General features: G+C 41.3%; 6 protein-coding genes across 6 annotated transcripts; 3 read left to right on the top strand and 3 right to left on the bottom strand.

The window, feature by feature from the left end:
* The first annotated feature begins 16,021 nt into the window (after positions 1-16,021).
* LOC146381724 (carbonic anhydrase 4-like) lies at positions 16,022-23,436 on the top strand. Its single transcript, XM_084938637.1, has 8 exons — positions 16,022-16,305; positions 20,406-20,485; positions 20,574-20,744; positions 21,019-21,167; positions 21,315-21,410; positions 21,617-21,695; positions 21,787-21,950; positions 22,054-23,436. The coding sequence occupies exons 1-8, from the start codon at positions 16,022-16,024 to the stop codon at positions 22,237-22,239; spliced, it is 1,209 nt and encodes a 402-aa protein (XP_084794763.1). The 3' UTR covers positions 22,240-23,436.
* A 227-nt stretch (positions 23,437-23,663) lies between these two features.
* On the bottom strand, positions 23,664-34,618 carry mmp25b (matrix metallopeptidase 25b). Its single transcript, XM_084937844.1, has 11 exons — positions 34,545-34,618; positions 34,323-34,414; positions 32,960-33,092; positions 31,081-31,225; positions 29,099-29,403; positions 28,769-28,948; positions 27,379-27,463; positions 26,759-26,841; positions 26,477-26,629; positions 25,425-25,718; positions 23,664-24,547 (listed from the first exon to the last, which is right to left on the bottom strand). The coding sequence occupies exons 2-11, from the start codon at positions 34,404-34,406 to the stop codon at positions 24,282-24,284; spliced, it is 1,728 nt and encodes a 575-aa protein (XP_084793970.1). The 5' UTR covers positions 34,407-34,414; positions 34,545-34,618; the 3' UTR covers positions 23,664-24,281.
* Positions 34,619-37,253: 2,635 nt separating this feature from the next.
* pax10 (paired box 10) lies at positions 37,254-46,596 on the bottom strand. Its single transcript, XM_084937861.1, has 8 exons — positions 45,266-46,596; positions 44,213-44,440; positions 43,834-44,031; positions 42,169-42,251; positions 41,877-42,033; positions 41,506-41,579; positions 40,239-40,371; positions 37,254-40,140 (listed from the first exon to the last, which is right to left on the bottom strand). Exons 2-8 carry the CDS (start codon positions 44,316-44,318, stop codon positions 40,040-40,042), a joined length of 852 nt encoding a protein of 283 aa, XP_084793987.1. The 5' UTR covers positions 44,319-44,440; positions 45,266-46,596; the 3' UTR covers positions 37,254-40,039.
* Positions 46,597-50,784: 4,188 nt separating this feature from the next.
* LOC146381721 (serine protease 27) lies at positions 50,785-53,556 on the top strand. Its single transcript, XM_084937857.1, has 6 exons — positions 50,785-51,138; positions 51,349-51,461; positions 51,555-51,634; positions 51,974-52,245; positions 52,481-52,641; positions 52,802-53,556. The coding sequence occupies exons 1-6, from the start codon at positions 51,093-51,095 to the stop codon at positions 53,057-53,059; spliced, it is 930 nt and encodes a 309-aa protein (XP_084793983.1). The 5' UTR covers positions 50,785-51,092; the 3' UTR covers positions 53,060-53,556.
* A 2,030-nt stretch (positions 53,557-55,586) lies between these two features.
* mapk7 (mitogen-activated protein kinase 7) lies at positions 55,587-65,780 on the bottom strand. The gene is made up of 7 exons (XM_084937828.1): positions 65,654-65,780; positions 61,781-62,058; positions 61,500-61,665; positions 59,354-60,894; positions 58,179-59,269; positions 57,841-57,971; positions 55,587-55,916 (listed from the first exon to the last, which is right to left on the bottom strand). Exons 2-7 carry the CDS (start codon positions 62,052-62,054, stop codon positions 55,769-55,771), a joined length of 3,351 nt encoding a protein of 1,116 aa, XP_084793954.1. The 5' UTR covers positions 62,055-62,058; positions 65,654-65,780; the 3' UTR covers positions 55,587-55,768.
* Positions 65,781-66,525: 745 nt separating this feature from the next.
* On the top strand, positions 66,526-68,338 carry vkorc1 (vitamin K epoxide reductase complex, subunit 1). Its single transcript, XM_084937868.1, has 3 exons — positions 66,526-66,807; positions 67,516-67,625; positions 67,879-68,338. Exons 1-3 carry the CDS (start codon positions 66,626-66,628, stop codon positions 68,088-68,090), a joined length of 504 nt encoding a protein of 167 aa, XP_084793994.1. The 5' UTR covers positions 66,526-66,625; the 3' UTR covers positions 68,091-68,338.
* The last annotated feature ends 599 nt before the right edge of the window (positions 68,339-68,937 follow it).

The raw sequence follows: 68,937 nt of genomic DNA, 5'->3' as shown, positions 1-68,937 counted from the left end.
ACAAACTCCAGCTACTGCAGCATCTCAACGAGGATGACCCAGATCGGCGCACAGAATTTGCAGAATAGGCAAAACAAAAATTGGAACAGGACCCTCAGTTCACGCAGAAGATTTTGTTCAGTGATGAGGCAAACTTTTATGTGAATGGTGAAGTTAACAAACAAAATCACCGCTATTGGTCTGACACTAACCCACATTGGATGGATCCCTCCAAGACTGTTGGCACAACAAAAGTGATGGTTTGGTGTGGTATATGGGGTACAACGATAGTGGGTCCATTCTTCATCAATGGAAACCTCATGCACCACCACATTATGGGTGCCAGGTCCGAGCATTCCTAGATGAACAGTTTCCTGGAAAGTGGATTGGTCGTCGTGGGCCAGTTGAATGGCCCCCAAGGTTTCCCGATCTGACCCCCTTAGACTTTTATCTTTGGGGTCATCTGAAGGCAATTGTCTATGGTGTGAAGATACGAGATGTGCAGCACCTGAAACTATGGATACTGGATGCCTGTGCTGGCATTTCTCCTGCGGTTTTGCTATCAGTGTGTGAAGAGTGGGAGAAGAGGGTTGCATTGACAATCCAACACAATGGGCAGCACATTGAACACATTTTATAAGTGGTCAGAAACTTGTAAATAACTCATGAAAGAATAAAGTTACATTGAAACCAAGCACACCATTGTTTTTCTTGTGACATTACCAATAAGTTTGATGTGTCACATGGCCCTCTTCCTATTGAAAAAACAAAAGTTGTATCCAAGATGGCCGACTTGTAAATGGCCACCATGGTCACCACCCATCTTGTGGGTTTGCCCCCTCACATATACTAATGTACCACAAACAGGACTTTACTATCACCAACCATTCCCATTTTATTACGGTGTATCCATATAAATGGCCCACCCTGTATATGTCACCAGTCTCATTATGTCCAGTGTTTATTATGTTTTTTTCTGTTGTGTAGTACTGTCTCTTAGACAAATATTGGTATGGCTGGATCAGTGTACACCTAAATCTGAGTGACAGTTCATGTCAATTAAATTTTATTTACATAGTGCCAAATCACAACAACAGTTTGCATCAAGGTGCTTTATATTGTAAGGTAAAGACCCTACAATAATACAGATAAAACAGAGAAACCCCAAAAATCAAATGACCCCTATGAGCAAGTGCTTTTTTTCGACAGTGGGAAGGAAAAAATCCCTTTTAATAGGAAGAAACATCCAGCAGAATCAGGCTCAGGGAGGGGCAGCCATCTGACGCAACTAATTGGGATGAGTGGATGAAGATAGGATAATAATAATAATTATGCAGAGAGGTGTATAAACACATAATGGGTGGAAAAGGTATCTGACTTGTACTTCTCACCTGACTGGATTCCAATTTATTATCTAGAGGATGACGAAGAATCAGATGCTTCAGTTTAAAATGTATGTTGTGTGTCTGTTTTGTTTCTCATAACAGTTGCTATACACTGTCAGTGCCTATTCTATCTTGTTGTTTGTGCAATATTTGTAGATGTGATGTACTTGCGTAATCAATGAATAATCGAAAGGCAGGACTGGAAAATGTTCAGATTTGGCTCTTGTCTGTGCCAAGCTTACTTGGCCGAATGGAAGGTGTCACAGTGTCATCAGAATCAGAATACTTTATTGATCCCTGGGGGAAATTATTTTTTGTTACAGTGCTCCATTATAAACAAACATTAACAAGACAGACAATACGCTAACTAAGAATAGTACAATATATACATATATATATATATATATATACATAAAGTCACTTATTAATAAATAGCTGAAAAAGAAACGTGTAGCTATAGCAGTAAACAGTGTGTTAAGTGGGTGCGTTGTACAGGGAGATGGCCACAGGCAGGAAAGATTTCCTGTGTCGTTCAGTGGTGCTTTTCGGTACTCTCAGTCTCTCACTGAACGTGCTCCTGTGACTGACCAGCATGTCATGGAGTGGGTGGGAGGTGTTATCCAACATTGTCTTTATCTTGGACAACATCCGCCTCTCCGACACCACCTTGAGGGAGCCCAGCTCCATCCCCACAACATTACTGGCCTTACGGATCAGTTTATCGAGTCTGTTGGCATCTGCTACCCTCAGCCTGCTCCCCCAGCATGCAACAGCATAGAGGATCGCACTGGCCACAACAGACTCGTAGAAAATCCTGAGCATTTTCTGGCAGATGTTGAAGGACCTCAGTCGCCTCAAAAAATAGAGACGACTCTGGTCCTTTCTGTAAAGTGCTGTGGTGTTTTTAGCCCAGTCCAGTTTATTGTCAATGTTTACTCCAAGGTATTTATAGTCCTCCACAATGTCAACACTGACCCCCTGGATTGAAACAGGGGTCAAGTGTTTCCTGGTCTTCCTGAAGTCCACTATCAATTCCTTGGTCTTTGCCACGTTGAGCTGCAGATGATTCTGCTCACACCATGTGACAAAGGAGTCGACCACAGCCCGGTACTCTGTCTCATCATCCCTGCTGATGCATCCAACCACCGCGCAGTCATCAGAAAACTTCTGAAGATGGCAGGTCTCTGTGCAGTGGCTGAAGTCTGTGGTGTAGAGGGTGAAGAAGAAGGGGGAGAGGACAGTCCCCTGTGGTGCCCCTGTGTTGCTGATTACCTTGTCAGACGCACACTGTGCGAGACGTACATATTGTGGTCTTCCTGTCAGGTGATCAACAATCCAGGACACCAGAGAAGCATCCACCTGCATCGCTGCTAACTTATCACCCAGGAGGGTCGGCCTGATGGTGTTGAAAGCACTAGAAAAGTCAAAAAACATGACCCTCACAGTGCTCGCCGGCTGGTCCAGATGGGTGTAGACACGATTGAGCAGGTAGATGATGGCGTCCTCCGAGACGAGGCTGATAAGTGAATTGAAGGGGATCCAGATGTGGTCTTACTATGGGTTGCAGCTGGTCCAGGATGAGCCTTTCCAGGGTCTTTATGATGTGGGAGGTCAGTGCCACGGGCCTGTAATCCTGGGGGCCACTGGGACGTGGCGTCTTTGGTACAGGGACGAGGCATGATGTCTTCCACATCACTGGTACCCTCTGCAGACTCAGACTCAGCATAAACAGTTTATGAAAGACTCCACACAGCTGGGGGGCACAGGCCTTGAGGATGCGGGGACTCACTCCATCTGGTCCAGCAGACTTGCCTGAGTGAAGTCTCCTCATTTGCATCTCAACCTGGTATTGAGTCAAGGTGATGGGTGGGGGAGGGGTGTCAGGAATCTCAGAGGAGGCAACAGCGCCATGTGAAGAGAGAGGCTGGCACAGTGGTGTGGCTCTGGATTCCAGGCTGACCACAGGTGAGGTTGTGGGGGTGTGAGCAGACACTGTGGTGTCGAATCTATCGAAAAACAGATTCAACTCGTTAGCTCTATTCTCACCTCCCTCAGCTCCCCTGCTGTTGGTTGGCCTGAATCCAGTGATGGTCTTCATGCCCCTCCACACCTCTCTCATGCTGTTCTGCTGGAGTTTCCACTCCAGCTTCTTCCTGTAATTGTCCTTAGCCTCTCTGATCTTGTCCTTTAGTAACACCTGGACCTTCCTCAACTCCTCTTTATTGCCCCCTCTGAAAGCCCTCTTCTTGTTGTTGAGGAGGGCTTTGATGTCCTTAGTCACCCACGGCTTGTTATTTGGGTAACAATGAACAGTCTGAGCTGGAACAATGGAGTCGGTGCAGAAAGTTATGTAGTCTGTGATACACTCAGTAAGCCCATTGATGTCCTCGGCGTGAGGCTTACAGAGTGTTTCCCAGTTGGTCACCTCGAAACAGCCCTGTAGTTCCGCTAAGGCCTCCTCTGACCACCTCCTGACGCTCCTCGTGGTCACAGGTTCCCTCCTCACAATTGGCACATAGCGGGGGGTGAGGTGAATCAGGTTATGATCTGACCTACCAAGTGGGGGGAGGGAGAAGGAGCTGTATGCATCCTTGACATTAGCATACAGTAGGTCTAGAATTTTTTCTCCCCTGGTCGGACAGTCCACATATTGTCTGAATGTTGGTAGTGTATTGTCCAGTGATACATGGTTGAAGTCACCCGAGATTACAATAAAGGCACTCGGGTGCTGAGTCTGTAACCAGGCTATGGCAGAGTGGATAGTGTCACATGCAGCTGTGGGGTTAGCAGAGGGAGGAACATAAACAGTCACCAAGATGACGTGAGAGAATGTCTGCTTATAATCTTTTAATACAGAATATACTCAACAGTACAAGGAAGGAATGTTCTGGCTGTATCTCTTTTGCATTGTTTCTTTATTTGGGGGAATAATAACGATAGTCTTTTTAAATTCTTTTTTAAAAAAGCCCATAGGTTTTGTTTTGTTTTTTGTTGTTGTTTTTTAAACACAGGACTTCCTTTATGGTAAATCTCAGGATCAAATTATAGCAGTATTGAATTTTCATAAGATTTTTGTATCTCATCAAAATGTAAACCTGATCATCTTAGTATTGCAACTTTTACTTGCAAACTTTCTTTCCCCAAAGAGTCTAAATTTCTAGCATTCCCCTGTCGCTTGCTTCCTCCTAATTTCTTGTTAGGAAGCTAAATGAAAAAGTTTACCACTTAAAGACACATCAACATCCTGTGGATTTTTTTAGTCCAACTGATCAAAAACAAAACAACATGTAAAAATAACCTCTCTTCAAATCTGAATGGCATATGGACACCACAACACTTCCATATATGAGTGACACACACACAAAAAACACACGGGAAGTGACTGAGGTAGCTGAGTGTTGCAGCTTTAAAAGGATGCATTCAAAGATTCACTAGTAAGCAACACACATTTAATCTCAAAACTCTCTGGAAACAAAATACGGAAGTTTAGATCAGATATTTTGATGTATCAAAACGACAAACTTACATTGTTTCCTTCAATGAATTGTCACGGTTCTGGGTCACCGTGGTGAGTGAAACGGACACTCTTTCTGTTCCTTCTGACTCAGGTGCTAGGTCTACTTTTTCAGGAGCTATTTTTTGTGTCTCCTCGGAAAATAACAAGGATTTCTCTGTCTCACCCATGGTCATTGCTCCTAAGACTGCCTTTGTTGAGCTGACATGTCGTGTTAATGACTGTGATCACGCTGTTGTTCCCATGCCCGGGGTAGCTGAGCCTTGCACTATGAACATAGGGAATTTAAGTGTTAGGGAAGCTTTTTTGTCTCCGTCAGCTCCTTCAGGGAAAGCAATAAACCTTTCTGAAACAGGGTTTTCTGACCATATTGTCCCGTCCTCACTTTCACCCCAGTCAAACATCAAGTCTGTAAAGTTGCCCGCAGTTCAGTCAGCAGCCACGCTGCCCTCAGTTCAGTCAGCAGCCACGCTGCCCTCAGTTCAGTCAGCCACTCCACCACCTATCATGCCTCCACTACAACAGTCTCCGCTGCCTATAGCTCAGCTGCCCCGAGCTCAGCAGCCTACCCACTCATTCATTCAGTCACCATCCTCACCGTCTCATTACAAGCAGGGGACACACTTCATCATTACATCTGCTGGTTCATTTAAGCTGGCCATCTCAGAGACAGTTGCTTCCTTTAGGGCCTCCCCAGAGGCTGGGTGTCAGTCACCAGCCAACTCTGGACCCCTAGAGGTCAAGACGCCAACACAAGCAGCTTCACTGGGGAACTTTACTGAGCAGTCTCAGCTGTCATCCCCTGCTGAGAGCTCCAGTGAGTTCGCCCTTCTGCCTCCGTCCTCTGCTGGAAGGTCAGAAGGACCCGTTCAGCCATCTATCTCAGCTGGAGGGCCGGAGGAGCCCGTCCAGCCTCAGGCCAAGTTAGCTGGAGGGCCCGAGGAGCCCGTCCAGCCTCAAGCCACGTCAGCTGGGGGTTCGGGAGAACCCAGCCAGCCCCTGGTCTCGTCAGCTGGGGGTTCAGGTGAACCCAGCCAGCATCATGCCTCGTCTGCTGGAGGGCCCGAGTTGCCCGTCCAGCCTCAAGCCACGTCAGCTGGGGGTTCGGGAGAACCCAGTCAGCCCCAGGTCTCGTCAGCTGGGGGTTCAGGTGAACCCAGCCAGCATCATGCCTCGTCTGCTGGAGGGCCCGAGTCGCCTGTCCAGCCTCAAGTCACGTCTGCTGGAGGGCCTGAGTCGCCCGTCCAGCCTCAAGTCACGTCTGCTGGAGGGCCCGAGTCGCCCGTCCAGCCTCAAGTCAAGTCTGCTGGAGGGCCCGAGTCGCCCGTCCAGCTTCAAGGCATGTCTGCTGGAGGGCCCGAGTCGCTCGTCCAGCTTCAAGCCAAGTTAGCTGGTGGGTCTGAGGAGCCCACCCAGCACCACGCCTCGTCTGCTGGGGGTCCTGGACGACCCAGCCAGCACATCCTCATGTCAGCTGATGGTCCGGGGAAGTCTGTTCAGCCGTCACCTGCTGAACCATCCCCTGCGACTTCTACACAGTCACCTGCAGCATTCACATCACTGCCTGCAGCCTCACCGCCTGCTGCATCCACATAACCGCCTGCTGCATCCGCAGCATCACCGCCAGCTGCATCCACATCGTCGCCTGCAGCATCCACATCGTCGCCTGCAGCATCCACATCGTCGCCTGCAGCATCCACATCGTCGCCTGCAGCATCATCGCCTGCAGCATCATCGTCTGCAGCATCATCGCCTGCAGCATCGCCACTGTCAGGTTCCGCAGCCGCCACGCTGCCGTCAGGTTCCGCAGCCGCCACGCTGCCGTCCGGTTCCACAGTGTCTTCATCCACGCCTGCAGCGTCAGCCTCATCCACGCCTGCAGCGTCAGCCACATCCACGCCTGGTCCTGCCTCTGTGTCTTCATCCACGCCTGGCCCAGCCTCCGTGTCTTCATCCACGCCTGGTCCAGCCTCCGTGACTTCATCTTCGCCTGGTCCAGCTTCAGCCTCGCCTTCGCCTGGTCCAGCTTCAGCCTCGCCTTTGCCTGGTCCAGCTTCAGCGTCTGCTTCAGCTTCGTCTGGTCCTGCCTCGTCTGGTCCCGCCTCGTCTGGTCCCGCCTTGTCTGGTCCCGTGGTTGCCACACCGTCATTGGACCCGGCTCGTCCTGTTCCGCCTCGCCTCGGCCGGCCGCTTTCCAGGCCTCTAGTTGGGCCTTATGGCCATCAAGGCCGGCCTCCGGAGAGAGTTTGTCGCCACCGCTGGCTTCGCAGCCGGCCTCCGGACCTGCTCAGTGGTCGCCACTGCCTTCCAAGTGGCCGGCCTCCTGATTGGTTTTGTCTGCACCGCCGCCGTTGCCTTGTGCACGGTCGGCCCCCAGAACTGTTTGCCCGTCGCTACAGTTGCTGTCCGCACGGCCGGCCTCCAGAACTGTCTTGGTCCTTGTGTTGTCGACCCCCGGGTCGACCCCCTGAACTTTTCACGGACTTTTGTTGAGCTCTGGTTTGGTTTTTGGTTTTGATTCTGTTTTCCTGTGTTCTTGGACTCATGAATGGTCTTGTTTTGTGTTGGACTGTTTTGTTACGTTTTGGGACTGATTTGGACTCTTGTGCTCCTTGTTTTTTGTTTTGTTTTTGTTTGGATCCTCCTTTATTTTACCACACGGCTCATCTCACTCGCTGTGACATGAATAGAACAAACCAGAATTTCCAGCACAGGTTGAAACATGTTTAATCCAACAAAAGCTAAAAGAAGCCACATCATCATACTGTATGTCATTAAAATGGGCAGTGAGCATTCAAAATGTCATAATCTCACAACTCGCCCAGAAACTGGATACACCCCCACCCCCTGAAAAAAACCCCCAGTAAGCTTCAGGATTTATTAGAATACCTATCATAGTTGATATCAGAGTTGCTAACCCATTTACATTACTTCATATGTGCAGTAACAATTTGGACTCAATATATGCTGACTTCATACCACCATGAAAAGCTGGTTGGATACACAAAAATATGTAAGACCACCAAAAGAACCTACATTGCTGATGGGAGTGCCTGCACTGGAGAACTGAACAATGGAAGAAGGTGGCTTGATCTGATGAATCAGGTTTTCCTTTGTATCATGCCTAAGGCCGGGTAGGTCAATACACTCCTAGGAACATATGTCTGCAAGATGCACAAGAGGAAGAACACAAACTGCTGAAGGCAATGTGATGTTTTGTTTGATGCTTTGACATCCCTGGCCCACTCCAGGTCAGGGATGAGTTCCTGCCCCAAGTGGAGGGGTTTAAGTATCTCGGGGTCTTGTTCATGAGTGACGGGAGAAGGGAGCGGGAGATCGATAGACGGATTGGTGCGGCAGCCGCAGTGATGCGGACTTTGTACCGGTCTGTTGTAGTGAAGAGAGAGCTGAGTGTAAAAGCGAAGCTCTCAATTTATCGGTCGATCTACGTCCCTACCCTCACCTATGATCAAGAGCTGTGGGTAGTGCCTGAAAGAACGAGATCGCGGACACAAGCGGCGGAAATGGGCTTCCTCCGAAGGGTGGCTGGCCTTTCCCTTAGAGATAGGGTGAGAAGTTCGGCCATTCGGGAGGGGCTCAGAATAGAGCCGCTGCTCCTCCACGTCGAAAGGAGCAAGTTGAGGTGGCATCTGACAAGGATGCCTCCTGGGCAGTAGCGGTTTTTGATACGGGCGACACGGGCGGTTGCCCGGGGCGGCATCGTGGTGAGGGGCAGCATCACGGGCATCGGCAAAAAAAAAAAAAAAAAATTGCTCGTACTCATGCAGCCCCAACATCAACCAGCGCATATTGGGAATGGTACAGGCACCGATCGGTTTTCTATCGTACATTTGCTGGGGCGCCCTCCGTTTGCAAGGTGCGCCTGCTGCTTGCGGCACAGGGAGGAGAGGGCGGGGCGGCGGGGGATTCTCTGGCTGCCTGGAGCAGCATCTAATAACCAACTCGCAAAATAAAACAAAATAAAAACAAAACAACAAACACGAAAACACCAGACATTATGATACAGACTTATAATTTGCACCGATGTTTTTTCGAAATTCTATACGCGAAAGTGAGCGCGAGAGTCCTTGGTGCGCCTGCTTGCTGCTGAAGTCAAAGTAAACTTTATTGTCATCTCCGCTACATACAGTCCAGTATATAGAGAGACGAGACGACGAGGCTCCAGTTACAGCAGTGCAAGTAAACAAACAATAAATATAAGAACTGAAGAAAATAAATATACGCTTTAGGACTCGGGGTAAAGGGATCAATAACAATTTAAAATTTATAATTTACAGTTTGACGATTTAAAGTCTCACACACAACCCGTCGAAAGGGGAGGGGGGCCGGCTGCTTCCAAATAGAGCACATTTCATTCATAATGTTGTAAATTATGTATTGATGATTTGAATCCTGGGTTGTGTGAAATCCCAGAAATAAACCCTAGACAAAGTGAATCTGTGAACTAAGGTGTAGGTCTATTTGGTTATGTTGTGGTGATCCTCGGTTTGGGGAATGGGTGTTCATACTGGAATGCAAAATTAAAACCAATGGAAGATGGACAAGAAAAGTTCAAAGCCATCAGGTGCTCAGTTTAGAAAAAATAGAAAAGAAGAGGAGGAGAAACGAGCAAAAGATACAGGTAAGCAGATGTGTCATTGGATAATGGCAGGTCATGTATCCTGAAACAATCAGAATCAGAATCAGAATATTTTATTAATCCCTAAGGAAATTATGTGGGTTACAGTTGCTCCAAAAAGAAATGGTAAAAATAGTAACAGTAACAGACTAAACTCCAAACAATATATTATGTTACAGATTTTAATATTAATTAGTCATTGTCAATTGTTGGTTTGTCCTGTTCTCATTGTATGACGAATTATGATGGCTGTTTGGTAGCTGTTTGCATACAGTGCATACTCTCTCTCTCTTCATGTGTGTGTGTGTGTTTCTCTGGTGAATTTCGACAGCAGTTTTATGTTAATGTACAATCCTTAATATGTTTTATGTGTGTGTGTGTGTGGGGGGGGGGGCGCCAGAGGGAGTGTTAGCCCGGGGTGCCAAACAGGCTAGGACCGTCACTGCTCCTGGGTGAGGTGTTCAGGGCATGTCCCACCGTTTAATATCCTACATCAGATGCTTCATAGACCTTTCATTTTAAATTTCACCTAAATTAACAGAGGAGATCCTGTTCTCTTCAGTATCATTAGCTGTGTCCAAATAAAACACAAAAAACCTCTTACACTCATCCAGTTTAAGAAGAAGAGTATTTTTTACGGAGAAGTTCTGAGCAATTATGAAATTATGAACGTAAGGCATAACTGTGAACTGAATGGCTTTAATAATTAGGCTTGACAGAAGAATGAAGCTATTACCTGCAGGCTACTGTGGTTCCTAGATTGGCATCATATGGAGTCACTAAAAACTAGTCTTGGGAAATTTGAAAAGATGAAAAAACATTCCATTTGAATGACGGCTTCCATCAGATGTCTTCCCCTTACTTAATTGGATGCCTGATACAACACTCGAACTGTCTATCAATATGTCTATAACAATCAAAGCTTTGATTGTTCAACCAGCCTCGCAGGATCATTCAAGAAGATGAAACTGTAGAACACGCATCTCAGATTACTGGTTAGTGTAATTACCCGCATAGCATTCTTGTTAGTTGCAATGTATGTCATTTAATTAAAATTAAAATGCGGCCATCGAAAACACTATTGATAGATCGAGTTCCAAAATTCAAAGCTGCATTCACACCTTTCAACAAAAAAACACAAGAAAAAAAATAATAATTTCCAGTTTCCAGGAAAGATCCTACCGAGGGAAACACTGATATGTTGTGTTAGCAATCAGTCTCTTTACTTCCTCTTATTAATCATGAATTTGAATGAATTTTTCGACCTTTTTGTTAGGAAGCTAAATGAAAAAGTTTACCACTTAAAGACACATCAACATCCTGTGGATTTTTTTAGTCCAACTGATCAAAAACAAAACAACATGTAAAAATAACCTCTCTTCAAATCTGAATGGCATATGGACACCACAACACTTCCATATATGAGTGATACACACACAAAAAACACACGGGAAGTGACTGAGGTAGCTGAGTGTTGCAGCTTTAAAAGGATGCATTCAAAGATTCACTAGTAAGCAACACACATTTAATCTCAAAACTCTCTGGAAACAAAATACGGAAGTTTAGATCAGATATTTTGATGTATCAAAACGACAAACTTACATTGTTTCCTTCAATGAATTGTCACGGTTCTGGGTCACCGTGGTGAGTGAAACGGACACTCATCCACGCCTGCAGCGTCAGCCACATCCACGCCTGGTCCTGCCTCTGTGTCTTCATCCACGCCTGGCCCAGCCTCTGTGTCTTCATCCACGCCTGGCCCAGCCTCCGTGTCTTCATCCACGCCTGGTCCAGCCTCCGTGACTTCATCTTCGCCTGGTCCAGCTTCAGCCTCGCCTTCGCCTGGTCCAGCTTCAGCCTCGCCTTTGCCTGGTCCAGCTTCAGCGTCTGCTTCAGCTTCGTCTGGTCCTGCCTCGTCTGGTCCCGCCTCGTCTGGTCCCGCCTTGTCTGGTCCCGTGGTTGCCACACCGTCATTGGACCCGGCTCGTCCTGTTCCGCCTCGCCTCGGCCGGCCGCTTTCCAGGCCTCTAGTTGGGCCTTATGGCCATCAAGGCCGGCCTCCGGAGAGAGTTTGTCGCCACCGCTGGCTTCGCAGCCGGCCTCCGGACCTGCTCAGTGGTCGCCACTGCCTTCCAAGTGGCCGGCCTCCTGATTGGTTTTGTCTGCACCGCCGCCGTTGCCTTGTGCACGGTCGGCCCCCAGAACTGTTTGCCCGTCGCTACAGTTGCTGTCCGCACGGCCGGCCTCCAGAACTGTCTTGGTCCTTGTGTTGTCGACCCCCGGGTCGACCCCCTGAACTTTTCACGGACTTTTGTTGAGCTCTGGTTTGGTTTTTGGTTTTGATTCTGTTTTCCTGTGTTCTTGGACTCATGAATGGTCTTGTTTTGTGTTGGACTGTTTTGTTACGTTTTGGGACTGATTTGGACTCTTGTGCTCCTTGTTTTTTGTTTTGTTTTTGTTTGGATCCTCCTTTATTTTACCACACGGCTCATCTCACTCGCTGTGACATGAATAGAACAAACCAGAATTTCCAGCATAGGTTGAAACATGTTTAATCCAACAAAAGCTAAAAGAAGCCACATCATCATACTGTATGTCATTAAAATGGGCAGTGAGCATTCAAAATGTCATAATCTCACAACTCGCCCAGAAACTGGATACACCCCCACCCCCTGAAAAAAACCCCCAGTAAGCTTCAGGATTTATTAGAATACCTATCATAGTTGATATCAGAGTTGCTAACCCATTTACATTACTTCATATGTGCAGTAACAATTTGGACTCAATATATGCTGACTTCATACCACCATGAAAAGCTGGTTGGATACACAAAAATATGTAAGACCACCAAAAGAACCTACATTGCTGATGGGAGTGCCTGCACTGGAGAACTGAACAATGGAAGAAGGTGGCTTGATCTGATGAATCAGGTTTTCCTTTGTATCATGCCTAAGGCCGGGTAGGTCAATACACTCCTAGGAACATATGTCTGCAAGATGCACAAGAGGAAGAACACAAACTGCTGAAGGCAATGTGATGTTTTGTTTGATGCTTTGACATCCCTGGCCCACTCCAGGTCAGGGATGAGTTCCTGCCCCAAGTGGAGGGGTTTAAGTATCTCGGGGTCTTGTTCATGAGTGACGGGAGAAGGGAGCGGGAGATCGATAGACGGATTGGTGCGGCAGCCGCAGTGATGCGGACTTTGTACCGGTCTGTTGTGGTGAAGAGAGAGCTGAGTGTAAAAGCGAAGCTCTCAATTTATCGGTCGATCTACGTCCCTACCCTCACCTATGATCAAGAGCTGTGGGTAGTGCCTGAAAGAACGAGATCGCGGACACAAGCGGCGGAAATGGGCTTCCTCCGAAGGGTGGCTGGCCTTTCCCTTAGAGATAGGGTGAGAAGTTCGGCCATTCGGGAGGGGCTCAGAATAGAGCCGCTGCTCCTCCACGTCGAAAGGAGCAAGTTGAGGTGGCATCTGACAAGGATGCCTCCTGGGCAGTAGCGGTTTTTGATACGGGCGACACGGGCGGTTGCCCGGGGCGGCATCGTGGTGAGGGGCAGCATCACGGGCATCGGCAAAAAAAAAAAAAAAAAATTGCTCGTACTCATGCAGCCCCAACATCAACCAGCGCATATTGGGAATGGTACAGGCACCGATCGGTTTTCTATCGTACATTTGCTGGGGCGCCCTCCGTTTGCAAGGTGCGCCTGCTGCTTGCGGCACAGGGAGGAGAGGGCGGGGCGGCGGGGGATTCTCTGGCTGCCTGGAGCAGCATCTAATAACCAACTCGCAAAATAAAACAAAATAAAAACAAAACAACAAACACGAAAACACCAGACATTATGATACAGACTTATAATTTGCACCGATGTTTTTTCGAAATTCTATACGCGAAAGTGAGCGCGAGAGTCCTCGGTGCGCCTGCTTGCTGCTGAAGTCAAAGTAAACTTTATTGTCATCTCCGCTACATACAGTCCAGTATATAGAGAGACGAGACGACGAGGCTCCAGTTACAGCAGTGCAAGTAAACAAACAATAAATATAAGAACTGAAGAAAATAAATATACGCTTTAGGACTCGGGGTAAAGGGATCAATAACAATTTAAAATTTATAATTTACAGTTTGACGATTTAAAGTCTCACACACAACCCGTCGAAAGGGGAGGGGGGCCGGCTGCTTCCAAATAGAGCACATTTCATTCATAATGTTGTAAATTATGTATTGATGATTTGAATCCTGGGTTGTGTGAAATCCCAGAAATAAACCCTAGACAAAGTGAATCTGTGAACTAAGGTGTAGGTCTATTTGGTTATGTTGTGGTGATCCTCGGTTTGGGGAATGGGTGTTCATACTGGAATGCAAAATTAAAACCAATGGAAGATGGACAAGAAAAGTTCAAAGCCATCAGGTGCTCAGTTTAGAAAAAATAGAAAAGAAGAGGAGGAGAAACGAGCAAAAGATACAGGTAAGCAGATGTGTCATTGGATAATGGCAGGTCATGTATCCTGAAACAATCAGAATCAGAATCAGAATATTTTATTAATCCCTAAGGAAATTATGTGGGTTACAGTTGCTCCAAAAAGAAATGGTAAAAATAGTAACAGTAACAGACTAAACTCCAAACAATATATTATGTTACAGATTTTAATATTAATTAGTCATTGTCAATTGTTGGTTTGTCCTGTTCTCATTGTATGACGAATTATGATGGCTGTTTGGTAGCTGTTTGCATACAGTGCATACTCTCTCTCTCTTCATGTGTGTGTGTGTGTTTCTCTGGTGAATTTCGACAGCAGTTTTATGTTAATGTACAATCCTTAATATGTTTTATGTGTGTGTGTGTGTGGGGGGGGGGGCGCCAGAGGGAGTGTTAGCCCGGGGTGCCAAACAGGCTAGGACCGTCACTGCTCCTGGGTGAGGTGTTCAGGGCATGTCCCACCGTTTAATATCCTACATCAGATGCTTCATAGACCTTTCATTTTAAATTTCACCTAAATTAACAGAGGAGATCCTGTTCTCTTCAGTATCATTAGCTGTGTCCAAATAAAACACAAAAAACCTCTTACACTCATCCAGTTTAAGAAGAAGAGTATTTTTTACGGAGAAGTTCTGAGCAATTATGAAATTATGAACGTAAGGCATAACTGTGAACTGAATGGCTTTAATAATTAGGCTTGACAGAAGAATGAAGCTATTACCTGCAGGCTACTGTGGTTCCTAGATTGGCATCATATGGAGTCACTAAAAACTAGTCTTGGGAAATTTGAAAAGATGAAAAAACATTCCATTTGAATGACGGCTTCCATCAGATGTCTTCCCCTTACTTAATTGGATGCCTGATACAACACTCGAACTGTCTATCAATATGTCTATAACAATCAAAGCTTTGATTGTTCAACCAGCCTCGCAGGATCATTCAAGAAGATGAAACTGTAGAACACGCATCTCAGATTACTGGTTAGTGTAATTACCCGCATAGCATTCTTGTTAGTTGCAATGTATGTCATTTAATTAAAATTAAAATGCGGCCATCGAAAACACTATTGATAGATCGAGTTCCAAAATTCAAAGCTGCATTCACACCTTTCAACAAAAAAACACAAGAAAAAAAATAATAATTTCCAGTTTCCAGGAAAGATCCTACCGAGGGAAACACTGATATGTTGTGTTAGCAATCAGTCTCTTTACTTCCTCTTATTAATCATGAATTTGAATGAATTTTTCGACCTTTTTGTTAGGAAGCTAAATGAAAAAGTTTACCACTTAAAGACACATCAACATCCTGTGGATTTTTTTAGTCCAACTGATCAAAAACAAAACAACATGTAAAAATAACCTCTCTTCAAATCTGAATGGCATATGGACACCACAACACTTCCATATATGAGTGATACACACACAAAAAACACACGGGAAGTGACTGAGGTAGCTGAGTGTTGCAGCTTTAAAAGGATGCATTCAAAGATTCACTAGTAAGCAACACACATTTAATCTCAAAACTCTCTGGAAACAAAATACGGAAGTTTAGATCAGATATTTTGATGTATCAAAACGACAAACTTACATTGTTTCCTTCAATGAATTGTCACGGTTCTGGGTCACCGTGGTGAGTGAAACGGACACTCATCCACGCCTGCAGCGTCAGCCACATCCACGCCTGGTCCTGCCTCTGTGTCTTCATCCACGCCTGGCCCAGCCTCTGTGTCTTCATCCACGCCTGGCCCAGCCTCCGTGTCTTCATCCACGCCTGGTCCAGCCTCCGTGACTTCATCTTCGCCTGGTCCAGCTTCAGCCTCGCCTTCGCCTGGTCCAGCTTCAGCCTCGCCTTTGCCTGGTCCAGCTTCAGCGTCTGCTTCAGCTTCGTCTGGTCCTGCCTCGTCTGGTCCCGCCTCGTCTGGTCCCGCCTTGTCTGGTCCCGTGGTTGCCACACCGTCATTGGACCCGGCTCGTCCTGTTCCGCCTCGCCTCGGCCGGCCGCTTTCCAGGCCTCTAGTTGGGCCTTATGGCCATCAAGGCCGGCCTCCGGAGAGAGTTTGTCGCCACCGCTGGCTTCGCAGCCGGCCTCCGGACCTGCTCAGTGGTCGCCACTGCCTTCCAAGTGGCCGGCCTCCTGATTGGTTTTGTCTGCACCGCCGCCGTTGCCTTGTGCACGGTCGGCCCCCAGAACTGTTTGCCCGTCGCTACAGTTGCTGTCCGCACGGCCGGCCTCCAGAACTGTCTTGGTCCTTGTGTTGTCGACCCCCGGGTCGACCCCCTGAACTTTTCACGGACTTTTGTTGAGCTCTGGTTTGGTTTTTGGTTTTGATTCTGTTTTCCTGTGTTCTTGGACTCATGAATGGTCTTGTTTTGTGTTGGACTGTTTTGTTACGTTTTGGGACTGATTTGGACTCTTGTGCTCCTTGTTTTTTGTTTTGTTTTTGTTTGGATCCTCCTTTATTTTACCACACGGCTCATCTCACTCGCTGTGACATGAATAGAACAAACCAGAATTTCCAGCACAGGTTGAAACATGTTTAATCCAACAAAAGCTAAAAGAAGCCACATCATCATACTGTATGTCATTAAAATGGGCAGTGAGCATTCAAAATGTCATAATCTCACAACTCGCCCAGAAACTGGATACACCCCCACCCCCTGAAAAAAACCCCCAGTAAGCTTCAGGATTTATTAGAATACCTATCATAGTTGATATCAGAGTTGCTAACCCATTTACATTACTTCATATGTGCAGTAACAATTTGGACTCAATATATGCTGACTTCATACCACCATGAAAAGCTGGTTGGATACACAAAAATATGTAAGACCACCAAAAGAACCTACATTGCTGATGGGAGTGCCTGCACTGGAGAACTGAACAATGGAAGAAGGTGGCTTGATCTGATGAATCAGGTTTTCCTTTGTATCATGCCTAAGGCCGGGTAGGTCAATACACTCCTAGGAACATATGTCTGCAAGATGCACAAGAGGAAGAACACAAACTGCTGAAGGCAATGTGATGTTTTGTTTGATGCTTTGACATCCCTGGCCCACTCCAGGTCAGGGATGAGTTCCTGCCCCAAGTGGAGGGGTTTAAGTATCTCGGGGTCTTGTTCATGAGTGACGGGAGAAGGGAGCGGGAGATCGATAGACGGATTGGTGCGGCAGCCGCAGTGATGCGGACTTTGTACCGGTCTGTTGTGGTGAAGAGAGAGCTGAGTGTAAAAGCGAAGCTCTCAATTTATCGGTCGATCTACGTCCCTACCCTCACCTATGATCAAGAGCTGTGGGTAGTGCCTGAAAGAACGAGATCGCGGACACAAGCGGCGGAAATGGGCTTCCTCCGAAGGGTGGCTGGCCTTTCCCTTAGAGATAGGGTGAGAAGTTCGGCCATTCGGGAGGGGCTCAGAATAGAGCCGCTGCTCCTCCACGTCGAAAGGAGCAAGTTGAGGTGGCATCTGACAAGGATGCCTCCTGGGCAGTAGCGGTTTTTGATACGGGCGACACGGGCGGTTGCCCGGGGCGGCATCGTGGTGAGGGGCAGCATCACGGGCATCGGCAAAAAAAAAAAAAAAAAATTGCTCGTACTCATGCAGCCCCAACATCAACCAGCGCATATTGGGAATGGTACAGGCACCGATCGGTTTTCTATCGTACATTTGCTGGGGCGCCCTCCGTTTGCAAGGTGCGCCTGCTGCTTGCGGCACAGGGAGGAGAGGGCGGGGCGGCGGGGGATTCTCTGGCTGCCTGGAGCAGCATCTAATAACCAACTCGCAAAATAAAACAAAATAAAAACAAAACAACAAACACGAAAACACCAGACATTATGATACAGACTTATAATTTGCACCGATGTTTTTTCGAAATTCTATACGCGAAAGTGAGCGCGAGAGTCCTCGGTGCGCCTGCTTGCTGCTGAAGTCAAAGTAAACTTTATTGTCATCTCCGCTACATACAGTCCAGTATATAGAGAGACGAGACGACGAGGCTCCAGTTACAGCAGTGCAAGTAAACAAACAATAAATATAAGAACTGAAGAAAATAAATATACGCTTTAGGACTCGGGGTAAAGGGATCAATAACAATTTAAAATTTATAATTTACAGTTTGACGATTTAAAGTCTCACACACAACCCGTCGAAAGGGGAGGGGGCCCGGCTGCTTCCAAATAGAGCACATTTCATTCATAATGTTGTAAATTATGTATTGATGATTTGAATCCTGGGTTGTGTGAAATCCCAGAAATAAACCCTAGACAAAGTGAATCTGTGAACTAAGGTGTAGGTCTATTTGGTTATGTTGTGGTGATCCTCGGTTTGGGGAATGGGTGTTCATACTGGAATGCAAAATTAAAACCAATGGAAGATGGACAAGAAAAGTTCAAAGCCATCAGGTGCTCAGTTTAGAAAAAATAGAAAAGAAGAGGAGGAGAAACGAGCAAAAGATACAGGTAAGCAGATGTGTCATTGGATAATGGCAGGTCATGTATCCTGAAACAATCAGAATCAGAATCAGAATATTTTATTAATCCCTAAGGAAATTATGTGGGTTACAGTTGCTCCAAAAAGAAATGGTAAAAATAGTAACAGTAACAGACTAAACTCCAAACAATATATTATGTTACAGATTTTAATATTAATTAGTCATTGTCAATTGTTGGTTTGTCCTGTTCTCATTGTATGACGAATTATGATGGCTGTTTGGTAGCTGTTTGCATACAGTGCATACTCTCTCTCTCTTCATGTGTGTGTGTGTGTTTCTCTGGTGAATTTCGACAGCAGTTTTATGTTAATGTACAATCCTTAATATGTTTTATGTGTGTGTGTGTGTGGGGGGGGGGGCGCCAGAGGGAGTGTTAGCCCGGGGTGCCAAACAGGCTAGGACCGTCACTGCTCCTGGGTGAGGTGTTCAGGGCATGTCCCACCGTTTAATATCCTACATCAGATGCTTCATAGACCTTTCATTTTAAATTTCACCTAAATTAACAGAGGAGATCCTGTTCTCTTCAGTATCATTAGCTGTGTCCAAATAAAACACAAAAAACCTCTTACACTCATCCAGTTTAAGAAGAAGAGTATTTTTTACGGAGAAGTTCTGAGCAATTATGAAATTATGAACGTAAGGCATAACTGTGAACTGAATGGCTTTAATAATTAGGCTTGACAGAAGAATGAAGCTATTACCTGCAGGCTACTGTGGTTCCTAGATTGGCATCATATGGAGTCACTAAAAACTAGTCTTGGGAAATTTGAAAAGATGAAAAAACATTCCATTTGAATGACGGCTTCCATCAGATGTCTTCCCCTTACTTAATTGGATGCCTGATACAACACTCGAACTGTCTATCAATATGTCTATAACAATCAAAGCTTTGATTGTTCAACCAGCCTCGCAGGATCATTCAAGAAGATGAAACTGTAGAACACGCATCTCAGATTACTGGTTAGTGTAATTACCCGCATAGCATTCTTGTTAGTTGCAATGTATGTCATTTAATTAAAATTAAAATGCGGCCATCGAAAACACTATTGATAGATCGAGTTCCAAAATTCAAAGCTGCATTCACACCTTTCAACAAAAAAACACAAGAAAAAAAATAATAATTTCCAGTTTCCAGGAAAGATCCTACCGAGGGAAACACTGATATGTTGTGTTAGCAATCAGTCTCTTTACTTCCTCTTATTAATCATGAATTTGAATGAATTTTTCGACCTTTTTTTTCTGCAAAATTGAATTATTAATCTCGAAATATCGACTTTATTCTCAAAATGATCGACACTATATTTTTTTTCTTAATGTGGCCCTAATACTCCATCGTACTTCCGGAAATTTTTGGATAACGACCAACTCACATGTCACATGGAGGCGGTGTCCGGCCAGCTGCAGGATGCACTGAGGGAATAAAAAGAGGGAGGGTGAGGTGAGCTGCATCTGACAACAGGCTGAAAGGACGCACAGGTGCATCAAAGGTAAGACACTGCAGCTTAGGTGAGCAGGACAGAAGGAAGAATTAGGCTACAGTCTGAAAAGTGCATGTATTGCATTCTTTTCTCTACTAACAGCAGACTGTAGCATTTTAAATTTTAGCAATTTAACTTTTAAAGTTTATATATAGGTAAATTTGTCATTCCATACAGTAGCCTGTGATTGATTCATTCATGTTTGTGTTGCAAGAGCTACATTTTCTTTTTGATGATTTTAATTAAATTTAATTATATATATATGTATATATATATACATATATATATAAACAATGTGGCTTTTATGCTCGTTTCAGATGAAGTGGTTTGTAGTCGCTGCCCTTGCTGTGTGCGTCCTCGTACCCGCCGCTCACCGAATCAATAGGTGTGTATTGGCTAAAGGCCTTTTTTTTCATGAAATATTTTGAATTCACTGTTACACTGAATTTGTACTTATGGGAATCTGAATGTCCTGTTTTTTCACCCCCTTTTTCATCCAGCCTGGTGTTATCACCTCCCATCCTGCAGTAAGTACCCAATATCTCCATTATCTATTATATGTTGCCCACTGAGTGACCCCTCTTGGGTGACTTTACGTGTTCTTTCTGCTCATAGATGACACAACCTGGTCAACAATTTCCCCGCAATTTTGCAACGGCACCCGACAGTCACCCATTAACATCGTCTCAGCATCTGCCAAACAAAACGCCAATCTGACTGAATTCACTTTTGTAAAGTATGACAACACCTCGGCAATGACATCCATAGAAAATACTGGCGAAACAGGTGAGCACCGGGTTTATTGCTTAGTGCTTACAAAAGTGTGTTGTTGTGGGTTGGTTTTTTTTTTTTATCTTTGTGTTTCAAAACATATATTTCGACCTAGTTTAACAAAAATAATAATAATCATCATCATCATAATAAAGATAACTTGTCTTACTGGAATTTTTAGCGCCCTTTCTACAACTAAACGCACCCCCTTTGCACCTGAACATTCCCTCTTACTCCTCACCGGTTAGATGTAACCTCATTCTGTTTTTGTTTTTCCACCTTCTTCCAGTCAAAGTGACCCTTAAGAGAGGAGTTAAGATTTCAGGAGGGGACCTGTCCGAGCAATACGACAGCCTACAGTTCCACTTGCACTGGGGCAACGGCTCCTCTGTGCCCGGCTCAGAGCACACAGTGGATGGAAAGCGCTATCCTATGGAGGTACAGATTTATTTAAAAAAAAAAAAATCATGTTATTTTGGGTGATGCTGCTGTGTTTCTTCGATAAATTCATATTAAAATTGTAAATAAAATAAAATAAGCAAGCAAACATCTGTATGATGTTTATGAATTTATGTATTTTCCCAGCTGCATATTGTGAACAGCAAGTCATCCTTCAAAGGGAATACAAGTCTAGCCGTCAAAGACTCCACCGGACTTGCAGCGCTTGGTTTCTTCATCGAGGTAAGAGAAGCAGCACGAGATGATGCAATGCCTGTTGTGTTATTCAGTATTGCAACCTCACTGCATTTTGGTGAGGTGTTGTCCCTTGTTGGTCATTTCCTCTTCTGAGCTGTGGAAAACAATGAAATCAATATATATATGTATATATATATATATATATATATATATATATATATATATATATATATATATATACTTTTTTCCAGGTAATGTCAGGCAACTCAACTGGCCAGCCGGATAGCTGGCGCAATTTGACCTCTTACTTGGCTAACATCACAGAAAAAGGTGACATTTTTTTGTGGAAAACCTCTCCTCTTTCTGACTCTAAATTGTGTCACCCATAGTTCCTTCATGTAGGTCTTGTTTCTGTCCTCAGGCCAGAAAGTTTCAATTGCAGCCAGGTTTTCCCTGGACGACCTGCTCGTCGGTGTGGATCGCACTAAGTATTACCGCTACCTTGGATCTTTGACGACCCCCACTTGTAATGAGGCGGTGGTCTGGACCGTTTTTAAGGAACCGATTAAAGTCAGCAAAGATCTGGTAGGTGTTATTTCATTTCTTTCTTCTGTCTCTTAATTGTCATTGCTGCGAGCACAGATGGTCTATAAGTGGTTCATGAAGCTAATTGGAATATCATCACCAGATTGACCTCTTCAGCACCACAGTGCGTGTCGAAAACAGCACGTCACAACTCATGACAAACGTCTACAGAAGCCTGCAGCCTGCACAGCCAGTGTCAACTCAGAGCGTCAGGGCGTCTGCCTCCTCAACCTGCTTCTCCCTTGGCCCACTACTTCTCAGTCTTGCACTGGGCTGGATTTGGAGCTAAAATAGAAAGAGAACGTCATCGTCAACCTGTTGCCTCACTTCAGGACATTCTTCTTTCCCCCATTTAACTAAAACTGACCTTTGCTGATTTTTAGTGTAGCTCTCTGTGTTTGACATAATCACGAAAAGTGTGAAGAACAATTTTTTAAGGTGAAGGCTACCTCTGCACCCATGTTATCTCTCAACAATATCTCTTGATTATGGCTACCTGTGACAAAGCACTTACCTGTTGTCAAATTTGAGTCTGAATGCATGCACACACCTCGTGCATGCAAAGTTTACTTTATGCAATGACATGCACAAGTTTTCATTTTGCGAGGCCAACATGGTGTGAACAATTAAGGCATGTTCCAAATCTCTGTTGAGCTGCCAGAGCTAGGCTTGGGTGAGAAAGTCTACAGTGTAGTTCTGGTGGTTATGAAATCCAGCATTATAAGAATGTGTTGCTATCTGGTGACACGTTATGATATGCCTTGATGTTGGCACATGCAACTAGTTTAGTTTACCAGCTGATGATTGAAGGATATGGTGATTTTATTTCTTTGTTATTTGTATTTATTTTAAACTATTGTAACCTTTCTTACCTCCATTAGTGCAGCTACTGCTGCGTTTGAGGTGCACTGTGCACTGTGCTAAAACCACAAAATGAAAAAAGAAAACATGCTGATTCCTTTATGAAGTTCGTGTTTTGAAGGTTTTGTGTGTTACTTTCTCATATGAAAAAATTGTTTATCAGTGATGCACATTGCTTATGTCCTTAACACTGTACTGTATTGCTTCAACATGAAGAAAACTGACTTTCCTGATCTTCTTAAATGGCATTTAAAAAATTTTTGTGAATGTTTGTGCCGCTTTACTCTCTTTTTATAAATTCTTGGAAGTTTCTGGAAATTTTGAAATGATACATAGCTGGCTGGAGTGCTTCATAGGTGCATTTGTTACACCTAACTAGGCCAAGCTGTCTGAGCTTTTGAGAGCTGTCTATTCTAGTTTACAAAATGTGCTTCAACAATGTATTTTAGAACAAAGATCCCTAGTTTTATTCCCAACCTGTGAAGCTGCCAATTATTTGTCCACACTGGTTTTAACCTTGCATGACCCATGCCATTTACTAACAAAGCAGAGCAAACAGACCTGTTTAAACTCAAACCGCTTTGAAGGATTTGGCTGTGTTTGTGTAATGGTTAACTAGCCGTATTATCAATGAAAGGTTGGGGTTGCAGTTAATTTGATTTTAACTAAGTGAAACATATTTTTATAACATATTTTTCAGGCCACAAGACGAGCATTCTTATCACATTACTCTTCTTTTTGTAATGGCGGTATGTGATGTCCTTGAGATAAGTAGGTCCCTGCAAACAGGGAGAGGTGTTCCTAATAATGCTATCATCAATCTGTAACTGAACACACAAACAGAACTGTCACTGGAGAATGACAAGTATTTAATCATTGAAAATGAAACATCTTGAATCTGAACCAGAAAAAACAACATGAGGTAACATGCCTTCACACAGCCCAGCCTTAAGAATATTCTACAATGACAGCTATAAATATCAATGTAAAACAACCAAAACATTGTACATTTGTAAAAACTACACAAATATAAAAAAACAAAATCTTCAATTTACCATAATCCAGATCTGCTTGTGCAAAAGCACCAAAATCTAATTATAAATAGATATATTTAAAGATGAAAATGACTTTTGCTGTTAAGTATGTTTGATTTACCTTTTTATAACCCCAAGCACAAGGCGGTTACATAAGACCTTGTTATGAAGAAGTAACCTGTGTGCTTGCTTGTGGTGTTAAATGACATTTCTTTCTTCTGTAAAGCTCATTGTAATTCAATACAAATATTGAATATATGTTTCAGATGAGAAACTGTATTTATAGAAACCCAGGGGGTTTAAGAGAGGCTTTTCTTGCCACTGGGACTCAATTTGAAACTATTGTGTAACTTTATGCGAGTTAGATGACATAAAGTCATTCTATTAATAACCCGCCAGTGGAAAAAAGGGAGAAGTAAACATTGACTGAAGAAAATTACAAACTCATGTTTCTTATAATCTCATTGGTTAGCAGCAAAATAAAAATCAAGAGGAGAGAGCTGCTTCTCAGCGATGAATGCGATCCCAAGAAGCTGCAGGTGCATTTTTTTGGGAATCGAGGATTTGTTGGAGTGGAAGTTGAAGGAGGAGCTGGACATCTAAGCCAGTCTACAGCGATGGATTTTGGTGTGACATCATCTTGGTTCAGGCCTCCATTTGTGAGCATCCAGTAGGAATTATCCTTGAAGAAATAGGTATTTCCTTAACAACAACAAAAAAAAAAAAAAGAAAAAAGAAAAAAAGAACACGAAAAGAAATGCAGCTGTTATTTTGTTTCATCAAATTATGACTAAACCAACCCATACAAACTGGATGCTGATTAAAAGGAGTGGAAGACAGCAGCACATTGTAGTTTTTGTAACTACAAAGTAGTTATGTGGTTAGCTCCTGCACTTAATGATGTTATGAGGGCTCAGAAAATGTACTTCTAAATCCTGTCATTTCAAAAGCTCTCTTACCCTGAAGCCAAAGTTTTCAACAGCTTTATTAAAAATACTAAAATTACTGTACTAAATAAATACAAAAATTAAAAAATAGCCCTTTCTGGGTCAGCTGGGAGGCATCCACTGATTTTCAACAAATCACCCACCTGTTAAATTAGTCATATTTGGATTGTCATTCTAATATAAAGTATGCTTTGATGTGATACTACTACTTTTCACATGAAGTAATGAAATAGGATATGACATGGCATTTTCTTGTGCAGGAATCTTTCCTTTATTCATTTATCTACTTGAATCATGTTGCATCTCAGTGTAAGATGTTATTTAGAACTTCTTATCTTAATCAGCGCTCTTCCACTCCTTTCTGTGCGTCATTCCCCTGAGCGTCTTGGGTGTGACAGCTGACAAAAGCTATCTCCCAAAATAACTTCTCTATCATTGTTGTGTATTTATCTAGAGCAAAGGTGGACAATTCATTTTCCCAAAGGGCCAAGTGAGAAACTGTACCAATAAGCTTAATCCTTATTGGTGCCCAGTTTCTCATGTGGCCCCTTGGGGAAATGAATTGCGCAACTCTGATCTCAAGTTTGTAATAGAAGATCATCACATATGTCTCCATTTTAACACAATGTTACCTTCTCGCCAGCTAATGATGCCATCGATATGGGCAGGCATTCCTTCCCATAGGGTGTTTTCCCGTGGATATCCTTTCTCTGGTTGGATGGTCCTCTGTCCATTCTCAATGTTTTCGTTAAACCTCCAAAACTCCCCTCCGCTGAACAGGTATGTTTTGCCATTATGAGCCCAGATGAAAGCAGCGTCCACCCTGTTCACTGTCTCACCCGACTTCTTCTTCATGCCCCAGTCAGAGAGAGGCCGAGGGTAACCGGCCATAGCCACTGTGTCCTTGAAGACCCAGTACTGAGATCCTGGACATGGCGAAAGCAAAACAGAATATTTCAACAGAAAATCACTTAATGTGAGTCGGAACCATATCCTGGTGAATTCTTCGGTTTATCAGCAGCAGACCAAACTGGAAAGTACCGATAATACAGACCCAGTGATACAGGCAATGACCCAAAAGATACAGCAGGGGGTTTGAATCTAAAGAAGTGAAAATATTTGTCTGGGGCAGATCTGTTCAGGAGATTGTCTTCAGCTGTATTTCACTTAGCGAGGACAAAGCTGAAGGCAGGAAAGACCAAATACAAAAACAGCAGAAAACAGCAGCATTAAAAGCCTGGAACAGAAAGAAAACACCAGGACAAACTGGACCATATTGGCTGACTTTAAAAGTTTAAAAATAAGTATTTTATTTATTATTATATTAATTTGTACATATTAAAAATAAATCCTCATTGTTTTAACACCCTTTTTTGTTCTGCCTCTTAATTAAAAACTTACAATCTGCACTCCAGTTGCATCTCAATTGTTTCGTTTTCACATCTATTGTGGCAGCGTGTTGAGCCAAAATAATAAAAAAATGCATCACTGTCTAAACACTTCTTGACCTAAATGACGTATATGAAAATATTTATATATGATTTAACATTTCACCCCCCACTCAAAAAAACCACCATGTTTAAAATATAACAGACGTGAGAAGTCACCCACTTCTGCCCCGTCTCTGAACGGCCAAAATTAGATCACCTGAGGCCATACATAACCACAAGATTTAGCTTCTCACCGATGAAGAAGATGATGCGGCTGTCGCTCTTCCTCTCATACACAGCATCAATCTTGTTTATTCCTTCTGGAAGGCCCATCCAGAAGTTTTTGATCTGAGCCGGATTTAAGGACACCAAAGATCCATCTTGCTGGGTTCTCCAGAACTGTGCACCTTTTTGAAGAGAAGACACAAAAGAAACAACACGGATAAATAAAATAAAAATATATTTTTTTGACGAATGTGGAAAATTAATTGAGGTGTATTTTTTATTCTGTTCAGCACAGATCCACTTTTTCATACCTTTAAAGAAGAAGACCTCTCCCCTAATGTTTCCTATAGCATCAAAGCCTCCCTGACACCGCTCTTGGAATGATGGATCAGAACTAGGAGAGAAAATTTAATCAAAATCAAGTTAAACTCTGCTTTTACTGCATTTGTTTGATAATTACACTAGAGGGTGCAGTGGGGCCAAGAATGCCACAGTGAGAGTCTTTAAGCTATCACTTAAATTAAATAGACTACTACCTTACGATTATATTCACAGAGATTTTTACCCCAAGCCTCATTCATCCAGGAACACACACATTCATACAAGTATGTTTTTTCTATACTTAAGTACAATGTCTAACATTTGTCAACACACGCTCAGACACCAATGGAGCCGTGAGGTTTTAGTATCTTTCCCTTTACGTTGACATGCAAACTGCAGCAGCAGGGTATCAAACTATCAGCCTTTTGACTGATAGGGGCCACAGCCTTCCCTAATTAGTCATTCTTCGTTTTTTTTATGTGACTCTGTCTGAATGCATTAATAGTATATTCATAGTTTGTAAAGTCAAATATTATGTGATGATTATCTGGATTAAAGTGCAATCCAGATAATCCCCCCCACCCCCAATCCCTCCCATGGTTCAGCTCACTGCTGTGTTGGCCTCGGTGGAGGTGGACTGGGCAGGCGTGGGAAGTGGGGATCATCACCACCTGGTCGGTCAGCATCTTTCACACCTGCAACAGAAGAGTGACAGAAGACACTGTGGAAGAGGAAACGAAAGCTGACGACAGTATAAGAAAAACTCAGCAGGCAACCCACATTCTTCTCAGTGTGCAGAGGTGTTTGTCACACAGGATGCAAGGCTTTTTCTTTTTTAAGACATGAGGAAGATATTCAGTTACATCACTGCATTAATGCAGTGTTGCACACAAAACCAGATTAAAACAGTGTTATTGTATTACTGTATTATTTTTATCTTTTGTAGATGTTTTACGTTTTATAGCGTATTAAGCTATAACAGAAATATATCAGTAATGAATATCTGAGAACAACTGTGTAAGAGTTTTATAAAACCTAAGTGTAAAGTGCAATTATATAAACTAGAAACAAATAGCAGAGACAGCTTATATTTGCAGGACCACATGTCCTCCATGTACATTTGCCCAAATCAAGAGTGATCATTAGGGCTGTGCCATATATCATCTGTCATAAGCCCAGTATCATTTTTTATGTGATATAAAAAATATCATATTTAGTTCATTTCAGTTTTATTTATTTAGCACCAAACCATAAAGCACTCATCTCAAGGTGCTTTACTGTAAGGCAAGAAGGCTATAACAATAGAGAGAAAACCCCAACAATCAGATGACCGCCGATAAGAAAGCACTTGGCAACAGTAGGAAGGGAAAACTCTTTTTTAACAGGAACAAGGATCAGTGAGGGACAGCCATCAGCCATGACCGATATTGACATGCCATGCCTTTAAGGGAGAGCGAGAACCCTGCAAAATATGCAAGAAAACTGTTTCCGCTGAAAGTGGAAACAATGACCTTAAATGACTACACGGTGTGCTGCTCAGAGCACTGGCTAGCTGCGCTTGCTAGTAGGTAATCAGTGACTGTTGCTCATTAAAAAAGAGGGATTGAAGACGATTTTCATTAACCTACATAATGTAGGTTGCTGAATGTAAGCATCAATATAAAAATATTTATTATTTTTTTCAATATTATCATTAATATTGTTATCACAAACTATGTTGAAATCATGGAATATGTGATACATTTTTGAGGCTATATTGCTGAACTCTTGTGGTCATGTTAAATGGATGGTTGATATAACTTACATAAAAAAAAATCAAGTAATATAATTCACTAATTCACAATCAGTTTGAAAGGGCAAACGGATATGAAGAAAGATTTATTGCTACAATAGTGGTATGATATGGCAATATGAGTGTAATACTCCACAACCTCTGAACTATTTTTACATCATCAAGTGCCAGATACTGATTTGACGAGTGTACGACTAGTCAGACTGACCGTAAAGCTGCTGGATGGCGAGCCTGTCATCCATGGCCAGTTTAAAGTGGGCAATGTCTTCCACGGGACCCTGATAGTACGGCCTCATGATGGATGGATCAGAGGAGGAATGAGAAAGGCCCAGTGCATGGCCAAACTCATGCACTGCAACTGTGAACAAGTCTGTACTTCTGCTATCACCTGTGGAAGTGTGAAGGAAAAGTGTTACCGTTTCACAAGAAAGCAAAAAAAACCCACTTAAAATTAGATAGTGGACATTCTGGGTAAGTGAATGATGAGGTTTTTTGTGTTCTTCATATCCTTTTAAATTTTATATATTCTTTTATATACCTGCGTAGCTCCAGATCTCATCGTCATCAAAGTGTGTATCACCAGATATGTCAAGTGTTCCTGGGAAAAAGGCATGGGCCAGAGTGCCACCTTGCCCATCAAAAGGGTACCCATCGTCGTGAAACATGTGGTCAAAAGACACTCTGATGTCCCCTTTAGCTGTGGCCCCATTGCTGTCTCTCCTCAGCTGACGGAAATTCAAAGGGGCCACGTCACTCCAGGCTTTGAAGGCATGAGTCAGGAGGCTTTCCACGTCATTGTTAGCCAAGCCAGGGGAGGTGGAGGGATTTGGGTAGCTGTGGATACTGGAGACAGAAAACTTAAATGCTGTGACTTGTGTATTTTTCACATTCCTCTTTTTTTAATCACACGTGATGTTTTAATACTGTCCCGAATTCTTTTGATTGAGGTGTGAGACAAACAACCACTGGTCCAGATGTGTCAAAACAATGATTTTATTAAACACACGCGTGGAAAGAAATATACCATCACAATTCTCAGCATAAATCTCCGCTAGAAAGCACACTTCAAATGGTTTTTATATGTCAGGGTTCACGCCCCCTCTTGCGTCAGGCAGATACATGTCATGCATAAATTACAGTTAATGACAGTCACCTTTAACACACTTAAAGAGACATTTTCACCGTCTCCGAGCCAGATGTTTCCTGTGGATGTTCTTCTTCTCGCTTATCTCTGGAACATCAGGCACACATTCTGCAAAAACTGTTGCTTATGCAGGTACAAATTGCAGTTACAAGCAAGTCTCACCTCTGCCCTAAAAATAAATGTACGTGATGTCTGTGTCTGTAAGTGTGCTTGCTTTGACCTTTCTGCACTGTGTCACCTTTCACAATATGTCATCTAGACAGTCTTGCCAGATGAAGCTTGGAACCCTCAAAAACAGAATGCCAACTCTTTTATGCGCACATTTGCAGTATGTGTAATAATATGATTAAAACTGCATGTTTAATAAATGTTTTCAAAAAATGCCACTACTCAAAGATCTCGTTGTCTCACTCCTCGGTCCATTCAGCCACCTCCACCAACGGCATTATGGACCCTGGACCGATTGGCCCTGAATCCACAGCCCTATACATACACAGCTGTATACATACAGCATAATAAAATGTCATTAAAATTCAGCCTTGCAGAAGGCTTATGTTATCTAAAAGTGGAGCCTTCCCTTTTTCTCAATTTTTTTGTCCTTCATTACAAGTTACAGGTCAAATTTAACAAAAAAAATATTTAAACATCAAATTCCAAGGTGTCACCTTGATGCCACATGCTGGTTTGCAAAGTCCTCAAATTTGGCTAAGGTAGACTTATTAAGATACGACATTTCAAGTCATAGGTGGATCTGATTGTACAGAAGAGGATTATGGCCACTCTTTTCTCAGAATTCTGGAAAAGAAGAAAAAAAGATGTGCTCTTTTTTTTCTGGTGGCCCTAATCTTCTATTTTCTTCTGTTTAATTGAGAAACCAAGCAACACTGCATTTATAGGCTGTAATATGTTGTTCTCATATTTGTGCAACAACACAAGAACACAAGTTATCATAGTGGAAAGCTTTAGAAGTTTTAAATCCTGCATGCTAGCACTTACTTCAACCTTTAATCTTCAAATGGTAACAGGTTCTCCTCTTTTTCAGCATGTGGGTAAATTTTCTATAATAGAAAGGTGCTATATAGTTGTACTTATATATACTCAAACTGAGCACTTTGACGCTTGGTGGAAGACTTACTCTACCACTTGAGCCACATCCACTCACACATCATTCTGTTAGCACCACACGCTATCAGATAGCTTCCTCAATAAAATGCCTCTTTAATCCTGACTTAGTTCCTATATTTGATGTAACATGACTAGCTTGTTGGCCATGACAACTTATGGGGTAAAAAACATGTCAAGTGTTCCTGGGATATTCCCATGATTCATACACATATGATAAAACCACAATGTCACAATCATCACACGAAACCAACCTCCATGTGAGATCTGTCTTATCCCACTTTAGGCCTGATAGTGCATATCTTTTCCTCCTCCTTCGCCTCCTCAGTATGTCATCTCTTCCGACAATATCAGGAAGAGAGCATCGTGGTTTAGACATTAGTTTGAGCGTTTCCAGGTCTGGAAGAGAAGATGATAAAATATCATGTGTTGAAATGAAAGAAGGTGTTGCAAGAACTGCAAGGCCTCATGTGACCCCTGTCTAGAAAAAAAAGTACAGTGTTGTGCAAAAGTCTTGAGCCATCACTAATTATATTGCATTTTTCCTGTGAAAATGGGAAGAAGGAAATTGCTGAAATGTGCAAATATACACTACCAGTAAAAAGTTTGGAAACACCATCTCGTTTAATGGTTTTTCTTTATATTGATGACTGTTTACATTGTATATTCTCACTGAAGGCATCAAAACTATGAATGAACACATTTGGAATTATGTAGTAAACCAAAAAATGTGAAATAATTAAAAACATGCTTTATAGTTTAGATTCTTCAAAATAGCCACCCTTTGATTTAATTACTGCTTTGCACACTCTTGCTATTCTCTTGATGAGCTTCATGAGGTTGTCAGCTGAAATGGATTTCCAACACTCTTGAAGGAGTTCCCAGAGATGCTGAGTACTTGTTGGCTCTTTTGCCATCTGTGGTCAATCTCATCCCAAACAATCGCAACTGAGTTTAGGTCAGGTGACTGTGGAGGACAGGCCATCTGGCGCAGCACTCCATCACTCTCCTTCTTGGTCAAATAGCCCTTACACAGCTGGAGGTGTGTTTTTTTCTACTGGTCTAATCTCTAAACCTTGTGTTTCTTGCCTGAACAAATCTTGTTTCTTTCATTACTCGGGGTTTCTCAGCAGCTATTTGACCATAAAGGTGTAATTCACACAGTCTCCTCTGAACAGTTGATGTATGTATGCATTATGTATGCATAATATGAATTAACAGTTGTAAAAAATAGGGCTGTTAGCTGTGTACCAACCTGACTTCTGCACAACACAACTGATGGCCCCAACCCCATTAAGAAGGCAAGAATTTCCACAAATGACAAGTCACACCTGTGAAGTGAAAACCATTTCAGGTGACTACATCATGAAGCTCACTGAGGGAAGGCCAAGGGTTTGCAGCGCTGTCAACAAAGCAAAGTGTGGCTACTTTCTGGAATCTAAAACATGAGACATACTTTATCAATTTTTTCCTTACTACATAATTCCACATATCTTGCTTTGTATATTTGATGTCTTCAGTATGTATCTACAATGTAGAAAGTAGTAAAAATAAAGAAAAGCCATTAAATGAGAAGGCATGTCCAAAGTTTTGACTGGTAGTGTATATGGAAATACAATGTCATCAACATAGCCCGAACTCTTTTTTTTAGGGACGTTTTCTTGTCATTTGCAGTTGTTATTTCTTGATATGTCAAGCTTTCAGCTAATAGCTTTTTGGGAATAACCTTGGTGCAAAAAACTACCTAATGCCTGTGAATGTCAACGACAATGTGTTTTTGCAATGACCTGCAGTCAATAAAGTGTATAAAAAGGGTTCAAACTGATTCATTTGTTGGATTTGGTGCCTTTTTTCTGCTTGATGGATCGGAGCAGCTACAATGTTTGCTTTCCTTAACATTTATGAACCGCTTTATGAACAGGTGGTTGGATGAAGGACTCCTGGCAGCTTTTTCCCAGTAAAAGTTTTTGATGTCAGTTAAAAATTGACATGGTTAAAAAAGTTATAAAACACTCTGGCTCCTTAGAAGCAAATTGCAAAGAAATGAGGGGTAACTCGAGAGCTTTGCACAAAGAATTGTGTATAAATACAGTAATACATTCTCCTAACAGATGTGAGTTAAGAATAACTTACCAAGCTTCCCAGTTTCCCGGAGCCCTCCGAATCTCTGCATGGTACGAACAGCTTCTTCAATCCCTTCTTTCGTCAGCAGCTGACTTGTATGTGGGTCAGGACGAGGAAGGTACCCATACCTACCGAGCCAGTCCTGGACACAAAACAAGAAGAAATTGGTTGATTTCCCAAACTTGATTACTAATGAGGCCAGAAAATGTAAATGCATCCTCACCACAGTGAGTCAGTCATATCTAGCAAGCATCTACTTTGATGTCATAGGAGTATTTGATACGCACTGTATGCTGCTCCACTTATGACAACAGATCAATCTGAACAAGCGCAGCCCTTTTTTTCATTAATATTGCATGATCCTCTCCATGTTAAGCAAGTTGATTGATAGCATAAATGCTGTAGAGCAGTGTGTACCACAAAACACACACAAGCACACAAAATACACACTTTACACACATACATTGAAACAATGAAATCTCTTTCTTGAACGTGATTTTGAAACCTGCGGTACTCTTACATGTCCTCCACCCTGCAAGCTGCACTTTGACAGGAAAAAGGTGGTGGCTTATTCCATCAACCGTCCTCTTTGATCTCTGCCTTCAAACTCCCTTACTCCCTTACACACACACACACACACACACACACACACACACACACACACATATATCTATATCTATATATCTATCTATATATATATATATAATTTACCCCCAGTGAGATTTGCAGCAGTGTCATCCGGGATTTATGCTCTTTTTTCAATCAAAGAAGTAAAACATTTTTCTTTCTCATAACCAAGCCACACACGATATACACATACCACGAAATATAGCGATATTAATTCATATTTGAGGAACTGGAAGTGGGAAGCTTATCGTGCTTGCACGTCGCATTTCATGTGAAGTGTGTAACGTAATGTCTATTCTATTTATACAACTAGTGTTTTTTCTGATGAAGGACTAATCTCTCAAAATGGTCAAAAGAAAGTCCCCAAAGCGTTTCATATGTTTGATATATTCTTATAAACCTCAAGAGTCTCATATTAAATACCTCTATACCCCCCCCCCCCCCCCCCCCCGCCCGCCAACACACACCCACCCCCCTTGCCGTGGGTAGTTAATTTTACCATCTGAAATGAAAAACACGTGGAAATACAATTTCCGATAAAATACACATTAAATGTCAGATTAAAATTATATGTATATGATATGTAGGATTCAAAAGGATACAAAAAAAAAACTGATGCAAAAGTAACACATACCCTACACTTTCCTCCCCACTTTCAGATACACCAAAGGAATCCACACAGCTGCCGATAAACGTTTACAACTCATAGAGGATTTTTTGTGTGTCGTGAATATTTTGTACTCACCACGGCTCTGCTGTATTGGTCAGGCTCTGCTGATGTGCTTCCCGTAAAGGTCCATATCATTAACAGCAGAAGGCAAAACTCCATCCCAGTCACTGCAAGAAAAGAGGAGGAAAAGTGCTCCACATCATTAACAGGATGTTTAATATTTGGAGGATTCTTGTTTATAATTCCGCAGCTTTCTCTAAATCAGCACATATTCAGGGGAACAGAGACGATGCTCACCGCTTGTTCTTCTTCAGCTGCTTCAGTCTCTCTTGGGACTAGGCTTGGTGGATCGATCGGGGAACTGTTGGGGCGTTCCAGTTACCTCGGAAATGAGAGTTGGGTGCTTTTAATAGTGAAGTCGCATTAGCAAGGAAAAACAGGATTTGATTTTCTCTGGCAAGGTAGAGAGATTCATGCAATACTACAAATACGTGTTTTTGGATCACTGGAAATATTCCTTGTTTTTTGTTGCTTTGTTTTTTACATCACTAGCAATAGTTCTTTTTTAAACTAAAAAACAGCTGCAGTATATCCAGGAATAGAGCCTGGACAATGATCTGCTTATGGCTATTTAACGAGTCATAAGTATAAATCAGTCGCAGTACGTATTAGAAGTTTAATTTGACGTGTTCAATTTGAAGTTGGAAGTTTCAGAGTTCCAGTTGGAACCTCAAACGCCTCATGAAGCCCTATTTGGAGCTGCCTCACAGTCAAAGATGGCTAAGTGTTCAAAACAGTGGTAAAACTTAAGCACTCTGGAGCTGTGTGGGTATGATGGACCCCACATGGGCCCCAGTTAGGTGTGCCCAATCAGGGCCAACAGTAGTTTTAGGGTCCCTAAATGGGTTTTCTATTACCCACAGAGAACCATATGATAACTCCCAAGTGGGGGGGGGGAGGGGGGGGTGAGTGGTTTTCAGTTGAAAAGCCTATTTTGGATTGCTACAGAATTACGTGGAATGAATTCAGGGTCCAAAGGGACAAATCTCCTAGGGGCCCTGGATGGGTCAGCTTACATGAACACCAGGAATACCCACAATTGGCCTGCCCACAGAAAACACATATAGGGGCTTACGGTTTTACTTATATTTACATGTACTGCTGCCATTTTGGATTGTGAAGTTGGGGTTGGTGGAGCTGGTCAGATTTCCCAAGTTGGAAATCTGAGTTTCCAGTTAGAAATTCTGACTTGAACTGGAACACACTATAAGACATTGCCCCACCCCACCACCACATGAGCTGTTAAGGCGTGAGTAGGGGTTGAAATCTCTTGGAAGGGCTCTCAAGCCTGCATTGCATGTGGCTGGTACCTGGTGTTGTTAGCCACCGCATCTGTTCAGCAATGGCGGAGTAGAGGTGCATGACCTCCTTTACTTATCTCTGTCTTCCATCATTTTGGTCCACAATGTGACCACTGGCATTTCTGAAAGAGTACAAACGCACAGCTGAGTCTTGTCCTGTTGCCGTGGCTCTCCTACGTTTTGCCATGTGTTTTGCAATGGTTTTCTGTTTTTTCCTACGTAAAAGTCAGAGGACTATTCACTGTACACTAGTCTATGCACTCTGTGGCTTATGTGAAGCCTCACATGATTAGTGGGTCAAAACATCTTCACATACCTAAACAAGTCCAGTTGCCTTCTTATCATGCATTCAAGCCAAGCAGCACAGGCTGTTTACATTTAGGTTCACAAACCTGTTTATTTACTTATTCATTTGTTTATTAATTTAAACATTTTCAAACCTGAAAATACAGACCAAATGAGACAGAGGACTCATGTACAATTCAGTAGAAATAGAAAGAACCTGTGGCTTTGTGGGCTCTCGCACTAGACAAGATTTTTCAGGTCCGAGTCAGTATCACCATTTTTTACCTGATGCTTTGACCTGTCTTTGTTCTGGTACAGGTAATAAAATAGAAGAGACTTAGGGAGTCATTTCACTCTTTAATTTTTCTTTAATTATTATCTGGGTCACATCAAATTATTGGGTTAGAGCAACCACAAACATCATCCTAATGTGTAGTAAACATACTTTGTGTGATTGTATAATCTTCTAAGATCCAGGAATTCATTCTTGTTCTCTGTGTAGGATATGAGTCTGAGACCTCAAGCATAGTTTATGCAATATATATGAGTCCTAATGTCCTATCAAGAGACATGTTGTGCTTTTGCAGTGATGCCACATTTGTAGGGTTTGATTTACAGACAACATGTAAATTCTTTTCAAAAATGAGAGGCACTGCAGCATCCATGTTCCATAGCAACAATGGTTCATCTGTATTGATTGTATCTATTTTGAAAAATCCAATTGTTTCTTCAATTTAGTAGAATGTTGGAAATGTACAGTAATTTTAACACTTAACAAAACACAACTTCACTTATTCAGTCTCTTTGTCCAGAGGGCTGAGTGAACTGCCAAAGGGAAGTGAAACTTATTATTTGTCAGGAAAGGAAACACATTAGAGCAGCTAGGAGAAAGCTCAGAGGATGACAAATGCCAAAAAAATGAGTATGACAAAATATACAAAAATATACAAAAAAATATACAAACTTTGCAAATACAAAGTTATTTGCAAACAGGATGATAGAAATTAAATTGAAACTTTTAAAGACATTTTAGCCTTTTTTAACAGCACATGGAAACTGCACACGGAATTTCTGGAAGTTCTGTCTACCTTTACTCATCAGTCTACGTCTACATTTCTGGAGAACGGATGATGCTGCATTTGGCTTGAGTGCTCTGGCATCTCATAGCACATTATGTTTGTGGGTCTACATTTCCATTCGCTCTGCAAAGCATAACTGGTGTTATCTTTCCCTGCCCCCTCCCCCCTGTCTTCCTCTTCCTCTCCTCCCGTATTTAATTTCTGTTCATCCTCCAGGGCCCAAGTGAGTGGAGCTATTAGCGCATAAATGCAGCCCTGCTAATGGCAGGCCAGTTTCCATCATGCCCACTTCATGTCGCTGCCCTGTGGGAAATGATCAGTCTTTTAGCTGCTCGATATTTAATAGTAGTGGTTGACAGCATATGTTCCATTCATGCTGTTGAACAAAAGATTCTGAATGGTGAACTCTGGGAAACTGAGTTTAAACAATCTTGCTGGAATGGACAGATGATGTTTTCCAGTTTTCCTGTTTGTTCAAGAAACAGCCTAATACTGTTGGCCTGTACTCTACGGCACCATGCAAAAGTCTTGAGTCACCCATCATTTCTTTATATTTTGATAGATAAATGGGAAATAAATGCAAAAATGTATCAACACATACACACATGGAAATGCATGATGAAAGCCAGAAACAACGTATGTACAAATCTAGGGAGTATGACCCCCTTTATTCTTCTACACAGCCTGAACTCTTTTAGCAAAGCCTTCTTCTCATTTCTTTAATTAGTCTCCAGTAAAAGTTCTCTAGGCTTCTTGTAGGACTTTCAACCCTAATCTTTGAATGTTGGCTGCCTTTCTGTTGTTGTTATTCCTGCTTCAGTAATGTTGATGTCTGGGTTTTAGCTCCTCAGATGGGGCTTCAGAGATCAGCTGAAGGGTCAGATGCGTATTTAGGATCTGACCTATCTCCCAGGTCCTGTGTCAGGTCTTTGCTGAATTTATTTTTCACATTTCATGCACATGACTTTTAGCTGTTCATCTTCTCTACATAGTCATTTTTTAGGCCTACTACTTCTTTTGTCCAACAGTTGTCCCGTTTCCTCAAATTTTTTAAGCACACACTGCATACCAAGCATGCCGAGGTTAACTGCAAATAACCTTTGATTTACTAGCCAATGGTCCAATTTGACTGTATTTTGGAATGAATAAAGTTGCTACGTAAGTAGCTGACCAGTTACTAGCCTGTTACCAATCTACATACACATCACTATTATCCTTTTCTTTTAAAACTTGTGAAACCATGCAAGTGCGAAACAATGTCACAAACGCAGACCTTTAATGATTCATTACACACAGTTTTATTTTCATTAAAGGGATCCAAGGCCTTCACAAAAGGGTTGACTCTTGGTAGCTATACAGTACTAACACAACACACAACAACAAAAACAACACAAAGGACTTATGTGAACGAGTGAAAACACAAATAAATAAGGGCCGAAAGACATTTCGTATGAGATGCATCAATAAAACCAATAGTCAGAGGAAAGTGAGCAGAGGTTCAAACTCTGCAGATTACAGCAACAGCTTTTTGTACAATACTTGATTTCATTTCTGATAGGAGCTGATTGTCTGTAGCAGCTTGTTTTGGTCATGCACATTTGTTAAAGCCATTGCTGTTGTATTGACAGTGTTGCATTAACTTCACAGTTATTCACCTCTACTTCCAGCTTTGATTGTCTCTTGAGTGTTTGCACTATGTTTTTGTACTGATTGTCATAGGCTAATAAATATTTATGATGTGGTGTATCGTGTATATATCACTGCAAACTTTGTTATGGAATTGCTTCTGATTTCTTGATTGATTGAATAAAAAGATTAGATCCACAGCATATAGAATAGAGACAAAATGTAGCTGATTTACAGTTTGCCCCCCAAAAATCTGCTAATGCCATTTTTATTATTGTGTAGACTGATGTTATGATCAGCCAGTACTGACATCAGCATTACTAATCAAACTTGTGCTTTGAGAGTGAATGAGCCTACAGCATGCTACATTCTTCCCTCCAATAACATCCGACAATATTTCACACTTATCTTCATCATACACAGATGTCTGTACAAAAATATGTGGTCTCAGTGTAATGTTGCTGGCAGGATAGGCAGGATTTACACTTGTTATGGTATGTTTTGTTTTGTTTTTTTGTTTTTTTGTTTTTAGTTTCAGTACAAGTGATTGCTGTAAGCAAGTCTAAAATCTTCACAGTAGCCTCACACAGCTTATGCTTAGCGAACAAGCTAGCTATCACAATATCTTTGAGCTGCTCAAGTAACAAGAAACTGTGGTTACACTTCACAATACACCTGACATACGCTGGCATTAAGGATTGATCTTAAAGCTGAAGGGTAGAAGTAAAGTCAGGTATAATTTAAAACTCAAAGCAAAGCAAAAGAAAGTTTTGCTGTTAAATCGATAGAGTCCTCTCGCGAATATTGTAGGGTCATCACCTTACAACATAAAACCCCTTGAGATGGCTTCTGCTGTCAACTGGCACTATTTAATTAAACTGAACAGAATAAACAACATTTTTGCAACATAATTCTACAATGTAAACACTTTTTTTTTTTTCGGAAATGTGTATTGAGCTTTAGGAAGACCAGTCTTTTCCTCTTTGTTCTTTTTAGTGCTTTGGCTTGGATCATATATACTTATAAAAGAAAAAGCCAGACTGTGTAATGGAATTTTGGAAGGTTTCAAAGCTAAGTCTTAAATATCAAATGCTACATTAAACCCTGATTTAATCCTGACTCTAATCCTAAACACACCTCAGACTGATCCTATACCTAACCCTGACCTCAGCGCTATGTACACATACTATCCAAAAGTGCAACCTGATAATACTAAGATAACACCAGTACAGCCGGAGTACTGTTAAGTGCAACCAAAGCTGCTCTTGGCTGAATTTGTAAACATTTAATGCATTTTTGGGGTCTGCAACCCCTTCGAGGCCCCTCTATAGCTCAGCCCTGTGCTTGCTTATATTCTTTTCTTCGCACTCGTTTTTATTTTACATGCCCTTTTTTCCTTCTTCTTCTCTCGTCGTGCTGATTGGCAACAATTGTCTGTTGTTCACTGTAATCTGGCCCAGTACTGACCCAGGCTCTGACTCATGCTCTGCGGCTCAGTTCCTGGGACCTGGACTGGCACTGACACCCCAGGCGATATGAGCCCTGAATAGAGGAGAAAAACAGTCAGAAGCGTAAAGAGTCAGACAGAAATCACAGATAGAAATAAAGCAAATAACAAAGTGATGCTAATAAACGCTCACCCGTGTTGGAGTTGGCCGAGGGTGGAGACTGCAGATGAGGGGAGGAGTACGCTGATGAGTCAAAACTGCGTGGTGCAGAAGGAGATGGAGGTAACATGCAGGAGTAGGAGGAGGCCGACTGGGGAGGAATTGACTGAGAGCGGACACAGGAGTGGAGGAGAGAAAAGATGTTGGTACGCATTACATACAAGTCTACTTTTAAGAGCAGAATCATTGCTGTCTACTAGACCATGTAGCACTAAAACAGTTACAGCAACATGGTTTGGGTTTCACCACACGGAGGTGCTAGAGGCTTGTGGTATGTTCGGAGTGTGGTTCAGCGCGGCGGCAACAGCAGCGTCACGCTTTTGTTTAATACTGCAGATGCAAAAAGAGTCAAGGTTTTCTTTCAAATCTTTTTAAAGATTTAAACGTTGCGATGATAATATTTTCAGAAATCAGACCGGGCAGACATTTCTAATGCATTATTGTTGAGGCTCTGGCACACATGAATTACAATCCACTGGAAAACCAGAGAGCTGCGCATCCCACATCCCTCAAAGTGGGGATTAGCTGCAGGCTCCTGACAAAGAATGTGAAAGCAAACTGCATTTTCGTTAAAAAACCATTTCATATTCTATAACAAACCTTTTGTTCAAAGGCTTTTATACAATATTGCAAACCTTCCAGCTTTCAGAACAATGCCAAAGTCTGCCAAGGCCTTCAACCTGACACACCCTTTGCATTTTTTCACAGGAGAAATGTTCAATGCAAAATGAATTTGGAGTTCAGTGGTTGAAAAATATGATTAATAAAGTTTGACTGATAAGAAGGAGCTATAAGTTGTCAGAAAAACAAGTGTACATCTCCAGTTTCTTGTATTGGGTGCTTTGCTTGAAGCCACATCTATAAGAACCTTATTAAGAACTGACTGGATCTATTTGACTGTAAAAATGTCCAAATTATGGCATTATGTCAGTCAAAATTTGAGAGAAGCAAAAAACAACCCTAATGTAATTCATATTCATTCACACGATGTCATAATCGTTCATCAGTTTAAAAAAATCAATCAATTTAAAGATCTTTCAAACCATATGTTTCTAATATTAAAGAATACTGCTGTGACCACGTTTTATTATCAGCTGCAGAATCATTTATTAACTTTGATTAATATGAATTTCAGAGCCTAGAAGTGATAATAAACAGGTTCTGATCTGTTATGATGAATTTGATGTAGTTTGGAAGGTGCTGATGATAAATGATGAATGACGAATGATGAATTTCCAACCTGGACTCCAGATGAGAAAACTGACAGGGAGCTGTAGCTGGGCAGGGACGACTCAGCCTGACTCAACATGGACCCTGGAGAGAGAGAGAGAGGAAGAGAGCGAGACACACAGGGTGCACGCACAGTGAGCATGTGCGCACAAATTTACGCACAAGCATCTCGCAGTGGAAACGTTTTAATATAGATGCGCTCTAATGGAGAACCTCTAATGGTTTGCCAGCCTGCAAATGTCAAGCAGAGGGAGCTCTGAGGCTGGTAATTATAAACTACTAAAATATTCCTGTCACCAAATACATAAATTATTGAGAGAATAGGTAAAGTCTTGCTTTCAGGCTCCTCGTGTGCTGTATGAGTTAAGTCAACAAACACACCTGAACTGCTGCTGTGCTGCTGATGATAGACAGACGTGTTGAAGGAAGTGCTCAGGGGGGCCTGGCTCTGCGAGCAAGAAGTCACACCGCCTGACCTCCGCTGATTGCGCAGCTTCTCCTCTCTCCTCCACTTGGCTCTTCGGTTTGAAAACCACACCTGCCAATCAAAGAGTCCCGTTGCACCCGTTTGCCTTGTTGTTAACAGCTACATTGGTCTATATATTTGGATTCTGTTACAGGTTAGGCCTAACAAATAAATGGGACTGTAGAGGAGGACTGAGAGCTTTCTCACCTGTATCCTGGCCTCAGGTAAATCGATCTTGTTCGCTAATCTCTCCCTTGCAAAAACATCTGGATAATGCGTCCTTTCAAACTCTGCGGAAGATATAAGGCATCATCAAACACACAAAGTGAGTCCTAAGCCTGGCATGCTCTTCACCTATTTTGGAACCATCATATCATTTAGTCTGAATTAGAATTAAGCAGAAATGGACTTTTATAGAGTCATTTTAGCAGAAATCAATCAACTACATATTGGGTAATTACTGCTTAATATCAGCATTACTAATTATCCTTCTTTGGAACATATAAATCCAGGATGCTGAGCTGTATCCTTACAACCATTTTTGAAATATTTATCTGTTGCACTTTGTATAAAATATTTATGATTATGGAACACGCAGAAAGTTCATATGAAAGGATTCAAGTTGAGAAACTGTCTAAGCACTTTATTTCACAGAAGGCTGAGTAAAAGTAAACTGAAGAAAAATCCTTGCAGGTTATTGTTTTTCTTAATTAGTATTGGAAAATTGCATTGTTTGTCACTTATTTGCATATATAGTGACTTACTACAAGGTGTCTAACAAATGGTGTGGCTTGAAACCAGACACTTCGTATTAGTGAGAGTTTCACTTTTAGAGCATCAAAGGAGTTCATTTCTAGGTGACAAACTGCTGACATTTTTGTTGTTGACAAGTCGAAACGCGAATGTGCCTCACCCTGTAAGCGGCAGTCTGATTCATCCTGATGAACTCTGAAGTTTCAGATCTAGTTGTACAGATGTCTTTATAGTCTGAACTGTTTCCGTTCAAATTTTTTAGTAAAATGTCAAGAGAGAAACCGAAACCCGAAAAGTCAGTAAATGATCTGAAAAAGCAGCAGATAATTAAGTTTCATTTTAAATATTGAATTAGTTGAGATTATAATGTCTGCAAATAATTTAAAAAAAAAACTTGTCCACTCTTAATAAATAAATACTTAATAAATACTTATTTAGCAAAAATAATGATACATTTGCAAATTGAGTCTTGCAAATTGTTATAATTGGCGTCCGTGTCAACACATGATTGTTATTGTGCCTTGGCTGTGCAGTGAGGTCAGTGTACCTCATTAATGTCATTTGCACAGAGTGACCACAGTGATACATTTCCACTCGGCTGCACAGTGGACATTGCGTCCTTATTTAGCTCAAGGGCCCTTTGCAGCCATATCCAGTCAAGGGTGGCTTTCTGATCCCTCTCAGAGGGTATCGGGGCTACGAGGGCCAGATCTCGCTGCATAATACAAACGCGGCAAACACGCATTATCAAACCTCTGCTTTACATGTCTCTGGAGGCTATTCTGGACCAGATCGGGAATATTTGTGGAGTGAGGATTGTGGATAATTTGCATCTGGTAATGTTTATTCTCATCTGCAGGCTCTGATAAAGATGATGTCCTACCAAAATATACACGGGATGATTTATGATTTCTCATTTGCATCCCCCACTCCCCACAGCCATTTAAGAAACTCCTGCAAACAAGGTGTAACAAATATAATCCAATAGAAAAGGTGTTGTCAGGGGGGGAAAAAAGCAGCAAGACAAGCTGTGTCATGACACGCTCTGGTCTGGCTCGCACCAGTGGAGAGCAGCGATTGGCTGCGAGGAGAGTGCTGTGCGTGCTTGCATGGCCTGACCTTTCTCAAGAGCCTCGATCTGCTCCTGCGTAAAGCTGGTCCTGTTCCTCTGCAGCTTCCTCTTGAGCTGCAGCCTCAGCTGAGACTCCTCGCCCTCATCCCGCTCCACGGGGACTCCTCCTCCTACCCTGCCTGCTCCACCCCCCCCTGCCTCGGCTCCCATGCTGCCCTCCGTGTCCAGCAGACATCCCTCAGACACTGGCAGCAATGAAGGTGACAAAAGAGATGTGCGTTACATGGGTGTGTGTCTCATATTTTAAGATCGTAAAGGCTGGTGATGTAGCCACGAAACAACTTTGAAAGTGGTTTAAAATCAAAGACATATTCCTTGTGATCTGTGAGGGCTGTGTCATGATCTAGACAGAAAATGTCCTCTCACCTGTGCTGTGTTGCGTCTGGATGGCGGTGGGATCATGGTACCAGTTGTTAGGCCCACTCCAGTTAGAGCCGCTCTGTAGGTTCAGCATGGTTAACTTCTCATACATAATACGAGTGTCCAAACCACCATGAAGAGAAATAAAAGAGTCCCGTCCTGCGTGCGTGTTTGACCCTGTTTACTGGCACCTTGGCTCCTCTCTCCCTTCTTCAATCCTCCAAATCGTACCTCCTAAGGTGGGGTGGGGAGGCAAGGTTTAGGGGTAGGGGCAAAGAGGAGAAGAAGAGGAAGAAGAAGAAGAAGAAGGAGGGGTTCATATCGCATGAATTCACACATGGTTGGCATTGTAGTGAATTAGCCTCATGATGACAGGCAGAAATGGAGTTAGTTACATGCTCGCTGTCGTAACGAGTGTGTGTTATACATTGCTAGGATAGTATACCAGAGGGAGATGAAGTACATTAGAAACCACTCTGAAAGGCAGTACATTTGTGGTGTTACTTGCTTTCAGCTCCTTTTTCCCCCCCAGTAAACCAAAACATGTTCGCAAGTCTGTGCAGCCAAAAAACTGCAATCACATACTGTACAGCGGCTTTGCGAGCAAGATCAGCCATAAAGCATCCAAAACAAACTCATGGTTAATGGTCACTGTGAAAGATAAAGTGCAAACGTATTTCATTTATCAGTGTTATCAGCTTAAATAAATATTTACCCAGCTCAGAGTTAAAACAAAAGAAACACAAAAAAAAACCCTGCTCTCTTTTCCTGTTGGTTTATGTTTGGGGTGGGAAGATTTCCTCATTGGAGAGTTATACAAGAAGGGTAAAGGTATGTCAGTACGGAGCCACATCTTACAAACTACAGCCGTAATAAAATGTCAAAGGTCAAATGTGATTCTGTTAGATCGGGGTGCACAGGGATGACAATTTAAATATAAAGTCCAGAAATCTTTTAAATAAATATCAGTGGTGACGATGCTGACCCCATAGTCCGCGATAAACCGGCAATTAAAGAAGCAACCAAACGAAACACACAGCACAATTTCTTCAAACTTACCAAGCGTCCAGATGAAATGATGAGGGGGTCCTGTGTGTGTTACTCGCCTCCTCCGTGGACCTCTATTCCCCTGGTCCCCCAACGTCCCTTGTTCTCCAGCTTTGTTGACAATACCGTGTGTGTGTAGATGTGCGTGTGTGCGTGGAAAGAGGAGAGTAGGAGAGAGATGGAGAGAGTTAGACAGGGTGAGAGCGAGTGAAAGAGTGAAAGGGGGGGCTCTGGAGAGAAATGCGTCTGCGGGCACTCTTGTCCTCCGAGCGATGGGGAGAGAGAGAGAGAAAGCGAGCGAGAGAGAGAGAGAGAGAGAGAGAGAGAGAGAGAGCCACCGAGGGGTGACAAAGTGAGTCAACATCAGTGTCAAGTTTGAACTTAATGCCAGCAAGAGGAGGAGGGGAGGCCGAGAGACTAGAGCATAAAGCACAGATAATGGAACGATAGTGGCTGATGAATAGATGATGGAATTCAATTTTAGCCATAAATTACACATAAATATTAAGTACAACCAGCTGTCAAGTGTCTAGCAATCAGACACGTGACATAATTAAACTTGCTGTCCTAACTAGCGGGGCCTAATTTGCACTGATCCTTGTTTATAGATGTTTAAATGATGTGATTGACAAAACTTTGATAAAGCTTTGACATATCTATATGTACCTGCTGTCCTGCTGCTACTGCAGAGTCTTGTAGGCATGAGAAGATTCAATGACTACAAGATAATTGGGAATCATGATGATTGTTAGGAAATAAGACTTTACATCATCGTGAAAATGATGTGAATTAATGTATGCAATGATGATACTTAGGGACAGGTGTTAGGGCCATTAGGCTTAATAATACATACTTTAATACAGAGTCATCAATTTGAACTACTGAAAATATGTCAAGCATGTTACTTAATTTAAAAAAACATAAATATAACAAGTAAGCAAGCAAAATGTTTCTGTCTATTGTGTAATATTAAGGTTAACATTAAATTTTATTTTCTTCCAGCTTGTCTAAGAAGCTGGATTGAGGAAGGATGAGCAATCATTTTACTACAAATCTCATTAGATACAAAAATATTCTTTATGACCAGATATTATTAAGGAAAAAAGTTCATTTGCAACCTATAAATACGCTATTTTAGCTATTATTATTAAGCTCATTATTATTTATTTATTCACTGATATTTAAACCTTTGGGATAAATGTACATTTGTTTTTCTGGAAATCTGAATTAAAACAACGGATGGTCTGTTTTAAATGATTTGTATATTCATTCGTCATTTTATCATTTTATAAAACTATGAAATTTTCTTTTTAGAATCACAATCAGAATCAGAATACTTTATTAATCCCGAAGGAAATTAGGGTTTTAAGACAAAAATGTCATAGTTTTATGATAATGTATTTTTAGAACATAAACATGTCACGCTATAAAGCAAGTTAAAATGCTATTTAACAAAACCATTCACTAATTTATTCAGTTAATTATCTTTTACTTCGGCCTACAGCGGCGACTCGCCTGCATTATCATTTGTAGGATTTTCAAAGAAAGTAAATAATTAGGGAACATGTTTACATAGCTTTCTTTAGTTTTCATTTTTAGTTATAATTTCAGAAGACATAGATTTTACAATTCAGGATCCCTTCGTGTATCAGGTTTAAATATTCTCATTTCTCATCTCAAATGATGACTCAGGTATCAAATAATTTCTGGTTTGTTTTACCTGCCTGTGATCTAAATAACTAACTGAGTCCAGCTCTACAGTCAAAAGCTTTCAAAAGCAGCTATTTGATATCACACAACCAAAGTTTTTAAATCTTTACACTGGTATTTCGGGCCTGTTTAGATGCTGCAGATGGCCAGGTGGTTTGAATTCCAGCTTTTGTGAGAACACCCAGGTATTGTTCCCTGACCACAGAGGTATTGTTCCTCTGCTATAACACGTAGAGCTTACAGCTATGGGACAATGAACAAAGGCAGCGTGTGGCCCCACAGTGGGTTAAAGGAGCACCATACTGAAACCCTTGGCGATAGACACACAAGGTCTGAGTTTAGGTGTAAGTAATGACGCAGGTATGACGGTACACGGTAGAGTCGAAGCCCGAGAACAGAGAAGAACCAGGGTTTAAATATATCTCTTTGCAACGGAAGAAAGGAGAAGAGAGCGATGAAAGATGGGAGCAGAGAGGCAGAGGAGAGAGATGGAGAGAGTGAAGAAGAAGTATGTGACTTTGGGGTGGGTGTAGGGGCTTGGGGATGGGGAGGGTGCCAGCTTGTTTTATTTCCGGTTGACAAGACTTTGCGCTCCCTTTCTCTCTGTCGCTCCCTCTCTCTTTCATACTCTGCTATTCTTTCGCCGCTGCCCCCATTGCTTCATCCAAGCCCCCCTCCCTGCACCTCCCTCTTTCTCTGTTACTTTCCTCCAAGACGTGCCTCGGAGAAAAGAAAAAGACTTGACAAGTTCAAAGGTAAAAAAAACAAGGAAGAACAGTGGTGGAAGAAACGTTTAGACACTTTAATTAAGAAAAAAATATTGAATACTTCTTAAAAGAAACCCTCACCCTGACAGGAAAAACAGCATGATGTACTTTAAGCACGGATATTAGTTTTTATAATACAGAATAGATACATTTCACAACTACTCATACATAATGCATATTGTGTGATTAGATTGTTTTTAAAAAAAAGCTTTTTACAGTTGATTCAAATGAGACTTCATGCTATTTCATAAATCTATTTAATACTTCATTTTTTGTCTCCATTTATTTATTCATACTATTTGTATTTTATCTATTTGTACATATTAACCGGCATCAGAATTTCATTGTACAGAGAAATGTTTTCCTTTGCACACATGACAATAAGCACTTTGAATCTTTAGGTGGTTTAAGCTACTTTATGTGCTGTTAAGAAGTTAAATCAGTGCATGGTTAAGCTTTCGGGCAATCTTATACAGAACAAGTATGTTTGTCACGTTTCATGTAAAATAATAATTTTCAGAGGAAGTCATTTTACTGTAATAGGAGAACAAGGGGAACCAAACTGTAGAGTTTGTGCAAAAAAAAAAAAAAACGAAAAAGAACTTCCTAAAAATGTACTAACAAAAAATACTAATAGTGAATACAGAAATCAGGGAATAAGTGAAAGAGTGTTGAGTAACAAAAACTGCTCAGCTGATTTAAAACTGGACCCAAAAATATAGCATTAACACATTACACACACACACATTTTGCCCCACCCTCTTGTCTTTTTTTTTTTAGCCTGTTAACCTTTTGTTTTTTTCCTGTATTCTGAAATCATTGTTGCATCTTATTGTGTTCCAGTTGTTGGAATGTGGCTTAACCTATGTGATCCCTATGTGCCGACTGGAGTAATGTGTGTGTGTGTGTGTGTGTGTGTGTGTGTGTGTGTGTGTGTGTGTGTGTGTGTGTGTGTGTGTGTGTGTGTGTGTGTGTGTGTGACGGCGCGTGCTTCACTGCAAAGATTCATGTAGCTCCGGGACATGCATTTTTTTAGTGCATCTTGTTAGTTCATTCCTGTCACCTCTCTCTCCCGCTCTCTCTCTCGCCATCCCTTGCTTTTTCAGCGCTGAAGGGGGGATGGGGAAGGGGAGGTGGACTGGGCTGGGAGGGGAGGGAAGGGGTGGGGGCAGTGGAGGTGGAGGCAGTCACCATGGTTACAATGCCACGACAAATATTCATCAAGTTGTTAAAATAAAAACAAACGGGAGTGCATTATAATTGCTCTTACCAACTGGATCCAATAATGCGTTCATATATTATGAGTGAGAGGAGCAGAGAGGAATCGCTCGTGCTCAAAAAAAAAAGGAAAGACAGAAAAAAGAGCCTGTTAGTGGTAAAAAGGGGATATCGGGTGTCCTGGAGGCAAACACAAGTGAGGCACACACTCACACGCACTCATTTCAACTCTTTTCTTTTTGTGTGTGTGTAACTTCATTTTCCCATTACCTGCGTATGGAATTCCCTATGAGTACTTTCGTGAGTCTCCCCTCTCTTTTCTCTTTGTCCCTCCATCTCTCGCTCTTCCTCTACTGTTGTGTAGCCTCGGGCGATACTGTGATGTGTCCTCCCTCTGTCCCTCCCTCCCTCTCCCTCTCTCTCTGTCCCTGTCACCTTCAATTGCTCTGTGAAACTAGACACACTGCCTGGGGCAGGGAGGGAGGGAGGGAGGGAGGGAGAGATACAGGCAGGGAAGAGAGGAAAAAGAGAAAGGCAAAAAAGAGAGAAAGACAGACAGCTTTATAGACAGACAGAAGGAATAAACATTTGGTGTCATGTAAAGAAAAATAGGATTACCACAGACCACATGTGTGGCCAACATGTAAAAACAAAATCAGCTGAGGTGATGTTTACAAGTTTGACAATAAGATGTAATCCTCTAATAATGTTATGGGGGAAACAACAGAAAGACTATTTGTCCAATTTAGTGCATGCTTGACCCTGGTTGTGTGTCCCTTGCACACCTGTTAAGCAGATATGGACTATGATCCTTTTGATCTATAAACACATAATAAAAGCATGAGGGCAATATAGGTGTCGATGAATCACACAGGGGCTTTTTAGAATGTGTGCAATATTGTCAGTTTTATAAAATGAGTCAATAAAATATTTTATGGTTAACTTTGCTAACAGTCGCATGGAGTGTTTATAGGCATAACAATACTGGGTTCAAATGAAAGGCTTATTAATTCCTACGCGCAATGTTAATGCAGAGGCAGATTAGACCACTGCCCAACGCAACTTTTATACCACTGCTGCCCTAAATTAATAGTACTGGTCATTACCAAAATATTTTTTCTATTTTTTTATAATGGAAAAAGAGCACCAGTGTCTACAGGCTCTTTAAATAAAATTATATTTTTAGTGCAAAACTATGATTATTGTTGTTAGCCATGAATTTTCAAATTTACAAATTTGAATGAGTATAGACAGATGCCTAATAAATAACAATATAATTTATAGTTTTAAAGTAGATTTTGACAGATTTCTTCAATATTTGTGTTTTTATGTTTTATTGAGAGGTGGTCTAATAACGTTTTAGCATGTGCCTCAATGGTGATGTTCGGAGTTCTTGAAAAGTTTTGAGGTGTTAATATGAAACTGTAAATTTATATGAATAAAAAGAATATTATATTATAACGTTATAATGAGATTAAACCGGTTATTTTCACTAAACAGTACACAATCAACTCGTACTAATGCAGCTGGATATATAGCAAGAACATTAAAGCACAGCTCACATGACATTAACTCAAATAAAACAGTTACCAAGTAGTGTAGTCTTGCTCCTCTTTACCAGTAAATACAGAAGTGAAACAAAAGTGCATTCAAATCAAAAACAGGCTTTCATCAACAGGCAAAATGTAAACACAAACTAAAATTTCTTGGTATGCAAAGAACACCTTTAATAAGCGGAAGAAAAAAAACTGATACCTGTAACTAAATGAGGGGAGGACAATCTGATTGGTTGGGTTTTCCATTCGGTAAACGTTATTGGTTCCGGCGGATTCAGGGGGGGGAGCAAGACTTTCGGTTGGCTGTAGGTGAGCACACAGGTAGACAGACGATTAGGCGCAAAGCGAATACTCGGAGTCTCACCGATACTGGTAAAACCTGAAACCTATGATTGTTTTTTTTCGACGCCGTTAAGCAAGGAGGGTGACTTAGATGATTAGAGATGTAATTTTTTAAAGACTTAACTGCACAGCTGGAGACTCTGATTAATGATAGAGGACGCTGGGACATATTTACAGTGTTTTATAATTGAGAGATAACCGCCTCGGTAGTAGTTGAACTACATTTGTGATAGAAAACATCGAATCATGTTAGTGATACCGAGATTTCCTGCTGTTTTCTGGTTCATAACAGGTGAGTGGGTTCCCGTTAGCTTCCCTCGCCATTTTTTTTCTTCCCCACCTGAAAAATATCTGCTGTCTGTTCTTGGCTGAGGAAGTCTTTCATTTTCTTTCTTTCTTCTTCTTCTTCTTCTTCTTATTTTTTTAAGTAACATTAATTTAAAAAATAATAATAAGTAAATAAAGTCCAGCTACCGTGGTGTACCTACTTTCCCTCCTCTAGGCATTTTGGCTTCTAACGCCCAAGAATGTGGACGACCACCATTAATGCAGGACAGGATTGTGGGCGGGCTGGATTCGTTAGTAGGCGAGTGGCCGTGGCAGGTGGATGTACAGGTGAGGCCTTGGGAACTTTAGTAGATTTTCATGTATTAAATTGTAAAGTGTAGATTTGAATTACTCTGCTCACTAAATCGTCATTGGTTACAGAAACACCCTGATGGTCATATCTGTGGAGGCTCTCTGATCACGGAAAACTGGGTTCTATCTGCAGCACATTGTTTCCCCAAGTAAGAACACTTTCCTCTTAGAAATGGGCCTTTTTCTTCTTCTTATTCTTTTTTTTTTTTTTTTTTGGAAGTCTTTCTTGTGTCCTCTCATTTGTTGAAAAATAATGACATTAAAAAACAGATTATGCTTGATTTGTTGTTGTTGTTGTTGTTGTTTTTCACCCACATGTAGCATTCTTGCATACAAAAACCATCTTACAGACAAAAATTGTGAAGCCTAAATCCAGAACTGCTACTTTTTAAAGTTTCTGTTTTCACCGTCCTCATTTCAGGGAACACCTGCTTGTAAAGTAAATGTTTAGCCTTTAATTAATTGTCTCTCTGTCTTTTCCCCCCCAGTCCATCTGATGTTAGTTCTTACACCCTCTATGTTGGTCGCTACCAGCAGAATAGCTTCAATCCATACGAGTCCTCACGTAAAGTGAAACAGATCGTGGTGCCATCTGGTTATACTGACCCTTACAGTGGAAAGGATGTGGCGCTGGTGGAACTGGCCAGCCCTGTTACCTGGTCAGATTATGTCAGTCCTGTATGCTTACCCACCTCTGACACCCTGTTCCCAAGTGGCATGATGTGCACTGTCACTGGCTGGGGGAACATCAGGGATAATGGTAAGGCTTTCTAAATTCATGACTGTATTCATTGCGTGCATACATATGACTTTTGGACAGCATTTTTATCACCAGATACCTATTATTTTAGAAATGTATAACATTTCATCCCTTTGGCCTTAGTGCATCGTGCATACACTTGCTCATCTTTGTGACCGAGGCTTTATATTTATACTGGACACAAACACTCGCCATCCTTTTTGTTCTTCATCCTCTGTCCTCGTATTCCCCTCAGTCCCTCTGCCAGGAGTCGGGACTCTGCAGAAAGTGCAGGTGCCAATCATCTCCCAGAGTTCATGTCAGGAGATGTACCAAACAGACCCGACGGAGCAGGTGGACATCTTGTATGACATGATCTGTGCTGGATACCAGGAGGGCGGCAAGGACTCCTGCCAGGTACTGTTGGATCAGCTGTTTGTGCTGTGTTTACATTAACAAAACAAGAAGTGGCATTAAAAATATTTAAATATATTTAAATAATCTCTGATTTGAGCAATCTTCTGTTTAAGCACTACTGAATTAATCTTTTGGATCCCCCCCCTCTCTCTCTTCTCAGGGTGATTCAGGAGGGCCTCTTGTTTGTCAGATGGTAAACGGGTCCTGGGTTCAGGCTGGGGTGGTGAGTTTTGGAACTGGCTGTGCTAACGCAAACAAGCCAGGTGTGTATACCAGGCTGACCAGCTACTCAGATTTCATTAGAAGCACAATACCAGAGATTCAACTCTATGGCCATGCTAATCAAAACAAGTGTGCAGGGACTCTTGTTGTGTTGTTCAGCTGTGTGATCGCTCTAGTGATGGTACTTCAGAAATAAGACTCTGAAAGATGTAAAGCAATCGGAATTCGCAAAACTGATTGTAACGAGTATAGGTGGTTCAGATTATTCACAGTCACAATATTTTACTTTGTATCTGACATGCAAATGATGACAAACTGATTTCTTCTATATGCTGAGCTGTCAGCATTGATTCAGAGTATTCAAAGTAGTTTTGAAAAGGTTGTATTTTAAATCAAGTGAGTAAACATTATCTTTTGTATTTGAAATAAATTGTGGATTTGATACCTGAAGCCAACTTGGTGCTCTCTTCATCTTTGTGTTTGCATCAGTTTATACAGTCACTGGCTAAGGTTGGGCGACATGTAAAAATTTTCTAACTGACAATCGTCAGTCCAATAATCAACGAGTGCCTGGTATTAAGTCCATACTTTTTGATGGGTGGAGCAATGTAATCATGGACTGATATGTGCGTTTAGAACACAGAATTACGGATGAACTACTTGCCAAATTGCACACTGGAGGAGAAGGCACAGATAGAAATGGACTGAAAACGATCTACTGACTTGGTAGAAAATGCATGAAAAACATTTCATCCATTGATGTCACACATGGCATGGAAATATCTGTGTATACCAGCCACAAGTACACCTTCAGAACGTGTCTTCAGCACCGCTGGTAATATTGTAAACCATCTGTGCACACTGCTAAAACCTGATAAGGTAAACATGATTGTTTTCCTGTCAAAGAATTTCTAAGTTTTGTTTGGAGGGAATGTTTGACCTTCTTTTCTTGTTTGTTTCAGTGTTAATATAGCTACTTTTTGGATTATTCATTTACTTATTTATTTATTTGAAATTCGCCAGATCGCACAAAGGACTTAACGACAGAGATTTTCTTTTTATGTTCGCTGGAAGAAACATTTTGATTTTTAACTTTTTAATTTTGTATTTGTTGTTTGGTCAAATGTGTAAGACAGATAAACACTGGAACAGTCTGTAAACACAGTTGTAGTGCAAAAAAGAAGGTAGTTTCGCTTTGTTTCCCTCCCCACCTTTGTTTTGTTTTTTTTATTTAAATGTTTTTTTTCTGAACATAGACTACTGCCTTTCTTTCTTTCTGTTATGAGTCTGAGTAAATGAATCGCTGCTGCATTTGGGCGCACTCTGAGGAGGGTGCATTTGCTCGCAGCTAAAAGAGGGTGTTGTTAAAACAGCGCTATTTTTATTTTTTTTTTCTGTTGACTGCTTCTATTAGCTTCAACCAACAATATTAACAAACTTACTCATGGGCAAATAAATAAATAAATTGGTCTTGTAAAAACAATCGACGATAGTCGATATATTTGTCCAATCGCCCAACCTCATCACTGGCCAGTTTATTAGTTACAAGTTACAAGGTTGGACCTCATCTTTCCATCAGCACTGCCTTAATTTTTCAGGTCACAGATTCAACAAGGTCTTGGAAACATTCTTCAGTTTGGTCCATGTTGACAGAATGGCATCACAGTTGCTTCAGATTTGTCGGCTGCACAGCAATGAGAAACTTCTGTTTCAGCACAATGGTGCTCTTTTGGATTGTGATCTGATGACTGTGGAGGCGATTTGAGTACAGTGAACTCATGGTCAACAAACCAGTATGATTTGAGCTTTGTGACTTGGCAGATTGTCCTGCTGGAAGCAACCACCAGAAGACGGTATGTTGTGGTGATGAAGGGAACAACAGCAACCAGCAGTTCAGTACTAAAGTGCACCAAGTGTGTTAAGATAATCACACAAGGTTATTCCACCACCAGTCTAAACCTTTGATTAAAAAGCTTTTTATGCTTTTTAAAAACCAAATTCTGACCTTACCATTCAAATGCAGACCAGGTAACATTTTTCTAATCTTCTATTGTCCGATTTTGGTGAGCCTATGAAAACTGTAGTTTCAGCTTTTTGTTGTTAGATGATGTGCTGCTGCAGTAGCCCATTTACGTCAAGGTTCAGTGTGTTGTGCAATTTTAATTACTGTTGCTTTTCTGTTCACTTGAAGCAATCAGGCCATTCTCCTTTGCCATTGTCTACCCTTAGAACTGCTGCTCACTGGATTTTCTCTTCTGCCGACCATTCTCTCTAAACTGAAGAAAAATCCCAGTAGATCAGTAGTTTTTGACGGCCATGCCACATTCAAAGTCACCTAAATCACCTTTCTTCCCGAGTCTGGTGCTCAGTTTAAACTTCTGCAGGTTGTCTTTACCACGCATACATGCCTAAATGCATTTGAGTTGCTGCCATGCGATTTGCTGATTAAATATCTACATGAACAAGTGGTTTAACATAACAATGTGCCCGGTGATGCGTGTATGGATTAAATCTTCAATTGTGTTCTTTCCAAAGTTCTTTAACACCTCAAGGGCCCTATATCGGATTCCAATACACAACTGTTCTTTGGTAAGTACTTTAAACTTGATCAAGAAAAAAAATTGTTGGCACGTTAATTAGATTATTTTTGTAAAGGATATTAAAATAATTTTCAAATGGCCTTGTCAACATTTATAGTAGATCACACAGAGCTGAGATGGAGGTGATGATACAGTGTTCTTTATTATTAAGAAAGCACAGCATGTCATAATGGTAAAAAAAATTACTTTGTGGTAGTGCCTGTTTGAAAAGCTAGCTTTTAAATTAATTTAATGGGTTTTCATTGTTAAAAAAAACCCCAAACATTATTCACACAAATCGAGGTGTTGTCTCAGGAAAGGGTGCGTCAGGCGTCAGGAGGGATGGTATCAGAGAGAATCATGGGAGAGCCGAGCTGTAACTCCTGCTGCAAAGATTCCAGGTCAGCTGGAGTCATGCGGTGGACCTCGCTCCAGTCAGATAACAATGAAGCCGAGAGGGGGGCTGAGTCGTAACTGAACACAAAAAGGAAAATGCAAAATATGAAAACTGATATGAAACTGAATAAGATAAGGCCACATAGCCTTTGCATGCAGCTCTTTCAGCAGTATTTTAATAAAAAAACAAGTGTGACCAAGTTGTTTTTCAGCACTTGGTCAAAGTTCCTTTAAAATATGCAGCTCTTACTCTTTTAAGTAATCATTGACACTGGTGCTTATTGTAAAAGTGACACTAAACACACATTAGCTAGATCATTAACTAAAACTAAACAACTCAAAAACCAAACCGAGGAAGCTGACACATTTGATTACATTATACTTTCAAAATGATGGCTAGTTAGGTTGTTTGTACGCATGACTCATCCAACTTCACTCTGCTCCTTTGCTGTGCTGATAGCTGTTTACAAGTAGCTTTATAGAGGATTGTTATGACCCTTATTAAGATGTAGTTGATTAGCTGACATACTTACACTACTAGTAACCATAAACTATTCCGGTCAGTGTGTACTTATGCCACAAATCCAGTGGAAAAATAGGGTCATGTTCTCAAATATGACCTGACTTCTTTTTTTGAAACCAGAGAAGTCGACCCTGCAGGCTACTAGTGATGGGTCGGTCGCGAACGAAATGGCTCTTAGAGCCGGATCTTTGACGTGAACGACGCGAGCCGGCTCCTTATCGCGAGCCGTGGGTTTTTTTTTTAGCACAGTAGCACAGGAACAGAGCAGGAGGGAGAGGGAGAAAGAGCCAGGGACAACAACCTCACATTAGAAAGGTATAGTAATCATCCACAACTATTTTCAGTTGCAGATGATAAAGGATTCAGAAAATTTATTCATGCAGGTCCATATGACAGAGAATATGCATGTTGTTTTTGTTTTCATATTATAATTTATATTTGTGTTGTGGTTTGCAGTGTTTTGTGTTGTTTCACTTTAAATTTGTAAAAGAAAAAAGCTGAAAATTTAAATAGTTAAAAGTTGAAATGTGAATAGTTGATTTTTGTATTATATGATTTATTTATTACATTTTATGTGGAGTGAATAAATAAAAGTATATTTACGGTGGCCCCTACAGACAAAGCACATACAAACTCCGAAGCACGTACAAACTCCGAAGCACGTACAAACTCCAAAACACGTACAAAAGACAACAGAAGTGCTCCAGGATGCTAGGGGCAGTGTTGAGCTTTTGTTACCTAGTGGCTACACAAGCTAGCAAGTACCAACGACCGGATTTGGTGTGTGGTAATAACAGGTAAATTAACTTTTTTTTTTTTTTATTAATTTTTTTAATTATTTGACTATATATGAATATAGTGCTTGTGTATAAATACACAAACAATACACATATGCTTTCATGCTTTCAATTGTGTAATTTAAGTGATCTAGGTAGCTCTGTTTTGGAAGTTCAGTTCATGCTAGAAATGTGTTTTGGAGTTTGTATGTGCTTTTTGGAGTTTGTACGTGTTTTGTCTCTAGGGGCCACCGCATATATTTATATATAAACATATATAAATAAAACCACTTTTTTTTGTACATTAGTAATTCCTTTTGTGCATAATTTTATATTATTGTTAATAATAAATTAATTAAAGCAACAAAACAACCTGAAGAGCTGGTTCGGAGCCAAAAGAGCCGGCTCTTTTTAGCGAGCCGAACCGAAAGAGCCGGTTCTTTAAAAAGAGCTGGAAATCCCATCACTACAGGCTACTAGAAAGAATGCATGTCTGAGGGACTTACTATTAAATATCTTCACTTTTCAGACCCAGATGTCAGTTCTTTATATTCAGTTCATGGGGTTTCCTTTAGTCTCCTTTCTGAGACTATTTAATTTAAATAGCAAATAAATAGTACAACAAAGCAGATGCACATGTTTTCATACGAATGAGCAGGAAGTGTTTATTTTTTCTTTCTATAAGAGCTGCGTCAGACCTCACCTTTCTCTGTCACTGTGTTGCAAGTCTGTAAGAGACTGGTTGAGAAGGTCATCCAGGTCAAACCCCAAGCCGTAGCCAGCCCCGCTGCCCTTAGGGGTGACTGAGAATGCAGGGGGTAAAAGATCCTCTACCTGACACCAGAAAAGAAGAAAAGATTGGGTGAACTGAACTTTGGACCCTTTAAATCACTTTAAGACAAGCAGAAAACTGTGACGTTTAACCCTGGTATTTATCTAAAGAAGACAACATTTTTAAGGGGAAAAAAACATCGGTGTAACTTCATTGTAGCAAAATGCACTCTGTGCGGGGAAAAGCTACAGTAAAATAAGAATGCACACCTGGGACTTTGAGAGCTGCAGTGTCACCATATGAATGTCAGGGGCAATGGAAGGTCCTTGCTGTCCAGTATCTGTGAACCCCAAGCTGGACTTTGGCTGAGAGGGGACTCCTAAAGACCCACAGAGAGGATTTGTGGTCTGTGGTGCAGTTTTCTCTCCTACAGAGGGACAGATCTTCTCCATTTGTCCAGCACTTGCAGTCAGCGAGTTGTGGTGGGAGTTGTGATTATTCTGCCCCCTGATATCCACATTCCTGTTTGTATCTCTGGTGCTCAGTGGCGGAGCTTTCGACAAAAAACCCTCCAGGGCGAGCAGCTGTGACTGAGGTTGAGGGTCGAGCTGGGTTTGATTCTGAGGCTGGAGAAAGCTCGACGGCAGCGGATGCGATGTCCTGTCTGGCTGCGCCCTCGCCTCTAATTGCTGCCCATTCCAATTCCCCAAACAGTTGAATCCACTCTGCCCATTGCTCTCACTGTGAGGTTTGAGTGTGTCGTTTTTAACAAAGCCACTAGTGACAGTCATTATATCTATGCCTCCGCTTACAGCGACAACTATATCTGCTGGAGGCTTCGTCTGGCTCATGGAAAAAACTAACGATGGTTGCTGGGTGCTGGGAGCCTGAAACAAGCCCGGCTGGTTAGGTTTAACTTGAGACATTAACTGTTCATGAGACTGAACCTTCCTCGCTTCCTTATCTGTTTTGCTGTTCAGTGCTCCTTGAGTGTTGTCACCCATAACTACACCTCTCTGTACATTGCAGTCCTTATTCTTTGCACCGTCGTTATTAGAAGGCTGAGATTTCTCATTGCGGCTGTCCATCATCTTTGTCCAGCGCTGCAGAAGACTTTTATCGTTGTCAGTCAGCAGAACCCCGCCCAGCGAATCCCCTTGTTTTCCCTCTCTTTTTTCTTTTTCTCTCATTTTCCTCTCCCTCTCTCGCGCGCGCTCCTGCCTCTTCCTTCTTTTCTCCTCTCTTTCTCGTTGACGCTCCTGGGCTGTGACAGGCCGACGCGACTCCGGAACAGAAGACAGGGAGGACGGTGCAACTCCTCCTGCGCCCGTGTCGGTGCCCAGAGCCGAGGTGCTTCCATCTGCAAAGAAAATATTACATTCAGATGAAGGCGGTCTAAAATTTTAAGCGATTAAAAGCAGATTATGGGAAAGAACCAACTTACCACCCCTGGCTCTATTTCTGAGAGCTGATTTCAATAAAGCTGCTTTAAGTGCAGCTTTAGTATCTTCTGAAATAGCACCTTCTTTTCTGGTTCCCTCTGCTGCACATGAAGCAGGTCTGGCGTTCTTGGACAGGGACTGTGAAAGGGATTGAGAAAGTGACTGGGCCTGTGCTGCAGAGAGAGAGAGGGAAGGCACAGCGGTGGGGAGTGTTGTCACTGCCTGTGCTGGCTTTGTAGGAATGGAGTTTGCAGGCTGGGCCATGCTCTGGCTCTGGCTGTTTTGAGCTAGAGGAGCCTGACTGCTTGCTAGCTGCCCTTGTGTCTCGCTGTCTCTCATCGTCTCTGGTGGAGCGTCCTGACTAGACACCGGTGTTGTTAAATCTATAGTCTCTGGCTGACCGTTCTCCGAGTTGGCACTTGGCATGTCCACGTCAACCGGGCCACTATCACTTTTAGCGAGGAGAGGTAAATTGTGGGTCACATGGGGTGGGGCGACTTCTAAAGTGGATGCAGGCTTACTGAAGGTCGTCATGTGATTTGTAAATGCGTGGCTCCCTTCTGCTGGTGTGTGGTCTTGTTGCCGCTGAGATTTCACCTCTCTCATTTGCTGTGCTGCTTGTGGGTGCTGCGCCAAGGGAACCACTGATGATTCGTTCAGGTTGACAGTTGCAGGCTGAGCACTGCAGTGCTTACTGCTTTGTGCTGCAGCTCCACCTTTCACCCTCACCAAAGGCCTGAACTGCAGCCTCTGACGAGAGCTTTGTTTGTTTCTGTGAAAGTCCTGGATCTCCATCAGAATTGCCTCTTTAATTTGTTCCTTGTTCATCTGAAGCTTGTCAAACTCAAAGTCAAAAGCTGGCACGCAAATTGGCTCGTCATCTGGGTCATGGTATTTAGCCAGGTAAGGATGCTCCAGAGCTTCTGTCACGCTTATTCGCTGGCGAGGGTCAAAGCGCAGCATGGCCGCCAGCAGGTCTAAAGCTTCCGGTTCAGCTTGTGGATATAGTTTGGCCAAAGGTATGGGCGATCGTGATGGAAGACTCTGAACATATGCGCGGACCCTGTCAGCCCTAATAGCACCAATAAGACCCTCGGGAGGAGTGCCTAACACATTCAAAATAAGCTGGAGCTGGTGTACATAGTGCTTTCCAGGAAACAGCTGCTTACGGCCCAACATCTCAGCAAAGATGCAGCCCACGGACCACAAGTCAATGGCCAAGCTATAGTGATTCAGAGACAGCAGGAGTTCAGGAGCACGGTACCATCGAGTCGCCACATATTCAGTCATGAAGGAATGAGACTCCTCAGGGTGTGAACTGAGACCCCTTGCCATGCCGAAGTCACCGATTTTTAGTTCACAGTTTTCGTTCACCAGCAAGTTGGAAGGTTTGAGGTCACGATGGATGACGTTGGCAGAGTGCACATACTTAAGGCCACGAAGGAGCTGGTACAGAAAGTAGCGTGTGTGCTCTGGTGTCAGCGTCTGGGCAGAATGGATAATCTGGTGCAGGTCACTCTCCATGAGGTCCAACACCACATACCTGCACACACAGGAAAAGAAAAAGTAAGGTGAACAACATGCGCACTTGGCAATATATATTTAAATACTCTTTATTTATAAACTGTTGCTCAGGGCAGACAGGGGACTAGTGGCACATCATTCTTACCCAATGAAATAGACTTCAAATAAATTTACTAAAACTTATTACTGTTCTAAACAAGAGTTATTAAGATCTTGTGTGCACAAAGATGTCAGGTCAACAATTTTGATTTACACATAACTGGCTTTGTTTTTCACATTTTATAAACTGTTTTAGTTTTATTTAAATGTACAAAAAACATTGTGCATGTTTTTTTTATTTTATTTGTTTGTTTCTAGATCAGGTAGCCCTTTTGTAGGGGGCAGGGGCAGGACAGTAAGCATGCCCTTGTACAGTAAAGGGGTTGCATGTCATGCATTCCTCAGCTCTGATTAAAATCTCTTTGGAAAAACTGCCAAAATTCCTCCCTGCAGGAAGAAGGCTGGACATAACAGAACAACATCCAATTTGATGACTATGTTTCCAGCTCTTGCATTTATTAATAATCTACAGATCTATCTGTGGACGTGTTACTAGCCAAAGTTAGAAAAAAGAAAAGTACATACACAGACTTGAAGGCAGAATGAGGGAGGTTCGGCTGCAGGATGTCTTTGATGGCGATAATGTTGTCATGTTTGAAGTGTTTAAGAATCTTCAGTTCTCTCAGTGTGCGTTTGGCATTTGTCACCACTTCAAAAGCATTGGAGATTTTCTTTATTGCCACCTGCTGGCCTGCAAAGTGTAAATGCAGAACAGAATTAAGGGAGAGCCACATTTGATCATTTATTCGGCATTGTACTAAAGACAGAATTAATTACATATATATTTTAAACTAAATTAGCCCTACCATTGTCCCTCCTCCTGGCAGAGGAAACAACACCATAGGCCCCGGTGCCAATGGTTTCTATGATGTCATACTCCTCTCCGACATCAAACTTCACATCTAGAGAGTGTGCTTTAAGCAAAGCCAGGTTTTTAGCTGCCGTGCTGGTGTCTGCGTTGCTGCCCGGTACCTCAACTCCCCGTGGGTTCTGGTTTTCTCTGGTTTTGTCTGTGGCCATTCTTTCAGGGGACGCCACAAGTTGACCATTTTTACTCTCTCCACCCTCCTTAAGTGACATTTTTCTGTAAAGAATAAAAAACAGAAAAGTTGAAAAAGTTATTTGTTTATTTATTTTTAATTTTCAAAAAAACAAATGGAGTATAACACATAGTACATCAAAAACAAAATATCCAGATATACCCCACTTTAAACTTTTTACATTTTGGGAACAAAAAAAAAAAAAAACGCATAGGGAGAGAAGGCAACAATGTCATACATAGAACTCAACAGGAAATAGAACACAGCACTCAAGTCTCTAAACAGATGAGATTTCAACAAAGTCCGGTTGAAGAGGCTTAATAAAATTGACCCACTCACACCATAACTTGGCAAAAACATTCTTCTTAAGACATATTGAGAATGTAATTATTTCCATTGCATAAATCTCATTCACAATGTCCCTCCAATCTGACATAGTGGGGGGCACGGGAAGGAGCCGGCATCTTGTAACTGCTTTTTTGGCAGCTGTCACAAGAATCATAAAAAGATATTTATTTCTCATGCCCTGCAGATGCTCAAGATTAGTTAGGAATATAGTAGAGATGTAAAGGTATATTATTTGCCTTAAATATGGTGATTAAGGCTTTGTGGAACTCGTGCCAAAAGGGCTTAATCTTCGAGCAATCCCAGAATATGTGCCAGTGCCCTGCCTCCTGTGCCCCACACCTTCTCCAACAACCGAGGGTACCCGTGTGCCAATAAGTCATCTGGTTTGGTGTTATAAAAAAACGCATCAGACATTTCCAACTGAAATCCCGCCACGCATTAGAATTCGGACATTCCCATATCAATTTACATGCCATCAGCCATTCCTCTTTTGATATTGAAATGTCACCTTCTTTTTCCCACCTTTCTTTAATATAAATAGTGGAATGGGGCCTCCTGGGCAATAGCCCGTTTTATAATTTACCAATCATATCCTTAAGTAAGGTAAGCTTTCCGAAAAATTATTAAAACTGGATCATCTACATCTGTTTTGGTAAGGATGTTTAGCTGGAGGTAGTTCCTCATCTGGATGTATCTAAAATAGTCTAAATTATTAAGCTGAAACTCCGTCTTCCAATATTCAAAATCCTTAACCTCAAAATCCTTAAAGAAATAATATTTGAGAAAATATAGAAGGTTTACATGGCCTGAATTCACAATACACAGATAGTAGGAATGCTGATTTAATTCTAGCTGTTTTACAAAGCTGAATATATATATGTGTGTATATATATATGTATATATATATATATATATATATATATATATATGTATATATATATATATATGTATATATATATATATATATATATATATATATATATATGTATATATATATATATATGTATATATATATATGTGTATGTATATATATATGTGTATGTATATATATATGTGTATGTATATATATATGTGTATGTATATATATATATATATATGTATATGTGTATATATATGTATATATATATATATGTAGTAGGGGTGCAACAATACATGTATCAATACTAGGCTCTTATACAATGTCAGTCTTACATTTACTGCTTTTTAACAAGCTTCATTTTTACTTTTCTTTTTATCACTTGAGACCATCAATATGCGCCGGTGCCACTTTAACTTTGTTTTTTTCTATTGTTGACTGTACTATTTGCATTCTTTATCCGACTTTAACACAATTGTTGGAATATCTATCTATCTATCTATCTATCTATCTGATAACATGTTCAAAATTTACAATATTTTTTTCTTTTATTATTTACACAGGAGTTGTATCTTATGAATGCATCAAAAACCTGCTATTAGCTCAGGGATGTCAAGGTCATTCTACATACTGGACCACATATAGCCCCTTTTGATCTTAAGTGGGCCTGACCAGTGAAACTGCCCTTTCTGTCAGTAAAAAGAAATGTACCTACACGTCTTACTGTAGCAAAAAGACATGGAATTTCAACAAGTATTTATTAGTTTGTCTACATGTTAAAGAAAGCTTCTGTAGTAAATGAAAGAATGTGTTAACATGACTCTCTTTGTTAAAATGGTAAGAAATAAATGTTTAAAATTCCATCCATCCATTCATTCGCTTCCGCTTATCCTTTTCAGGGTCGGTATAAAATTACAGAAAAAAAAGGTTCTGGTAGCTCATTTGTCTAGACCAGGTGTCTCAAACTTAGATGAGCTGTGGGCCACTACTGGTACTGTAGTACCACTTTAGTGTTCAAGTAGTACAAAATAACAAACCAGCAAAAAAAAAGAAAGCACCCAAAAATATTTCAGAAAATGTAGTATTTTGTCTGGGTTTTTTTTTTTCATTTCTAATATTGTATTTTTTTTTAACTCTTAACTAACCAAAGTCTTTCACTGAACTACCAAGTGTACCAAGTGTGACTGCTAGTGAAAATTGTTTTCTTTACAAAAAACTCTCACCGGACTAACACAGCCAATCCCTTAACATGTTTGTACTTATATTTCCTTCATATTAATTTTGTTTTGTTTTTAAAGAAGTTCTTTTTAACATTGCACTCAACAACAAACAAATCCTTCCTAATGAAAAAAGTAACTTTAAGGGCCAAATCGCATTATATTTCTTCACGTCAAAATACAGGCCACAAGTAGGGGTGATGTGGGCTGCAAATGGCCCCTGGGCCACGAGTTTGAGACCCCTGGTCTGGACTGTCCTATATTTGTAAACAAAAAAGTTTCTATTACTTCACAGAAAATGTCACTGTTGTAAAAACAGAGCTTTCTATAGTGATATTTAAAGAACAAACTTTTATGTCAGTTTATTTATTTACTTAATTATTTGGGGGGTAGTATGAGTGATCATGGGAGAGTCAACAAGACAAAGCTGTAACATTTATTAAAATAAATGTAAACATACAAAATGTATGTTCTCCTTTACATTTTCGATTAAAGTCTCTGCTAGGCCGATTTTAGCCCCCGGACCTTATGTTTGACCCACATGTGTTATGCTGGAGTCTGTAGCAGCAACACTATGCAGTGTTTCTGTCACCATTAAAATCAATTTTACTGAAAGCTAAAATTAAGCCCATATAAAAGCATTTTCTTTGAACACTTGTGCGCATGGAAGCCATCCCAGGAGTGCCTCTGTTAATGCGGGTACTGAGGAACAATAGAGACTGCACCACCACATGCCAAAGTTTTGCTCAATTGAGATTTAGGAGAAAATCTTAAATAAAAAGAAACTGCTGCTTCTGGTAAATAAAAACACACTTTTAAACGCTGATAAACTGTGAGAGTGACCTGGTAGGGCTCAAACTAGGTGTGATCAGTAACTCCACACCCGTTAGGCCTGGCAGTGAAAGTGGCCAAAACCAAACCTGTAGCTCTCTACTAACGTCTCCACAATGAAGCTGGAGTCTTCATGCGAGAAGCTGAAGGCCAAACCCAGCAGAGGCTGTCTATAAGAACGCACTAATTTCTGTACTACATAGTTATAAACTAACCGCACGACAAAGACGTAACCGTGATCGCCACTAGTCGCAGGGGCGTAGGCTAATAACGTTACCTGAAGCTGGAGCACTCTAGACACAGAAACCGTTAAACCGCATTTCTGTAGATTATAACAAAACGGACAAACGCTGACACGTGTTTTCTGTTAAAGGAATGTGCGCTCACCTTGTGAGTCACCCACAACACCCGCATTGACGTTTTAACCCCGTAGTAGCACGACCATCTTTTGTTTTTGTCTGCCGCTTCCTCATATAGTTCCGCGTAGGGGTTGAGTGCCATGTTGCGGACCAACCACATGCGCTGACGTCAAGTAGTTCGTCCAATAGGAACAGAGGACGCGTTGGGAGGCGGCACATTACTGGACAGTCTCCGCTTTATTTATGTAAATATAATTATTTATCTTTGTGATTTTTTTTTTCTGTTTCTGTTCTTTCTGTTTTCCCCACAGTTCAATTGCTTTAGGAGGAGTCAGATTTGTGCAAAGATACCTGTTCGTGCTGGTGCTTTATATTAACTTTATATATAATATATAATAACATATATCCAACTAAGCCCGAAGGCTGCGATTATAGGCTCAAACAGATGACAAATGGCAAAGCTGGAGAATATACTAACTACTAATCATAGAAAATTATATTACTGAAATCTTCCAAACTATCCTGGTAGCATAATTCACAGCTTACTAAGCACGTTGTGTTACTTTATTTAAAGGATTAAGCAGTTGTTACCTCTAGTTAAGCTCAATTTTAATGACGCATTTGCGAATGGATATGTTAAAAAAAAAAACCCAGACACTTTTGGTTAAGTAAAAACAAACAAACTCTTTCAGGTATAATAGTTTAGCAGTGGAATATTCCAGTGGCGTGAGATGAACAGCGAGGGTGGTTATTAACATTCCTCAAAGCTCAAACAGACTGAAGTCCACAGAAAAATACAGTGCAAACACCCATCTGCCAACATCTGGACTCCACCGTCCAATGAAAAGCAGTCGCAAAACTAGCACAGACCAATCAAAAGCGACAATCTGAGCACGAACACGTCGTCTTGAGTAGGAGGACGGTGACGCTTGAAAGGAAACCAGACTGGACCGTGCAGTTTCAACACATTAGTGCAATAAATTAATCTTTTAGTGTCCTAATGGGTGCCATTCAAGGGTTCCCCAAATGGGAGCGAAAGGTACGCATGTTTTTGTGCCTTTTCGGTTTGGTTTTGTCTGTTTATGCCCTTCACGTCGAGGTATCCAGGGAGAGAAACCCAGATTACAGAGCTCTGTGCGACCTGGGGGAGTCTGTAAGCTGCTCCAGAGTTTTTACCTCAAGGTATGATTTGACTCCTGCTTTTTGTTCTTCCTCATACCTGCGCTTTTTGTGCAGAATCAGCTTACCTCGATCTGTTTTCAAGTGACCACTGATCCATATCTGATCCTAACCTTTAGCATATTTTTTCTAGCCTTTCTACCCTCCATTGAATTGCCACGTGTTCTTAATTTATCTGAAAAAACTTTACATCAAGTAGCTTCCCGTTTCACATTGTGAGCATAGAAGGTATATACATTTATTTTGACATTTCGTGTCATTTTTAAGAGAATAAATCTTTATTACACGCTTAATGTTGTACACTCAAGAAATGATTCTTTGCCCTCATAAACATGAAGCAATGATTTTAAGTAAAATTCAGCTGTAATGTATAAAATCGAAGGTTTATTTATTAAAAATAAATAATCATTAATGAAAATATGTTGATTATAAACTGTGTATACCATTCAAGTAAATTTCATTTGCTTAAATTGAACATTTAACATTGTACTTATGTAACAAAATTACATAGAACATTTACATATAATTAAGTTACTGAAAGTAAGCATTTTGGCCATAGATACCTTTTGTGTACATTTAAATGGTCATATCACATTTCATATCTCTGTAAGGCTGATTATATTTCATTGGAATAAAGAAAGAAAAAAAAATATTGTTCATTTTATTTTGAAGAAATTGCTGCCCTGACTGTTACTTCTTTCTTTCTGGCAGATGGGGACGTGGTTTTGGTTTGGTCCAGTACTTTGTGGCCAAAGATAGTCCTCTAAACCAGCCCAACAGTGTTCTTGGCATCATATTTTACACTCTGCAGATGGGCCTTGGTTAGTCTGTGATTGTCTTCTTTAAATTACAGTGCATTGCTGAGAGCTTTTTATTCAGAATATCATTTGCAAGTCAATGTGTTTGTGATCCATGGCAAGCACAAGTATTTCAGGTATTTGAGGATTGCATAATATGTATATGGAGCAATACATTTACTCCACTCTGGACGTGAGACTGTGTGAAATTTCCCAATGATGTACTATGTTTGACTGAGGTCCTGATATCCTCTCTATTTGACTTTTTTATTTACAGGACTGTCTGTGTCTAAAAAAGCAGCAGCTTTTTTGGTCTTCTCCTCCTGGGTCTCTGTGGCCGGTTCACTCTATCTTGCATCTATTCTCGCATTTGTTCTGGGAGACTTCTGCATGGTCTGTGTCTCCACGTATATTGTCAACTTTGCATTGCTCTACACCAACCTGAAACGGAGGAGAGCAGTTCAGGAAATTAAGGAAAAAGCCAGATAGAAAGTGTTGCCTGTGAAATGTAACAAATGTTCCCTTCCTGCCATCCTGAAAACCCGCTGGATTCATCTCACAGTATTTTGCCAGTGTTTACATGAGTTTACATTCAGTATTTTCACAGAAAAACAACTGGAGATTTAACTCTAATATCAGAATATCTATAAGTTGGTTCTCAATACAGAAACTTTGTTGTGCAGCAGCTACTTTTGTATATTGTTATTAACTTGTAATGATTAAAACACATTTTTGAATTCTGACTTTTGTTGTGATTTAATTCTGGGCTGTTATATGGTCAAATGTGTTAAAAGTGGCTATACCTGTCTCCACAGTACATTTACTTAGTCCTACCAGCAGATGGAGATAAATGTCTATTTAATAGCAGTTCAAATAAACTTTATTGGAACGACTTTTCAAGTTACCCATCCTCCCCAAGAAAGTCACCAGACCTACAAAAAACAAAAAAAGGTTGATAAAAAAATAAACAAATATATCTAATAAAGTGTGCATCATTACGATATGTACAGTTTTTAACTAATTTATTAGACCACATGTCATAAAAAAAAGAACAAGCAGTGGCAGCTCATTAGCTCAACTTCAAAGTAAAAATCTGATTATTAAAATAAAATTTATTTCAACTGTGGTTCAAAAGAACAAAGACAAAAACAGTTAATATGGTAAAATGTGAAAAATTGCCAATAATTGTATTGTTATTTCATGGTGCAAACACCTCAATTTCTTACATTTAATGCTTTGTCTATTTCTTACTTACCTGAGAACTGATGAAAATAATAAGTAAGATGACAAGTTTGAACCGTTTGTACAGGAATTGTACTGAGCCTTCGAAACAATC

The sequence above is a fragment of the Perissodus microlepis genome, chromosome 8 (genome assembly GCF_051167445.1).
Source record: "Perissodus microlepis isolate ML-2025 ecotype Zambia chromosome 8, ASM5116744v1, whole genome shotgun sequence".
Taxonomy (NCBI): domain Eukaryota; kingdom Metazoa; phylum Chordata; class Actinopteri; order Cichliformes; family Cichlidae; genus Perissodus; species Perissodus microlepis.
Note: the sequence above shows the minus strand (reverse complement) of the source record. Positions and strands in the feature narration are given on the sequence as shown.

Bases quoted from the DNA above. Each gene is read 5' to 3' on its own strand.
- LOC146381724 (XM_084938637.1), top strand. From the start codon at position 16,022: ATGGCCATCAAGGCCGGCCTCCGGAGAGAGTTTGTCGCCACCGCTGGC. The intron at 16,306-20,405 runs GTTTGGTTTTTG...GTTACACTGAAT, and splicing joins CGGACTTTTGTTGAGCTCTG to TTGTACTTATGGGAATCTGA. The intron at 21,951-22,053 runs GTAGGTGTTATT...TATCATCACCAG, and splicing joins TTAAAGTCAGCAAAGATCTG to ATTGACCTCTTCAGCACCAC.
- mmp25b (XM_084937844.1), bottom strand. From the start codon at position 34,406: ATGGAGTTTTGCCTTCTGCTGTTAATGATATGGACCTTTACGGGAAGC. The intron at 33,093-34,322 runs GTGAGTACAAAA...TTTTGTGTCCAG, and splicing joins ACCAATACAGCAGAGCCGTG to GACTGGCTCGGTAGGTATGG. The intron at 27,464-28,768 runs GTCAGTCTGACT...CTTCTGTTGCAG, and splicing joins CGCCATCCAGCAGCTTTACG to GTGTGAAAGATGCTGACCGA.
- pax10 (XM_084937861.1), bottom strand. From the start codon at position 44,318: ATGTATGAGAAGTTAACCATGCTGAACCTACAGAGCGGCTCTAACTGG. The intron at 42,034-42,168 runs GTGAGAAAGCTC...TTTGATTGGCAG, and splicing joins TACCTGAGGCCAGGATACAG to GTGTGGTTTTCAAACCGAAG. The intron at 41,580-41,876 runs GTGTGTTTGTTG...CTCTCTCTCCAG, and splicing joins GCAGCACAGCAGCAGTTCAG to GGTCCATGTTGAGTCAGGCT.
- LOC146381721 (XM_084937857.1), top strand. From the start codon at position 51,093: ATGTTAGTGATACCGAGATTTCCTGCTGTTTTCTGGTTCATAACAG. The intron at 51,462-51,554 runs GTGAGGCCTTGG...CATTGGTTACAG, and splicing joins CGTGGCAGGTGGATGTACAG to AAACACCCTGATGGTCATAT. The intron at 51,635-51,973 runs GTAAGAACACTT...TTTCCCCCCCAG, and splicing joins GCAGCACATTGTTTCCCCAA to TCCATCTGATGTTAGTTCTT.
- mapk7 (XM_084937828.1), bottom strand. From the start codon at position 62,054: ATGTCACTTAAGGAGGGTGGAGAGAGTAAAAATGGTCAACTTGTGGCG. The intron at 59,270-59,353 runs GTAAGTTGGTTC...TTTTCTTTGCAG, and splicing joins CAGAAATAGAGCCAGGGGTG to ATGGAAGCACCTCGGCTCTG. The intron at 55,917-57,840 runs GTGAGGTCTGAC...TTTTGTGTTCAG, and splicing joins CAACACAGTGACAGAGAAAG to TTACGACTCAGCCCCCCTCT.
- vkorc1 (XM_084937868.1), top strand. From the start codon at position 66,626: ATGGGTGCCATTCAAGGGTTCCCCAAATGGGAGCGAAAGGTACGCATG. The intron at 66,808-67,515 runs GTATGATTTGAC...TCTTTCTGGCAG, and splicing joins TCCAGAGTTTTTACCTCAAG to ATGGGGACGTGGTTTTGGTT. The intron at 67,626-67,878 runs GTTAGTCTGTGA...TTTTATTTACAG, and splicing joins CACTCTGCAGATGGGCCTTG to GACTGTCTGTGTCTAAAAAA.